Below are 70,630 nucleotides of genomic sequence, written 5' to 3'. Positions count from 1 at the left end.
AGCCGGGGCGGCACAAAGAAGAGAAAACCTGAGCAGGAGCCGAAACGGAGCAGCTTCATCACCCTTTCTTCTACTCACCATAACCTCCGCAGCTCGTCCTCACAGCCAGCCCGTGTCTCCCCGGGTAAATATCCTCACTTCGGCCTTAAATCTCTCCTGTGTCCGCCTCTCTTTCTCTCACTCTCTCCACCCGGAATGCTGCCTGCAGGACAAGAATGGGATCGTCGTGCGCAGGCGCAGTAGATGCAGGGATGATGTTGGCACTTGGAAGTCTGTCGCATGGCAATGCTGAAAAAAACAAAAATCCCCGACGGTGTGCAACACATAACACAACCTCTGGCGACATCTGGTGGACACACGGTGGCTTCACAAACGCGCATGTGTGTTTGTTTCTTTATTTGCGTAGATTTTCATACTTCAGGATTTTATGTTTGTTTAATTCCTTTAACTCCAATTTCCACTCAAACAAAACTTTTGGTTCTGTAAGAATTGTCTCCTGTAAGAGTAATAAAAACATCTCTTTACCTCTGCAGCAATTATCATGATTAATAATATTATTCAGTTCTCTAAAATATACAAATCTTCAATGAAAAGAAAATATCTACATGTTGATTCTCTTAAACTTGACTTTTAGATTTCTCAGGGTTGTGGGAGGGTTGGAGCCTATCCCAGGTAACATAGGGCGAGAGGTGGGGTACACCCTGGACAGGTCACCAGTCTGTCACAGAGATAGCACATAGAGACAGTCACTTTTAATAATTTCTATTATCAATCTCAAATGCTTTGTGATATTATTAATAATTAGACGTATGGAAGTGGACAGTGACGATGGGATCACTGTTGACAAGTTGCTTCTGCTGGGAAGCCATGTCTGTTGCCACTGCAATAGAGGGTGGGTAAATAAAGCTAAGAAATTGTTGATAAGACATTGGAAACTGCTTGTACAGCATTCAGAGACTTGTGAAACCACGTTTTAAGGTGTGAGTGTCTAATAGTAGTCTTGGTAAACTTGTAGTACTCCCAGTTAAAACTTCCCATAGGAGCAGTGACAGTGGGCGCTGCTGCTGTGAGAGGGAAAAGGGGAGCAGCCTCCACTGAGGATGGCCTAAAGTTAAACTGAGGGTTGCAGAACATCATCCTCTGAACTGTTATTTTTACTAAAAACGAATTTCCCTGACACTCCTACGCCAGGGCTGCAGATTGTCACCTCGAGTGGTACATTAAATGTTTTGGGAAAATTTCCTTGTTTGCTGGGATACAACCTGGCACAATGATCTACTTTTGCCCATTTTGAGAAATGGTGTTTGTGATTGATTAGTTATGCCTGTAGAGGTCTTTAGGGGGAGCTCTTGCCACCATACTGAAGATGTTGAAAGGAAAGCTATCCCACCATTTTCTCTCATTTATCCTCTTTTCAGGTATGAAGAGAGAATTTGTACAGCTGTACTATGAACTATTATGTGGGGAACTGTGTTGCTTGTATTTTCTAAACATGCTAACTGAAGTTTGGAAATCTTTTTAAGCTTTCTTTCAGTTTTCAGTGCTAACTGGTGCACCGTACAGTTAGCTAAGCTAAACACTGGCTTGGTGGCTGGCACAGAAATGCATGTCCCCAGAATATATACCACACATACGGGATATACTTTAATCATAGGAAACACATACAGTGTATGTGTGAGATTAACCTTTGCTATATTTCTGTGTCAAACTATCCACTGATATGCTTGTGTTTGTTTTATAACAAGGATTGGTATTAAAAAAGGGACAAATGACTGTAGATGTGTTTTATAAATGTTTATTTCCAGAACATTTGAGGTTCATAATCTATGTTTATGTTTTTTGATTTGTTTGTTTAATTTGTTGTCAAGTGTCTTTCAGCAAATCAAAGTTCACAGTGATGGATGTTGGACTGATACGAAGCAGATGCTCACAGTTGGTTTCAAAGGTTTCAGTCGTCAGTTTAAAGGTAAGCTAATGTATTCGATATTACTGTTATTCTGTATTTCTTTACTGGTGTCATGCAGGCTGGGGGTTGGAAAGCGGCCCCAATAGCCCTCGTAACATCTTCTTAGCTAAATGTAGCTAGAGCACAGTTCTCAGCCTGTCCAGAAAGACAACTGTAATTCACAGTACACATAATTTTTTGACTAAATGTTGAATGAGTCATTTCCCACCTGGCAATCCCACTTTAACACTGTCTGGAACTTCTTCTGAGTTTTAAAACAAACTTTCTGGAAAGCACTTTCCTGATTTTACTAGAAATATAATTTCCTTTTAACTGTCTTTCAATAGACTAAAAGAATAAATAATAAGACTAAAGTATAAAAAAAGATTGTTGGCACACAGGAGGACTCTATGAAACCCACACTAGCACCAACCAACCAACTCTGAACACCTTTCACTACCAAATGAAGTACAAAACAAGTAAGTCAAGAAAAATAAATTACAAAGAGTATTAACATTTAAAAATTGCCACAGTGGTTTGCCCTGTGATTGCCCTTCTTTTTCTCTACTTACTGCTGAAGAGACAGCCAGGAGGAGATTATAATGATGCAAAGGTAGGGTGAAACATGCAAAAGAATTAAACTAGTAAGTTTGAATTATGGATAGTAGAAGTGTCTCCATGGCACGAAGTATTTTCAGCATGAGGTAAAATCACTCCTCTGGAGTAGTCCATTACCAAAACCAGACCCTGGTACCAACAGCAGAACATGGATGGGTGGATCAGTCTATGTCAGGTGGCTGAAACAGACAGATTAATGTAGCTGTAAGTCTTGTATGAAAATTGGAAAAGAAATAAAGAACAGTAGTTGTTTCCTTTAGGCTGTTACATATGCAAAGATGTGGGAATGTCCTTCATCTATGTTTCTGTATCGAAAATGCTGTAAATAGCCTAAAACATCACCTGTTTAACATGATAGATCCTAAAGAGAAAAAACCTTTGCTGTGAATCACAGCCAGTGTAGAGCTGTTAGAAGAAACACAGCAGCAGATATCAGACATTCAGGGGAGCTCGTCACTCCAGCACCTGCAGACAGAGACACACCAACATGTAAGCTATTCTGCACTGCTGTAAAAATTAGGAACACTTTGAAAACACACATTCTTTACTGATGTGACTGGGTACCTACAGAGGGCTGAATTTAAGAACACCACAAAAACCAGCGTGAAAACAAAATTATACGACAGACTTGATTGGGGTGACTGTAGCTCAGGCGGTAGAGCAGATCGGAAGGTTGGTGGTTCGATTCCTGGCTAGTCTGCATGCCAAATATTGGGCAAGATACTAACCCCAAATTGCTCTCCGATGCATCCATTGGAATATGAATGTTAGGAAGAAAGCACTTAAAAAGTGTGCATGGGTGAATGCACAAGTTGTATAAAGCGCTTTGAGTGCTCAGAAGAGTAGAAAAGTGCTATATTTACATTTTCCTTAAATTTAATTACAGCAACTCAAAATGGCAATTAGTAGCTTGTGTGGGCGTGGCCAACGTGCTTGCTTGACAACATCAGGGCATGCTCATAACTGGATGATGGTTTACTGTATATCCTGGGGGATTGCTTCCCAGATTTGGACCAGGGTATCACTGAGCTCCTGGTCAGTCTGAGGGGCAACCTGGCAGCGTTGAATGGACAAAAAAAAAGTTCAAATATTTTTCTATTGGTTTTAAGTCACGTGAGAGTGGGAGCCTAATATAAGATAAAACCTTGCAATTTCAACAGCACATCTCAGTCTTTCTACATGATAAATGTGTAAATTACAGAGAAAATTCTGGTAGTTCACCTCCTATACTTTCCTGTATTTATAAAACATGGAATTTTTATTAACTTAACTGAAATTTCTACAGAAGACAATGAAAAACAGGAACCTTTCTGTCATATAACTACTTGTTAAGTACTTGAATGGCTGTGAGGGGGTCTTTATCTGCAGGGAAAACTGTAAAACCTATAAAACTACAGTTAAATTTTTTTCCCTTCCTTCACATTTTCCAAAGCCATTCTGCAGGACAGTTTTGGAACCTTTGCCAGGCCAATTCATGCCTGGGGACTAGATCTTTTGACACCTGTGCCTTAGACTTATTCTTATCGCTGCACATACCTCTATACTGGTTTTAAAATGTTCGTGACCTGAGTCAGAACAGAAATAGCCACATCAGCTTTAAAAGCCTCTTTTTCCAGGAATAAACTACAGGAGGTAAAACTGTCACATGAGAGTTTAAGTCAGTATTACAGGACTGAGTAAATGAGTCTCAGTCGGTGGGACTGCTCGTAAATTGAAGATGAAATCTGTCTCAAACTGAATGTGACTTTCTGCTTCAAGCTCTGAGCTGTGGGGAGGGCGTTTGACACGTAATTTGACATTTCCTCTGCACGAGAACAGATCATTGTTGTTCTACTTCAGTCTGAGACCGGAGATGAAGTGAACAGATACAAAAAGAATACAAAATAAATATGACAAAAAGCAACACTGATAATGCAAAACTGCAGAAAATGGTTGATATCCTGAATTTGTGAGTGAATATTGGAGGACCCTTTTGTGGTTTCCAAATTTTAATAATTTAATAATTCCAACTTGTTAAAAATGCGCTTTAGATGCTTTGATTTGCGCTAGTAATTTTTCTGGACTGATTCATACCAGCGTTGTTTTGATTATGAGTTATAATTTTGGGCAAACAGCAACTACAAATGCATTTATTTTATCATGATAAGTATTCTTGCCATGACAGCTACATAGTAGAGCTCAGAAACTTTAAAGGTTACTCAGTGTTTTGAGGTCCTACTGTTTCACATCCTGATGACAGAGATGTTGAAATAACTGCTGTTTTTGTTCTTATTTGTGGCTAACAGCTTTCTGCATATGAGCTCACCATGTCTAGTTTGCAAAAACAAAAGTGGTGATTATGAAACCGCTCAGCTTCATAACAGCTGCAAACTCCCTCCTCTCTTAATAGTTTGTTTGTAATTTGTTTTCAGCACCAAATAGATTAAAATGGGCGTTACACAGGGTGTAACATCAAGGGGACAGGTTTTCTGTGTCTGTGAAGGGGGACACATTTATACGTTTGGGATGCAAAAAATATAGCCTTTTGAATTAAAATTATTCTTTTTGATACACCTCAAATACTTTTAAATGAACAGTCATTGTCATGCAAGTTGAAAGATGGCCAAGCTTTAACACTGGAAGAGAATAATGAGCTACAATAAGTGGACTCATAGTTCTGGCTTCAAAGCACCTCCGCTACTTCCACTGGAAGAAAAGTGTTTTGACATTGATGTGATAATTATTCATTCTTTCATTCATCAAATTCTTTTGCATTTAATTATTAAACAGAAAAAGTGATCAGAGTTGGAAAATACAAAATATCTGACCGCTAAAAAAATTGATATATGGTTTTTACTGTCCATTTTATTAAATTCTATAAAATAAAAACCACTACCACAAATATTATGTTGTGCAACCTCGAGTGACTGTACTGGCATGTAGATTACATGTGAAATTAGTGAGATCCCCTCTATCTCCAGTTTAACTTTTCTCAGTCCACTGGATGGCGCCAAACATACCTTTGCTGAAAGTGTCGGTGGCCCTCTTTGTCGTGTTCAAAGTCGGGTTGTGGATGAGACAGCTCACGGCCTCGTGAGGACCTGCAGGGATTAGTAGAGTGCTGCGGGAGCTGTAAAGGCGGTCGTGATAATTCTGCATCGTTGTAGTTTGGATGTTCCTCGACTCTACTGATTGATGAGAGCTGGTATAGAGGAGGACCCATTGTATCTCAGGGGCAGGAAATCCTCCTTGGGTAGTGCACACTGCAGTCATTGTTTTCATATTAACATCTAGCCTGGGATTCTGATAAGGAACTGAGGAGAGAAGGGGACAGAAGACCATTTCCATCTTTCTAAAATTTTTTGAATAAAGAAAGTGAATATTACTCTAACAGGAGTAGCGATTCTTCATGCCAGATTCTTCAGAATGACATAACCTCATCAGTCCTTCGACTGGATGAGGTGAATATGTATAATTCCTGAATAGCTTGTGCACTTCAAGCACATCTTGACTGTTTGATTTAAAACCCACTGTGGTTGTGCACAGAGCAAAAATACACAAACTGTGTCTTTGTCCAAAATGATTTGAACCTAGCTGTCACTTGATTACCGATAAATAATCATTACAATCACTAAATGCAAATATTAGCATTGTCACTGTTGGCAGTGCCTGAAAGGAGGAAACTACACATTCTACATTAACCACAATAGCATAAAATCAATGTCATCTCCACTGACTGTAGGTGCTTATTTATATGACAATATAACTTCTCTTTCTTATTTTTGTGAAAAAGACTGAAAACCTTTCTTACCACCGATCTGTAAAGTTACTTGGCAGATCTGTGTGTGTTCCAGGTGGTATTTCTTCATCACGCTGCCGTCCAAGACTGCCGCAAAAGCCCAGAAAGTCCTTTCGTTATCTTCAAGAGTCAGGTTTTTGATTATGATGCTGATATTTCCTCTAATTATGTCCTGAGGGAAGGCTGTGACTCTGTGTTTATAGTAGTCATTTACATGCTCAGCCATCTTTCTTCCTTCATTATAGGAATACAACACAAAATCCCTGTTATCTTGCCAATAAAAACGAACATTACTCCAGTCCGTGATATTTTTATTTTGTATACTACATTCGAGGACTGCTGAGTCGGTGATAGTGGTGTTAACATACACCAGTGTTGCATTACCCACTGAAACTGGAAAAAATAAAATAAAATAGACAACTGTTAATGATTGCTACTTCCTCAAATCCTGTGACAGTCTAATACCAAGTACTCTTATCTTTAAAATGAATTTCTTCTCAGATAAGCCAAACGGTACAGTTCCATCATGTACACAAACACGCACACAGCTTTGAATGAAAATGGTCTTATAAAAAGGTGATAGCTTACCGATCGTGAGACTGAAAAAAAGTACAAATAGGATCAACATTTTTGTGAGCCTTTTGTCAAAGAGCAGCGAGTAAAACACGTGTTAGTGAGCACGGACACTAAAAATGAGGTCATGTGCAATGGAGACTAACAAGATGCCATCTTTTGACTCGACAGTCTTCATCGGGCCTTTCCCCCCAGAATGACTAGTAATAAAGTCTTCATAATACCGAAGTAAAGCTCGGCTGCGGAGAGCAGCTAATATCTGCATTATCAGTGCCCTGTGACTACATAAAGCCTACGTGCTTTGGTTGCCATTGAAGAGGAAGTGAGAGTTGGGTAACGTGTCAGAGTATTAAAGCAGAATATTAAACCAAGTGTACTCTAAGGAGACTCAATAATCTGAGCCTTTCCGACATCGAGAGCTAGAAAATAAAACAGAAGAGTGAGCTGATATTCTCTGTTCAGCTCTGCACGACAAGCTTCCACTCTCTGTCAGACAAAGACGTTCAGATGACTTCCTTAATATTGAGAACCACCTGCCATTAGATGCAGATATGAAATCAGTTTAATATGATAGAAAAGGAAGAACATGACTCACGTGTGTTTACAGATCCAACCATGATACCTGACAGTTTTTCCATTGCCCGCCTAACATAGAAACAGTGTGTGTGAAAACCAACAGGGGCCGAAAGGTAAGATTCTCAAATGGATATCTCATGGTTAGACAAAATAGAAAAACTGTTGCATCAAAAAAAATCACACAACTTCCTGTTGCTCTATTTGCTCTTTTTTTCTTCATTGATTTTGAAGTTGTTTTGTCTCTCTTACGTTTAGCTCCTTTGATCTTCACTTTGATCATTTTTTGCCTTCTTCTCAGTCTGTTCGCTTGCTCTGTGTTCAGTAATCTTCTTGTTGATCTGATACAGGCAGTTTAATTTACACTGCTTTCTGTGGTAGTATCTTTGGTTTCCATTGTTTTTGTATCTTCAATCACCGTACACACACTGCCCACTTTATTAGGTACACCTTGCTAGGTCCGGTGTGAACCTCATTTTTCATTAAGAATTTAATTCTTCATTAAACAAAATACTGGAAATATTCGTCAAAGATTTCAGTTCATATGATATTATACATGATAGCATCACACAATTGCACCAAATGTGTGCACTGCATCCATGATGTGAATCTTTTGTTCGTTAACTCGCGGTGTTATCTTGTTTGGGGCAGCCATGGAAAGGGATGGACATGATCAGCAACAATACTCAGGGTAGGCGGAGTGTTTAAAGCTCATTTGGTGCTAATGGGCTGAAGGTGTGCCAAGAAAATATTCCCCACCCCATTACTAGTCCACCACTAGCAGGAACCGCTGATAAAGGCAGAATGGGTCTGCGTTTTTATGTTGTCTACATCAAAGTCTGACTTGACCATCTGAATGTTGCAGCACAAATTGAAACTCATCAGACCAGATATTGTTTTTCCAGTCATCTGTTGTTTAGTTTTACTGAACCTGTGTGAACTGTACTCTCAGTTTCCCGTTCTTAGCTGACAGGAGTGTCACCTGGCTTTATCGCCTGCTGCTGTATCCCATCAGCATCAAGATTCTGCATTTGCATTTGGACATACTCTTCTGCATTCCCTTGGTTGTAATCGTGGTTGGTCATTTGAGTTACTGTTGCCACTCATTGAATATTTGCTCTCTTACAACCCAAGAGATGTTTGTGTTGGAAAATGATAGTAGATTGTCAGTTTCTGCCTGGCAACAACCATGACATGTTCATAAAATTAACATAAATCACCTTTTCTCCCCATTCTAATGCTCAGTTTGAACATCAGCAGGTTGTTTTGATCATGTCTATATGACGAAATGGATTTAGCTGCTGGCACTTGATTGGCTTACAACCACGCGTCAGTGTCAGCTTCACGGGATGTTTTTGGTTTGTTGTTTGTGTTTCAGTCAGATATGAACATCTTCATCCTGCACCATCATCATAACTAATCATGATAAAAATCAAAGTGAAATAGTATACTACTGTTATGGAAACTACTAATATTAATATATAGTATGTTATATAATACTATTTTAGGTCATATTAGGGCCTTGGAAGCACATCATTGGCAGGTTAGCAACCTTTATATTTTACCCACAATGCACTTGTACTTCAGTTGTCTTTGTTTTGCAGCCAGAAACCATGGCAGCAAAGCAAAGAAAGTCAGCAGTGTTGCTTTATGATGATGCCAAAATGTAAACTTTATTTCTCAAGCCTGTATTACAAGAACGAATCACCGTCAGCACATATATTCTCCTTTTTGCAACTGTCTGCTGGCTGCAGTTGTTAGTTACCAGAAATATTGGTGAAGCACAGTAGGTTTTTGTGGTCCATGGATCCTTTTTTGTTTTTGTTTTCTGCCACAGATGTATTCTTGCTGACCTTCTGTCTGGGACATAAAGCAGACTCAGTTTGTTGAAGTGAAAGCAGTTCAATTTTTTCCTCTTTGTTTCCTCAGGCATAGTCATCAAAAAGGAAAACTTTGTAACTGATTATAAAATGGCAATGATATCTCAGAAGTAATTAAGAACCAGTCAGACAGCTTGATTTAAGTAGTTTTCTAATAATGTAAGCAGAATGCAGCTAATTTCAGAATTTACTAAACAGCTGTTTTTGTCCTGCTAAGGCTTTACACACCAGAAGCGTTTCATAAAAACGTCACGTAATTCCGAATTTTACGGATCCAAACATGCTGTGTAGCCTAAATACACACTGAATGTGTTTGCAGAAAATTCATCCTCAAATAATACACTATGAAAAAAAGGAGTTGACATCAAGCAATGATGAGCTAGTCCTGATTTTAGTAAACCAAAAAAGGAACAAACAGAAATTCTTTGTTCCTCTCATTCTCAAGAGAAAGGAGCAGCATGCAGAACTTCATGTTGGGATCCAGGAGCTGAAGCTTTATTGCGATTGCTTTTGCGCATATTTCTGGATGTCAGTGGGGCCAGTTGAACTCTTGTTAGCAGAGAAATGAGACCATACTTGAGGAGGCAGAGAAATAATTTCAAGAGCCGATTGTGACACAACAACAATCAAATGTAACACCATGTTCAACACTTTGACTGTGTCACCACCAGACAATGATGTGATTGGTTAGATGTGTTTGCATGCAACCGAAACACTGGAAAAATTTAGCTTAACTTCAAAAAATTAACGTTGCAAATTCCTCCTACGTAATTTCGTGTTGGGTTGCATCAAGAATAGGTGAGTCATAAAATATTTTTAGTGGACGATATATTTGCACAGATTTTATGTTTCTTGTGTGTAGAGGCTTTTACTCAGAAAAACCACCAAACTCTTTTTAAACAGTAAAAAAAATAAAATAAATTGGGGAACTGATTAAAGTTTTGATTGCTGTCCCCCTGATGTGACCCACTGGTTATGTTTTACTTTGAATTGAAGAAGTATTACACAGTTTAGAGAACAGAAACACAAACAATGTCACAACACAACAGTCTATCCAAATGCAGAGCAGTGGGTCTGTTAAATGAAGCATTCTTGTAAAGCTTTTTGTTTTTAATCATTTATGAGCTTCCTTTTCAATTCATGAATGAGCATATAGAGCCACAGCTCCACCTTAGATAGACTGGGTGCTAGGCTAGGTTTTTGTACTTTTCCAGCCCTGGACTACATGATATCTGCCACTGCAAGCTACAGTAAGTAGGTCCTGATTTGTTTGCTATTGAGGGACCAAGTTGCACCACATAGTGGTGCATAATGTGAGCCAAATTGGTCCTGGGTATCCTTTAAAAATATTTTTATTGCATTTATGTTGGTCATTTGAACCACATAGTTTCATTTTTTTTCTCCATAAGAAGTGAGCTTGAGTCTCTTCCTAAAACCTTAATTTTTTCTATCTATAAACCATATATAAAAAATATATAATATTCATCTAATTGGGATACTTTTATTCTTTATACTGTGTTAATCATAAGAGCATTTATTTATTTATTTTTTAATTCAGGTATTTATTGTCTGCTTTTCAGGCTACTGTCAGTGAAACAAAAAAGTCAAAATAAGACATGAGCCCAGAATTGAAGCATGTTTTGATTTATCTGCTTTAATATTTTATTTTGAGTGACCTGTGGAGCAGTATGGAGAAAATCATCTACATTATTAACACATACAGGTATCATTTACAGTATCCTTCAGTCATAACGAGAATGAGAGCCAAAAAATAAAATTAATTAATAAGTAATTAATTAATAAAAGAAAATGTTTTTCTGTTTTTTAACGTTTTTTTCCCTTATGTAGTTGAAACTACATTTGCACATGCTCAAACGCTTCCTTCCTGTTTCGTCATTCTGTACATATCATCCTGCTGCTGACAAAAGGACGTTCCTTTTACTATAAATGGAAATGAGTTGTTTCTCCACGTTGTTTGGTATGTCTGAAAATTTGTTATATGCCTTCAAGACACTGCAAAAATGTATGTGAAGCAAAGTGTGCGTATATGTACTTCTTTTAGCATGGTGACCTTTGTGCTTATGAAATCTGCTCTTTCTATTAATCCAGTTTATAATATCATTATTTACTAATCTCATCAGCTGTCTTGTTAGTTGTTACATTCAGCGATAAAAATGTTGCGTGAGACGTGAAAGTAGTTCGAGTGTCGTGGGAGAACTCTTTTTGTCTGATGACCACGTAAGCCAACAAAATAGTGGCTGTCATTTGTCAGCCTAAAAGTTGAAGTGTTGCCTTGGAAGTGAGATCCTGAACCTAAAGGTTGCTCTATGCATCTAACTGTGTGTGCATGTGGAGGGTTAAAAAAACAAAAGGTGACGTGGCCTAGCAGTTAGCTCCATTGTGTGAAGTCTAAGGTATTGTGCAGTTTAGCTCACTGGAGCTGTTTTCCTACTGAGGAAAAGAATAATCTGGTTGAATTAAAGCTTAAAATAAACTGGCTGAAGGGCAGAGCAGGGGAGCTGGAAAACTGCACAGTTGGCAGCTGCGTAGGGTGAGGCTCGGCTGCTCAACCACATCGTGCTCAAACCGTTCATAGAGTGGGTCTACAAGTAGGCCCACTCCGCTACCAGCTGGTTAACCAGCCTGTGATTGCAAAAGCTTCTTTGTGCCTATTACCATTAATGTAGGTCCCATTTAAAGTCTTTGGTGTTGACCTCATCAGGCCATTTTACCAGAGTCCTCACAAAGATATCGCTTTGTATTAGTTCTGGTGGATCACGTAATCTGATATCCCAAAGCAGTGAGGCTGCGCACCGTTTCTGCAAAGAGTGTTGCACAAGCACTGTTTCAGGTCATCTCCCATTCTTCATCCTGAAAGATATACTGACTGACCAGGGTACATGGTTCATGTCTTGCACACTAAAGGAGCTGTATGAATTATTGGGCATTAAATCTGTTTGGACCAGTGTCTACCACCCTCAGACTGACGGGTGGTAGACACTGAACAAGACTTAAAAGCCCATGATTCATAAGTTCATTCACGAGGATAAATGCAGTTGGGATCGCCACAAAGTGCTTGTATTATTCCTTTCTTTTAGCTCAAAGTTACTTGCCAATTGGTAAGGTCTCGTTGTGGTCACGTGGTGGCGTTGACTATAACATCATACTGTCAGACAGGGGAGGAGCCACACAAATATATCACCTCAAACTCTTAAAAGCATGAAGAGAGGCTGAAACCGCTTCTCTGGTGAGCCTGGTGACGGTGAGAGATGAGTTGGGGCTGGCGGTGCATAATTCCACGATTCCTGCCTCCCGCCATTGTGGCAACCATCTCACACAGCCCCAGAGAGCAGAGTAGCAGAGTAGCGGTGTTTTGCAGATTTGTTCTCCACCCTGCTCAGCTATACTAGTCTCATGACCAAATAATGACTCCGATATCTGCGAGTCTAATGATAGTCTTATGAGCACTATTTTGATACACACCCTATTGGTTACTTGAGCATAAGTGGCAAATTGTTCAGAGGGAATTGGCTGAAATGCTAAAAATGGGAGTAAAGCAACGTGGTGTAGCCCCATAGTTCTTTTTGTGAAGAAAGATGGCTCTATATAGTTTTGTGTTGACTACCCTAAGGTGAATCAAGTTTCACAGTTTGACACTTATTCCATGCCCTGGGTCAACAAGCTCCCTGACCAGTTAGGCACTGCTCACTTTTTCTTGATGTTGGATTTGACCAAGGGCTACTGGCAGATTACCTTGCCCTGCCTGAGTCCAAGAAAAAAACGGCTTCGTGCAGGCTCTCCGTGGGGAACCCTTGCTCTACACGCCGAACTTATCTCCTATTTTGAACTCTTTACACAGGCTCCTGATGTATTTTAAGACTAATTTTAAAATACTTGTACTTACATACCGAGCAGTAAACGGAGCAGCTCCAGTCCACCAGTCCCATTTGGACGTAACTTTTATTGCATTATAACTTGCATTTTTTTTCCATTTTACCAGCTGATTAGTTAGGCTTAAACAAGTCTTCAGGTTATGACGTCTGAATTGAGTGAATCTAAATGGACTTCTTTTAGTCTCAATTTACTGTATAAAGTACAATAAAGTACTACGTTCCACAGGTCAGAAAGTATTTTACGAGATTCAGAGCTCTACTGTCTGGAATGTTGATTTTTTTTTTTTAGCTGGATGTTTCTCTGTTTCCCTGCAGGTCTGCTGTTCTGGTTCTTGGTGCCAGTTTCATCAGAAACAAATGGAACCAGAGGGGCACCGCTGGTCCTTCAGTGCCATCACAACCTCAGCGAAAAGTTCATTCCTGAGCAAACCTCCATATACTGGCAAAGTAATTCCAGCGTTCTTCATGTTTTTTCAAAAGGACAAGAGGAATTTCAACACCAAAGTGAGTCATTTAAAAACAGGACTGCAATTTTCCGCGATCAACTGGCCTCTGGCAACTTCTCCCTTGTCATCAATCCGCTGATGCTGAAAGACGATCAGCTCAGCATCGAAGTTGCTTACATACCAGAAAGCAGGACGCTCTGCCAAACCACTGTTCATGTAGCAGGTATAGTTCACCTTAATTAACATGGATGCAAATATCAGTATTTGTTAAATATGTGAAATGCAAACTGTATGTCCAATGGGATTGAAAAGATGAAACCCTTCAGGCAGTGTTCAGGCACATATCTTAAGAATAATAAAACAGGTGGCTCGTGATGATCATTTCGAGTGCTGCATGTATTTATTCACTGAGTTGAGTGATGATTGAGGGATAAAACTAGTGACTAGTTTATGTTTTTGTTAATTTGTACAATAATGATCTCTGATTTCTTAAAATTTGTATGAAAATTCTAACATTTATACATGTGAAAAATCTCTGACTCATTTCCAGCTCGTTTTGAGATGCCAAATATCGTGGTCAACACCATAGATATGATGGCTATGTGTGCAACAAAGGGGGGCTTTCCTGAACCAGAGCTATCATGGATCTCCGTGGACCACGAGGGACATGAACGTACACTTGAACCACCTGATGTCCAGACCCTTGAGATCTACAAGGAAGATGACGGCACCTACAGAGTTACCAGTACTGCCAACATCAGAGGATCACAGAAAGTTACATGCAGCGTTTACAACCCGACTTCAAAGGAGACATTGAGTGTAATTAAAGACGTAATTACAGGTACTCCAAGGATCATTTTTGCTTTTCAGCCTGAAGTTGACTTTTCAAATAAATTCAGAATCCATATCCATAGGTTTGAAATAGATATGTAAACCACTGTGTTTATTAATCAACCAACAATGACAAAAACATAGAATAACTTGAGGTTCAACTCCTGAGGCAGAACTCTAAGTCTTAAGTCACAGTTCATCTTAAACACAGACAAAATTTTTTTTATATATATATATATGTAATTTTGCTGTAAATTTAAAAACGCACTGTGAAATTTGAAACTGCCGGAATTACATACATCTCATCCCAGAATAACATCAATTGTAGGTCTGTTTCCCTGTAATTTCATGTCATCGAGCCAAAAGCCTTGACAAGCCTAGAAAATAACCTAATTCTCCATTGCAGACTTAGTAGTAGCAAATCTTTTATAGATACAATTTGAGTGAATGAATTCATAATTATATTAACACTAATCTCTTCAAACCAGAGAAGTTCTTAAAGTAACTTTTTGAAAAAAGTGTGGCCCCCAACAATCCTGATTTGAATTACAGTAGCTTACAACGTTACCATTTTCATGCAAGAGAATTCAAGATGCACATCAATTCCCATCAGTTCGTGGAAGCTTTCTGTGTTTCATTCATACAGATTCCCATGAGCAGTTAACCTAAAGTTCAGTTTACAGTGCTGTTTAGATTTAGATGATTTTTGCACTAAGGATTAATTTTGTGTTGAAGTTGTAGGTAAAGTAACACAACTGACTGTTGTAACTGTGTCTTGTTCCTGATTTACAGATGAAGGCTGGAGTCTGCCTTTGGGAGCTGTTCTTGGAGTACCGGTAATACTTGCAGTAATACTCGGAGCAGGAGCCACCATTGGCTGCCGAAAAAGGAAAAGTCTGTAAACTTTTGAATTTTGCTCCTTTTCCTTTGTAATTATTAATTATGTAATTAAATGTTTAAAAATTGGTTACATCAAATACTGTGCGGAGGATCAGTAACAGCAGTACTGAGTAAAATGTATGACTATATACATCATTAGAAAATGACAAAGTGACTCTGACCCCTTAGCAAACTCTGGTTGCTGGGTAAAAATGTGTTATTACTTGATTGGCTGGTGAGTGGTTGCTTGCATTTGCTATGAAAAAGAGAGTGCTACACCATAAGGTTGCTGCACTTGCCTGTAGTTTGCAAGAAAGACGTCCACTTATCTGCAAATACTACCCAAATACTCTTCGAGTTTTAATGAAAGTGTGTAAAGTTTGACACAAACTGGAAACTGACAGTTTCCATTTAAAGTAAAAAAAAAAACACATTTGCAATGCTTGCAGACAAGTTGGTGTTTTTCATGCAATCACAAGGATTTTTTTTGTGTGGCACCGTATATTTCTTTGCAACCGATTTGACACTAGTGACTGGCAGCAACAACTGGACAACTGAGTACATACTTATTTTGCTTTTTTCTTCCTTTAATTTGCAACCTCTTTGAGAGAATGCACCAGGTTTAAACCGCTGTGGAAAATTAGTATCAATCTCTTAATTTTAGCTCACCTTCTGAAGCACTTACCAATGAAAGCTACAACACAAAGTTTGTGAGAGAGAAACATTTCAGGGTGTAAAATAACCTCAAACTATAACTTCATGAAGACCACTTTTCCTCCATTGGAACTCAGAACACGAAATTAAGCACAGGCACAGATGTCTCTGCTCTGTGTCAACCCTTTACGCTGTTGAGATCCATTGGAAAAAGATCCACACATATGCCGTACACAGCTGCTCTGTTGAAAGTTAATACATGAATCATTTTTCTTGCAGGGAGAGACTGTTCAGGACAAAGCCTACAACAACTGAGCGCCAATGAACCTGCACCATTGGAAGACAGCACTCCTGATCCTGCAGCTGTTGTAGTTGATGATGTAGCTAAATAAAGGGAAAACACTAAATAGAAGACATAGCAGGAACTCATGTTTCTGAAATAAAGACCTCATCTATGGAGGACCACAGAGCCACACACACCGAAAAATAGTGTTTTTATTTTAAATTCAATTATTAAATAATAAATAACTTTATTAACGTTTGAATAAGTAAAATAATAAATAAATGAATCTGTAAATGAATTTACAAATGCATAACTTATTGTACAATTCATTATTAAAGCAAAAAAAGTCCTTACTTGATGCACGTGGCTCTTGTGGTGCTCCATATGTTAGCATGTTACCTTCAACAGGTGGTTATAGGCTGAGTCTACAAGCGCACACTCGGAGGATCAACTCTACATTTCACTGCAGGGCCCCTTCATTTTTCACAATCGGTGTTGGGCAGAATGTAAATACATAGGCTGAAATCTAAATTTTACATTTGATGTTTACATCTAAATTATTTAGCTGTAACAAAACAGGAATAAAATGTAGGACACGGAAACTAAAGTTCAAAATTTGAAGAAATAGATCACACGCAGTTTACTGATGGATCGAGATATTAGTTACCCAGATAGCATCAGACCCCAAGGTGGATCTGCCCTGAATACAGTGTATTAAATAAAAACTTTTTGTAGCAGTTTATGAACATTACGTTGTTTTAATGAGTATTTAGTAAAATTTAAATGTCTCAATTAAATGTTACAAACCTTTTTTCTTTAAAGATAAGATAAGATAACCTTTATTAGTCCCACACGTGGGAAATTTGAGGGTTTTGTTATTTCTACCGTTAGTGGATACATATCCTTAGATTTGCTTTAATGTCTCCCAGTTTAATCATTTCTAATATGAGCCAATCCCACTTTTACTCACAGATGATGGATCTCTTACAGCCACAACAGAGACGTTTCAGAGCAATTTCACGTATAACTCAAAGAATGCAGGGCAGCTTTCCAAGTCTTTAAAGAATGTAAAGCTTTATCAGTAAAGGCAAATGTCTTGTTTTTTATAGATTTTAAATATTTCAGTATAGTTTTGGGAGGATGTACACAGATGATGATTCAAAATATTGTGACGTTATAAACCGATCTGGGTAGGATGAGCTGGAAAATTAGGAGAGGAAATAAAATATTCAGTTAGTTGAACTGGTTGAAATTCAGTTTCTACTGTTAGAGTATTTCCTGCAAGAAACGTAATAACAAGCGATCAAAGCTGTCATCATGATATCAAGGGCCAGATTAGGCCGAGATGTCAGTGTTACGATGCATTTGCAAAATTGCACCCATGCAAGTGGAAAATTATTTTGTTGATCTATTAACGGTGCACTGATTTCCATGCAAAGATGCAGTCAGTACATCTTAATGATTACCTGACTTGAGTGGATTAGCGGCTCAGAAATAAGCACACAGTGAGAGACTGTGAGGGAGCGAGTGACAGCTCTGCAACATCACAGATCACTTTTGCGCGGTTTCTTTTTTTCGCAGATTGGTTGTATGCAAGTCTCTTTCAAAGAGGCTGCTATTAGTGGGACTCAGAAAGATCAAGTGCATTAGATTGACAGTCTTACCCCATATACGCAACATTCACCAGAGAGCAGGTGAAGGAGAGAGATGGCATCAAAGTTAAAGAGAGGCGGAAATCACACCTCAAACGTGCACGGCCATGTGTGTGCGTGATGGATGCGCTAATTAAACACATAGCAATACACTTCTGGTTCTGTGCAAGCAGACTCCAATCCAGACACAGTTTATAGTAGAGCCTATGATACCTTTTGGTGGATCAGGTTGTCGGTCAACCCACTGAGACTGATTTGAGTATGTCAGCAACAATATGTCAGCAATCAGGCTTAATGTGCAGTGTAATCAGATTGCAATCAGAGTACCTGTAGCTGCTTTAAAAACATAGTTTAAAAATATATTTAGTTGAGTTTTAAAAGCTTAAAGTCATTTTAGTCTCATCTTCACTCATACTATATATTCACATTAAGAAACAGAAGCAGCATTAAGCCACAGCTGCACAAACCACCCAAAAGAAGAAAAAAACACAGCTTAATGTTAAATAAAAGAGATCAAACATCCAGCTATGAGTGAATAAACACTGATGAGGAGTCCGGTACCACCTGTAGCAAAGCCTCCACCACCATCAGCACAATCAGGTTTAGAGTACACTGCAGACGGGCCTTGATCGATACTGGGATGCTCAGTTTTGGTTTCATTATTCTAAAAATGCAACGCTTTGAATCTTTAGATATCATTAAATTCTGGTACCGGTGTGTGTTTTTCTGTAGTTTTGGGGCCTGATTCGATTATTTTAGCATTCTAGTGTTAAACGTTTTTGAATTTTTTCTGCAAGAGTTATTAATTGAGGCAAAAATGGGAGCAAAATCCACAAATTACTGCTTACAGGTGTGGTTAGTTCGGTCGTTGGTTTTCTAAACACAGATGCAGTCAATTCAATATGACATACTCAGTCTGCCAAAGGCAATGCAATTTCAAGCACGGTCAAAAAATAAGAGATGGTAATTTAAGATAATTTTCTAGCAGGACAGGTGCAGAATTGTAATTGTAAACAGAAAATGAAGTAAATTAATATGGAACGTGTACGTTAAATATAGGCCTACAGTGGCAGTCTAGCAGAGAATCATTATAATGGAGACAAACTTCAGTAACTGACAGAGTCCAATGTACGACTGTAAGAAGTAACAATTGGACATCATGTTTTGATGATGGGAAATGTGTGATTGAAAAAAAATGGGTTTGCTGATTTCGTGGGGGAATGTTTGGCGTGTGGTGGATCCGAAATTTGATTCCTTTCAGGGTTGTACATTTTTATTCCTTATATTTTTTGATTGACTTAATTGTTGTTTTGAATGTGTTGCTGTATGGAATATGCAGTAGGAATGAAAAGGGAGTGGTGAGAATTGTGCCTGGGTTGACTGTGTTTAGATCCATTGGTACTGTCTTTGGTTGGGACTACAGTACACAGGAATGTAGTCATTCATCTCCCCTCACTATTTCCCCTGTTTAAGGTAACTGCCATGCACAAAACTCTACAAACTTTTTTACTCCATCATCATTGTTCATTGTAAGGGAAGAGGTGAATGGTGGACTGTTTCAGCTGTGTAAGCTAGCTTTTAATACTGTCCCACCATGTTGAATGATGTTTTTTCTGCCACTGTCTGTATATTTAAGTTAACTACTGAAAGACATACAGAACTAAAGTATTATTTAATTACTGTGGAAAGGCAGTGTCAGCTAAAATATGTGAGTTAATTAGATGTATTTATCTTATGTCACAGTTCATGTTGTGCACTGCCTGAAGTCTTCTCATCAGCTAATGCAGAAAATAACAGTAACTTTGTTTGGAAACTGTGGTTCTGAGACAGAGTTTATCATTGCAGAGAGAATACGGGTTTGGTTGTGTCTATTGTAGCTGACACTCTATACAGAAGTCGAGAGCTGCATGTAAGTATCTTCATTCATCTCCAGTTTGAGGGCACAACATATGCACGTATGCGTTTTTGTGATCTATATCTCACACACTGTCAGAGCTGTGAACTCCATTACATGGACTGAGCAATTCTTGCAACTGAAGCCACGGTATGTTGAAGACATTTTGTTGATTCATTTTGAGTTTTGTTGATTTTTAGTAAATACTGACATTACTTTTTTGTGTTTTTTTGTTTCACAAAGTTTGCAATGTGTTAGTACATCTAGCCCATACTGTCACTTATTCTAGCTCTGATTTAAACCTCTCTCTGAGTAAGCAGAGGGCTGCAGTGCCTTGTGGTGACTATTGTTGTGATTTGGCAATGAATAAATAAATTGATATTGAAATCAGTGTTAATGACACATCGCTCTCTCTCTCTCCCTCAGCGACTGTAGTGCGTTTGTGCAGCTTCCTGTATGAACACTCATGATACAATTGCACAAACTTGCCTGGAAGTTCAGGTGTTTAGTGGTGGTTCTTGGAAAGGGCAAATTCTGCTTCTGTGTTTTTTTTTTTTCTTCTAAAAGCTGAGCAGGTAAATCACTTCAGCTTCAACCATCATCTGCACACACAGTGGGCACAGTGTCAGACACTCAGAAAAAAAACCCCTAAATATGTGACTTTAAATTTATATGCTGCCGTGCTTCCTGTGCATTTGAAGAAGCTAAGAGTGCAAACTAAACAAAATCAGTGACACACAAAGACAACTCACACACATTCATACAAGCACTTTATATGTAACATGCACACTCTGATGGACATACTGGAAGCTTTACATATCTCAGCTGGCTTGAGAACATACTGGTGTTCCCCAAGGAGAGGTGGAGGGAGAGGGAGGGCTGGGTGCCTCTGCTTAGACTCGTGCCTCCACCACCCAGATTGAGATAAATGACATTCCATGGATGGATTGATGCACAGCTTTTTTCCTGGTTGTCCAAACTAGGAGCCCCCTTCACAGTCTTTGGTTCACTGGTATGATTTAAAACAGACACTGACTTTGGTGACACCTCGTGGTAGACTAAAACATGTCATACAGCACATGTTCACAACATCCATTCTTTCACTTTCACATTCCACGTGAGATTGTTAAAAAAACACCCTTGGTTTATGCCTGGTTTGTGGCTGTGGCGGTATTTTGTTTTCCCAGAACTGCATGAACCCAAGGTACTTTGCTGCAGACACATCAAGTGCTGTAAAACATGGTGTGAAACAGACTAAAACTAGTCTTCGTAGAACAAATTTCTAATGTTTTAGGTATGCACATGTCTGTTCTGTAATAGGTAATAGAGAAATAATTATGTGACAAAGAGATCCAAGTCCAGTTAGTTTTGCTTAGTCTTTATTTTTGTCTTACCTTTGCTAAATAAAAATGATCTTTTAAACATGTAATACATGTAACAGAATCAAACAGAGGAACAGAATGTTTAAGGGCAACGTTTTAGAACTTCTGTGTTGAAGACTAGTTTCACAGAAGCAAAACTGTTCAGCTTCAAAGGTTTTCACTTTTATTGCGAAGCCACGAATGCAATGACTGTGAACTATGGTGTGATCAGACCCCAGCCTCATGCTCCATTGGCTTAAACATTAAGTAATGAAAGTAAATAAAAAGTTCCTAAAAGTTAGAAATCAAAATTGAAAAGGCAAATAAAGAAAAGTTCAGAAAATGAAAAGGTACAGTTTAAAGTTTATTACACAATATCTGCGTGTAATCAGGTGTGTTTATCCAAATGCTTAACATACACATTTCAACTTTTGAATTCCTTTTTAATACAAAGACCATTCAACCAAATTGTTTAATCAGTAAATGAAAAAAGCCCACTTCTCCACTCACTAGTGGCTCATGCAACATTCCTCTATTCTTTCATTTTTTCCTTGATCCAGGGAATGAAGAAATTAATTTTAGTGTAGACATGAGGATATTTTGGATTATTACAATCATCTGCCAAAGTAAAAGCTGTTAAACCTTGAGACATCTTGTTGCAAATAAGTGGTCCACCAGAATCGCCCTATAAAAAAAAAAGAGCAGAGAGACTTGATTAAGTCGTCTTTGAAAACATTGCATTTTTCTTGTTATGAATAAAAAACAAAAACTAGTTTTTCTGAATATTAAGGTTGCCTTTAACATTTGATTACCTGGCAAACTCCTCCATCCTTCTTGGTAAACTTGGTGCATATCATTTGATTAGAATTAAAATATGCTTGCCAAATACTTTTGCACTCATTGCTGAATTGCATCTTCTCTGTGGCTTCCTTTAGAACATTTGAGGTGGGCCTATTTTTTCCAGTCCGACCCCAGCCAGCCACATAACATTTAATATTGGCAGGTATTTTCCCATTCTTCTTAGGTAGTCCGGTGGTCTTCACATACTTATTCAGTGTGGCATTCTTTTCTAACTGTGAAAGACATCAACGTGTTATTGAAAGGGGAGTTTCTTCTATATATAAAGGTCAGCAATTAACACACACTCACACCTGCTACCTAGCACAAGTGTGAAATTGCATAACAAAGCTTTAACTGTGAATAGGTACACTGCACAAAAATGCTTTAAAATGAAATTTGATGGCCTATTAGCTTTACCTTAAGCAACATGATGTCATAATCGTATTTCCCGTTGAATTTTGGATGACGGTAGTACTTGGCCACTTTGATGCGTTGTTGACTTTTCTCTTTCTTGCTAATGTCATGTGCTCCAAGCACCACTGTGCAAGGACCGCTGTTGTCATATCTGAAAAAAGCTAACATTTTTATGTCCTGAAATCTCATACAGTTACACTGATTATACATAAAAATAAAGGTTTATAAAGTACAGCCATGAAACACTCATAACAGCAAATTTTCTTCAGCCAGGTTACAATATGCTTAAATACTGAACAGGTGACAAATTCAAGGAAAAACCTGAGTTCTTGACTGTTATGCTGTGGTGGATATTTGATCAGTGTAGTTTGCATCCATTTGTCTTACAAAGCTCACGACTCTACAAATTTGGGCTGAGAAATCATCTTTACAGTATTATGAAATAGTTAGACCGACATCTGTGTGTGTGTGGTTTTTATTTTCTGGGGTTAAAATGCCTGTGTCATAGGACACAATGTGTTGCTGAATAGATAGGTGAGTCTGAAAGTGATGTGCCGCTGGATCTTAGTGGAGACCTACAACATGTGTGTTAAACTGTGTTTATAACATAACTCAGTAGTGATATATTTTGAATAGATAAAATACCAATTTTTAGGACTTTTTTTCTTTAGTTCTTGATTTACAAAGAAACCCAAAACAAAAGAAATGCCCCTGCACTCACTTGCAGTGTGCTGCCGTTAGAACAAAGTCCTCCCGGATTAGTATCCCACCACATGAATGTTGGGCTTGATACTGGATTGATGCCATGTAAGGTCTGGAATGCGGTTTTGCCTCCCTGCCACCAACTATACCGCTCTCAGCAGCCCCTCACAAGAGAAAAGAAGGTAAAATCAATACACTGATTATATCAAAGTCATGCCCATTTCTTGTTTATGACCTTAAAAAGGAAAAGTGAGATGCTTTAATTATATCTCTTCCAAAAATCTTACCTGTGAGGGAGACTTGTAGAAAGATGAATATGATGCAGCAGATCATGATGGCACTGAAGCAAAAGCTGAAAAGTTTGGCTTTCAAAGCCCCCCTAACCCTTTTTGCTGTCTGCCTTCCAACTGCCACAACGGAAACGCTGTGGGCAGGTGTCAAAAACGTTGTTGCACGGGCAGGAGTTGCTATCACACCCTGCTCACTGCTTTACATGTGAAACACAACTGTGAAAAAACATATTAAAAAAAGATCGTCTGTAGCCATCTTCTCAAGCAAGATAGCATCAAACGTTGTTAAATTGTCAATGCTTTATTGTTTTTCTATACTGTATGTGTGTTTGCACCTTCATGTGGTTTTATGCAATTCAGATTAATTCAATTCAAAATCCTACGTTTTGTGGTTGTCCTCTCTAAAAATCACACACCTCTATGAGAGGATAATTCCAATTTTTGCTCTGATGAAAGTTCCTTTTTTTTCTGTCGATCACATTTATTTTAAAGGAAGATGGTGAAGGTTGGTGGTAAATCGTGAAATGGAAAGCGTGTATTATCGTCATAGTAACCACGGTGTGTACAAAGATATTCACACCTCTCACTATGAACCCTATACACACATTACTTCCTTTTTTCTTTCTTTCTTTTTCTTTTGTTTCATCACATGTGCACATACAGTGCACATGTTTTTTCTGAACTTATTATTTAATAATAACTTATTATTTAAAGCCCAGTTTGGTGGGTGTCTTTACAGCATTCTCTATAAGGACATGAACTTGTTGACTAAATGCTGTAAACGTAGTTGAACAGTACATTCATTGCCTTACACAACAAAAGGTTAGAAGTTTACGTTCTCATTTTGCCTTTGAATCTGTGCAGCTGAACAAATTTCGATGTTTGATTTACTCTCTATGTTCTCTCAGATGTGTTTAATCTCTCATCATAATTGAAGGTGTCACTGACAAATTTCACAGAAACATAAATTTAATAATCACAGCAGATGATCCCCTCTGGCAGCCCGTCCTCATTTCATTAACTCGTAAAAGCTTCAAAACACTCTTGCTCTAGTACAAAACACCTATGTTTTATTTTAAATACACGAGTTCAAAATGATCTAACAAAGCCAATAACTCACATTTAATTAGACATTATGCCAAATATTACTTGTTGTAACATCAGGGAATTAGTGGGAAATCTAGCACGGCTCGATCTACACTTGTTTTTTTTACTGCACATGCTGTAAAATACAGAAACTTTGTTTACACTTTCAAGCTGCTTCCTGAAGAACAGGATATAATACTACAGCGGTTAAGGGGTTTTACATGATCCCAATATATAGAAAGCAGTCAGATGGGCTAACCAACCTAGCAAAAGCCACATGATCGCAGCAAGCAGAGGCTACCACAGAGTGAAATGTGATTATAGTTGCTGTGTGATCACCACAATAACAAAGATGATAGGCAATGAAAACGCTGACACTGATAACATTTCATTCAAACTAATATTTGCAAAGAGTAAATTGGATAAACCGAAAACTAAGAGCACTACTTAAAACATTAGTTTTATTTTTTAAACTAAATAGCTGTATGTATAAATACAGATTTGTCTGTATGGGTAAAAAGCCATGCACCAGTTAGCCACAAAGGTTTTCCTGAAAAAAACAAACAAAACAGAAACAGAACTGTTTATCTTTTTAACAGCACATGGTCCTACAAGTGTAAATGTCACTGACTGTAGATCCAGGTTTGCTTTTTAACACACCTTCTGACTCATAATCAAAAGGGCGGAGTTAGAGTGAAACCAGTGGGCACTCTCACCTCATAGTTTAAGGATGAGGTAAGTGTTGATTTGTGAGCAACACTCACTTGTCTAAACAGTGTCTCAGTTTTCTTGAAAACTGAAACAGATCTGATCCTGAGTACAAAACATATCCACAGGAAACCTCTACAATACAGTACAGAGAACAGCAGAGTATTCAGCCAAGCACACAGTGTACTTGTCCACATTGGCCAGAAAAGAGGCCTAACCAACCAGCATAAGAGAGTGTGGTTGGACCATGCAGTGACTGAGAGACAGATGTTGCAGATTTAAAAATATGCTCTTTAACTAGTTTACTACTTTCATTAGACCACCACAAAGTGTAAGGTTTATGTTTCTATAAACTGGTTAATCCACAGTGTTTGGGAGCTCTTTAATCAAATTGATGCTTTCAATTCTAAAATATATTTACTGCAGTTTTTCATTAATTTCCTAATATAACTCAATGAATGTATTGGTAACGAACACCCCAGCAGTAGCTCTTTGCTCCACCAGAGGAGGCCACTCCACAGTTTGTGGCCCATTGGTATACGTTTAAAAATTGGTGACTTTGGCAACATCTAGTGGTAGTATAAACTAAAACATAGTAAAAAGCACACATTTGTTAGGATCCTTGTGTTGTTTTCACTTTCGCGTTCCATACATGAAACTGTCAGACCTGATTAAACACCTTTGATTTGTGCCTGAAGTGCTACTCTTTTTCCCAGAACTGCATAAACCCAAATACCCTGCCTGTTCAAATGAATGTGTATCTGCTAGTCTTCTTAGAACACATTTGTTTCGTTCTTGGTATGTACGCGTATCACAGTGTTATAATTATTTTGCTAAATGGAAGTATCTTTTAAATATATGAATTAAGTTGAGATTAAGTTGAGATTAAGGGGATCTTTTTCAGACGTTCTATGCAGATGACTGGTTTCACAGGGGAAAACTGACCTCAAATGTTTGCATATGATTGAGAAGCCATGAATGCAATGAACAAAGTCCTCTCGGATTAACATCCCACCACATGAATGGTGTTCTTGATACTGGAGTGATGCCATGTAAGGTCTGGAATGGGGCTTTGCTTCTCTGCCACCAATTATACTGCTCTCAGCAGCCCCTTACATAAGAAAAGAATGTAGAATCAATATACTGATTATATCAAAATCATGCCCATTTCTTGCTCATGACCTTATAATTATATAAAGTAAAGGAATATGCTTTATTCACTTGTCTTTCAAAAATGACCTTATCTTACCTGTGAGGGAGACTTGTAGAAAGATGCATGTGATGCAGTAGATCATGATGGCACTGAAGCAAAAGCTGAAAAGTTTGGCTTGCAAAGCCCCTTAACTGTTTTTGCCGTCAGGCTTCCAAGTGCCACAACGGAAACTTTGGTGTCAGGGTGTTAAAAACTTTGTTGCACATGCAGGACCTGATACAACAAAAAGTACAGCTTACTCAAAATGCAAGATGGGAAAATATAGTTTGTTTTTCTTCCAAATTAACATGAAATAATGCACTGCTTAAAATTACAGCATCATTTGATCATCTGTTTCCTTTCCTGTAAAATACCTGAATTTATGCAATACTTAAAATTAGTCCTTAGGTTATGTAAAAGAAAACCTTATGCTGTGTTTAAAATTAGTTACACACCAGTTGAATTTTGAATATTCTTTTAAAACATTTTTTAAATTTCTAGTATAGTTTCTTTGTTTCCTGTCAAAAAAACTGACTTGTTACAACCTTTATTCTAGTCTACCCACCTTTAAATACATGTAGGTAAATATAATCACATTGAAATTCCAGTTAATCACAGGGGAATTACTAAAATACTAGTTTCACTTACTAAACTACATCGCTCTGTGTTCATTCAGATTTGTCTGTACAAGTAAAGAAATTAAGTCATACACCAATTATACAGGTGGTAAAGCCATACATTTTTTCTCAGATAAACAGAAACTGAATAATTTGACTTGTCAAAAGCACATGTCCCAACAAGCCTGAATGTCCTCATTATTATTGATATTTGTGTCATGATTAGTGAAGGAAACGGCTTCCAGGGCCTAATCCGTGGATCGGCTTCCTCCGAGGCGTGGGCGTCTATCAGCAGAGATTGTACCTTCACCTATCAGCAGAGATTGTCCCTTAATCTGTAACACAGTCAAATATATTCTCAAGTAACATTCAAGCATGCCATTCAGCGTGTTAGTACGAGCTCGGGAGCAGCTTGGGAGAACAAGAAAACAGAGACTGCTTCAGGTTGTCTTCCCAAATCGACTCAACTTTATTCTCAAGTACAACAGTTTATATAGAGGGAAAAATTCATGAGTCAGCAGATTCTCAGTTTAAACCAGTACAGACCAAGATCACCTTGGGTGAAGAAGCACCCTTTGTATAGTTTATCAGTTCAGCTACAATTATGATTATCTCAGCGACATATTTTCAAGGCATGAAATAAAGAGTTCTTTCATTAGTGAAATCTGAAACAAACCATTTGGCGTTCAACAGGCGTCTCCTAAGAGATTTAGAAACTAATGTAGCTGAGGGAGTGATCTCTGTGGTATTTCAACCTTGTACCAGCCTGTGATTCTCACACATCAATTCTTGGGTCAAAGAGAAAAATAACTAAAACAAAGGGGCCTTATTGAATGACAGAGTTTTCCTGTATAATGTCACTATAAAACAATATCCAGTAAATGCTCCCATGGTACTAAAATACCTAACAATTAGTTTCTAAGGTTTTACATTCTCTTCCTCGTTCACACACCTGAAAACTTCTTGGCAGGACTGCGCTGTAGAGCCAGTGTTGCATTCTTAACACATCTTTTGGCTCCTGAGTTATAATCAAAGAGATGGAGTCAGAGTGAAAACAGCGGGCACTCTCATTATCGTGGTTTAAAGATGAGGTTACTGTCACACTGTTTTGCACCTAACAGTGAGCAACACTCAGCGACCACTTGTGGCCACAGCCTCTTTGGTACATTCTTGAAAACTAAAGTATATGTTTGCCTTTCAAAGGTAAAAACTCCAGGTTTTATGGTTTATTTTTGAAATAATCTTACAAGATGTTGATATGGAGAGTAAAAAAGGCTCTTTCAGTCAGCTGTTCTGTTAAACAAGTGGATAAGTTCAGTCTTTATATGAGTTATTTCTCTGGGAGAGATGCCAGTTAACAAATACATAGTGTAAATAACACTAGAAATGTTGTCTTGTTAGTTGTTGGGATTCTGCTTACTAACAAGGAACAGAATTTCAGCCATTTAGTGCACTAGTAATCCAATCACTCAACAATCCCGATGAATGACTGATGACTGATGAAGGGTCCCTCAGTCTTCAAAGTATTGTTCCATGTACAACATTCTCAAATTTTCAGAAATATTACAATTAAATCCACACATAAGTTGTTTAAAAGCATCATTTATTTGCCTGGAATTATGTCATTCATCATTATATTTCACTTCTTAAAGTCAGTAATAACCAGTGTTGGGACTAACGCGTTATTAAGTAATGCGTTACAGTAACTACGTTATTATTGTGGTAACGAGCACGGTAACTAGTTATTATGCCAAAATCAGGAACACGTTACTGGGATTTAGATAGGCTCGTTATTTGTTACTTCGTGTGGAGGCTATCGCGGAGCTTCCACAGATTCAGTAATATTAGCAAGTGGTGGAGGCCAGCAGGTGGATGAGGGAAAGGGGAGGCAGGAGGAGGAGAGACCCGAAGCGGCCGCCTGTCCGAGTGTCAGGTGAACTGAACTTCAGGTAAGAAGTTGTGACCTGCAGTCTATCTGGGTCAGATATAAACCAAGTTTAGGTGGAGTTTATTTTCGTTGTGCTGACTTTTTACAGTCAGTTACATTAAGCTGCGTACTAGCTAGCATGCTGGGTGGGTGCTATGATGTTACTGATGTTAAACTTTATTTTGTTCATAAGGTTAGTTATTAGAGTTGCCAACCATCCCGAATTGTTCCATATTCAGAGAGCGTTTCGTAATATTTTCGTTTGGTATTGAGGTGAAAAGGAACACAGTTTACCCCGTACTTCAGCTAGCATGAAAAACACACAAAGCTGGAGTTATTCTGTGTCTTTACGCTGCACAGCTGCCTCTTCTTCTCTCATTCTCTCCCCCTCCCTCTCCCGTTTCTACTTCAATCATGAAACTGATCAATGATCAGCTGATCGGCTTTTCTCTCTTGTCTGTTTATCGCCCACTTCGTGCCAGAAAGAAGAAACCAGTGGATGTCGCGCTAAACAACAGCAGCACGTTTAAGCTTGATCAGCTGTTGTTAGAATTTATTTAATATTAATTTCTAGTATCAGCTGATGTTTGCAGGAGCCACAGCTGTAAAAGCTGCTGGTCATGATATCGGTTTTGGATATGTGGTGAGAGGGAAACATGAAGATGAAACCAGGAGATGTCCTTACTGAATCATCAGAGCTGAACAGGTGATGGAGAAACAGGTTTACCTTTTAGGTGACATGAATGAGTTGAAGGGAAGTTATGAACTGTTTCTGAGAGACAAATAACACCAGGATTCTTTTTTAGGTAGCTGACAGCTGGTAACTGTGCAGGTGTGGATCTAGCAAAGTGTTGCCAGGGGTCCAGGTAGGGCATTAACAGGGAAAGGGGGGCACAAAGAAATACTTTTCTTTCTTATTCTCATTTAAAATGTCTAGCTTTTAAAAAATAATTATCTGAATCTTACAACAAACGATTGATAGATCAAAACAGTGTACATCAATGTCACAACAGCGTTTGTTTTCATTCAAAGGCTTTATGATTTTTCCAATAATGGCGGGCCGGTCAGTCAAAACGCCCGGGCCGATTTTTTGTCCCAGTCCAGCCATGTATGCAGCTCATCTGCAGTCTGGTGTTACCTACATCTTCCTATTCAGAAGGCAGAATTTCCGAGTTCATAGTACAATCGAAAGCACCACGACTGCAGTTTTCGTGTTGGATGTAAAAAGCGCACATGACGCTGTGACGTAGGCTAGAATCATGGCGGCGGTCAACGACGGTCCAGGCGTGGGATTTCTCTCGTGGAAATATACACATTATTTTTTTCCTTTCTATTGGTAGGTGGCACAGTGCACTTGTGGCAAGTAAGCAAGGTAGAAGACTGGCACTCTTGCTGGGTATCCAGTTACGGAAGCAACACATTAACAAGAGAATTCTGAGTAAAAGCAAAGTTACTTTCCCTAGTAACTAGTTACTTTGAAAGTAACAAGTAACTTGAAATAACTGAGTTACTTTTGATAGCAGTAACTAGTAATGTAACTAAGTTACTATTTTAAAGTAACTTACCCAACACTGGTAATAGCACTTTGGCTGAGATTTCACACATAAAACACTCGTACAGTACATCCAGCTGAAAGTTCAGTGCAGTGTTTCAACCATTAGCTTTGTCACTGAATATGTAAAAATTAAAGAATGCAAATGAATATAAACGCTATTCACATTTTCTTTTTGCAGTTCCTTTCCTGCAACACTTGCGGATACAAAATCGGCAGCATTTCACTGTCATCCACACAACTGTTATGAGAATGACGGCGAAAAACGACAGCACATCCAAGCTGTGGTACTGGAACCAGTTCAAATCATGAGCGCCCACTCTGAGATGCGAAGCTCCTTTGTGTCTCATGACAAACTCGGTCCAAAACGCAGCTAGGTCCACAGGCTCAGTGGGACGGTCTAGGTGTATCGCTGAAAGCTCCATCATCTTTGCTTTGTACCTGAGGACAGGTAATATTTTGTTAAAGGTTTAATGTTTTCCAGTTACTGATTCACCAAGCACGTCCACGTAGGTTTAAAGTTATTAACTTGCGTTCCTTAACAGGAAAAGTAGTTTTAGTGGTCGAAGGTTATGCTTGATTAATTTCCAGTGTGCCAACTCGATAAAAAATAAAAATTTAGTCATTTTAGTCTTGTTTTTATGATGTGGGTCCAATAAATATGTTAATCACAGTATTTCAACACCATTTTTTTTTTGCATTCTTCAGTGCATTTCAATTCAATAACCAGTTTCCTCACCTTTTGTCATAGATAAGTTTCTTTAGCGCACCCAGTAGCTGTTCAGTTGTCACGTCGTATATACTGAGTTTCAAAGCAGCGCCACGGCCCAACAAGCGATTCACGTTGTCTCCCTGGTCTCCAAAAAGTGGAAACATCAACATGGGCACACCATTACAGATACCTTCATAGATACCATGGGAGCCTCCATGAGTGATGAAGACTTTAGCCTTGGCATGGGCTAGGGAGCACAGACACAAACTCGGTTACAGGTCAAATCAACCATGAATCACATGTAGATAATTTCATCTCAGTGTCATATGTTTTTAGCTTGTAAGGTGTGATATTACAGCAGCACACCATAATTTTCTCACTTAACTATGCATACCTAGGAGATCATTTTGAGGTAACCACTTCATAACTCTGACATTCTTGGGTATATCATCAGGTAGTGCACCAGTGTATCTCCACACAACCTGAAACACAAATAAAACCATCTCTGTTCATTGTGCAGAGTACACAAGTAATAAATGGAGGGTTTTGTATGTTTAGAGCAAGGCAAGGCAGAGGACAAAGTCCTGCACTTTAATCCGATTAGACATTTGGCCTCATTGCACAGTGTGAAAATCTCTGGGTATTGTGTAAATGTTTGTGTGGCTCGTGTGGCTGAATCTTGTGTATTAACCAGCTTTATCCTAAACAGAAGTATAAAAAAGTGAATCGATTCCATTGATGTACAGTGAGCTACTCAGGTTATCATTACCCTTTGAGGTATTTTTCGAAAAGCGTCTAAGAAGTGCTTTGCTTTCTCTTCAGGCATGGTGGACACCACTGAACCCATGCTAAACACAATGAAGCCGTCATCTCCTGAACCATTCACAAAGTCTTCCAAGTCCTGCAGAGAGGGGAGGAAAAAAACAGACAAAAAATCTAAAACAAAGACATTTTTCCAACAGCTTTTATGCATTATTTTAAAATATCTATTTCTGAAACTAACAGATCTCTTGTAGTCCCAGAACCCTTTAGCAAGCATTAATGTGAATGATCACTTCACTAAGCAGTTCATGTTAGTTGTTGTTAGAAAAGTTTCTGACCTCCTCTTCCATATAAAACTAATGACTGCTGATTCTCTGCTTTTCAGTAAGCTCTGAGCATATGTGATTTGGCTTGATTACATCCAGACGTGACATGTGCTTGTTTACACTTGCGTTCATATATTCACATACTCACCGCTGGCAGGGGAGCCCTCTTTGCACAGTTGATCCCTCCAATTAACACCATGTTTGGCATGAGAGGTCTGGGCCATTCAAAGGTAAAGTCATATCTGAGAAGCCAGATAGCCCCGTGGCTGACAAGTTCTTGATAAGTTGAAATCTCTCCTATATACCTGCTGACTAGATCATCAAAGTGAGGATAGAGTATTGTGCAAATGTAGGACTGCACACCATACATTACAAAGTTTTTTACTCTCTCTGGGAAAGTCATCGAGTTTCTATTTCCAGAGAAAAACACTGGAACATAGGAAGGAGGAGAAGGACACTTGTTAGCCTTCATATCCAGCTCACATGGAAGCCCACGAAGGAAATAAACAGCTGGAATGGAAAACATATGAGCCAGGACAGACCCGCAAGGAAGGAAGGGGTCTGTAAGCACAAGATCAAAACCCTGCTCCCTCAGTCGATTCATCAAAGGCTTATTGTCCAGCAAACTCTCACAACCTTTCACCTGGAGTGAAGTAAAGTTGACCAGTCCCCTCAAATTCACTATCAAATCTTCAAATTCTGCGGGTTTGAGGAAGACTTCATTCTGGAAGATGTTGAAAGATCCATCCAGTTCAGCTTTGGTGTAAGGCACTTTGTAAATCTCTGTCCTGAAGCTCTCTGAGCCTTGGATCAACAGGCTGCTTTCTGGCACCAGCACTACGACTTCATGGCCCCTGCGGATGAGTTCCTTCACCAATATCTTCATGCTGAGCCAGTGGCTTCCATCCACAGGCACAACCAGCACCTTCCCCCCTTGAACCGGCCCCATGCTGAAGCAGCATAGCATGGCCAGCAGCCCCAGAGTAGGAAACCACACCCCGTTGCTCATTGCCTCCTCTCTGTACTGCAAGCTGGTTTGGTGTGAGACGTAGTGGAGGCTTTATGTATTTGGGCAAGTGGAGGGGGTGTGTGTGTGCTTAAATTCTGCAGGAAGTTCAGGCTGCATTTGGGCTTGGCCTATTACACAACAGGAAGACAGGCAGAGAAGGGATTCCTATGGGAGGGAAGTGGGGGAAGTCTAGCATGCACAGTTCCATCTCCTGTTAATCATTCTTTTGTGTCCTGTGAAGTCCGCTTACACTCAACACATTTATCATGCTAACCTGTATGGCAGGTGATTTAACAGCAATTATAATCGTATCCACCGCCAAACTCTAGTAAGATCAGAAAGTCACACACTGCATGTAATGCCTGCCAGTTTGAGCGGAGTCATCTTTATTTACTTTGGATGTTCCTTCTCCCCTCCCCCTGAAAAAAAAAACCCCCGGCACATGTGGGCTAAAGGGAGTTCTTTTTTTCTCTCTCCTCCAGACACGCAAACCTTGAGCCATTGTAATGAGACTGATGGCGTGCGAAGCCAAGTGTAATAGGACACCAACACCCTTCTTCTTGGAGGGGTTTGATATTATCAAAGAAACAACATATGTAAGGAATTTTACCTTTGGTTACAACTTGCTTGAGGCTGATTTGAATAACCATAGTGCTAAATATTTGTTAGAGCGGTAAGATTTATAGAGAACAAGAGTACAATATCTGGAATAAAGTCACAGCAACAAATTCCCATGTCCTGGAATGTGCTGTGGCTCGCTGTGTCTGCAGTTTTCACAAGGAAATTATGAATCGATTCAGGGTTACACACATACTTTTATAACTTTCAGTGCAGTGATTTTGTTATTACATAAAAAAGAAGGGGTTAAAGGGAAAGGGAGGAGGTCTTAGTGGGTTGGAGGGGTTCCCTACTGGCCACATTGTTGACCATCTTTAAATAAATAATTTCTTCAGTAGAAACAAGTTCCAATCCAGAATGTAGGCACCCTGTTTGGAGAAGTCTTAAGTTGCAGTCATTTAGTCTGAAGGCTTTTTAAAAATGATTATTGTTTGTTCGATCCTAAATGACTGAAAACTGTTTCTGTGTGTTTTTGTTTTCTTGTTAGGGGTTTAAACACAAAATTTCCAGTGGGTACTGACACAACATGTGGCTGCACTATGTGACAAAATCATGTATTTGTGTTTGACTGATAAAAATACAAGACTATATGTGGTATTCATTTCATTGCACGCCTTAAATCCAAATCTGTTAAATCCAGTGAAATCCTTGCTCGTGATATAACTGCAGTTCGATTTGCAGCCTTTTTTGTATTGTATCTCATTTTAGTTGTTAGTTACAAGAGGTGCAGGCTCCCATGATTATCCAGCTATAATAAGACATCAAATAATTGTGGTTGTGTTCTTTGTGGTCCATAAAGCCTGGTTTACTTTATTCCTGAGTGAACAAGAAAAACTGAACAATACTTTGTTCCTGACTGTTTGCATGCATGCGTGTGTCTGTTTGCACCTGTGTTTGTTTGAATGATAAGTAACAAAAAGGATGTTGTAAAAAAAAAACTACTTCAGTCTAGCCTCTACGTATTTGTTCAGCCGAGCAAGCGTTTTAGTCACTTTAAATTAATCCATGAAATTTCACTGTTGAACACTAATGGGTTAAATGTCAAACTCTAGCAGTCAGTAGGAGTTGCAAGTCATGGTGGCAAAGCATATACTGATTATCAATAAGGGCAAAGGTCCTTATTTGCTTTGTGTGTGCTTTATGTTCTTTAAATAACAGAAAACTATCTATATAATGAGAGCCTGCCCTTTATTCCAGTTTACCTATAACCTACAAGTGAGAGTGGTGGCACGTAAACCCACACATACTAGAACAGTTATGTGGAATTTTACCTTTGTGTAAACATCGCTTTGTCTTAAAAAATAAATTTCTGTAAGTAACTAACTAATCAGGATTGTAGATTCAGCAAAAACAACAATGGCACCCTATCCATCCATCCATCCATCCATCCATCCATCCATCCATCCATCCATCCATCGACAGTCAAAACACTTTAGACATTTTCTCTGCACAACAGCCAACTTAACAGTGGGAATGTTTGACTTACACTATAGTGAACAAGCCTTATTGTCCTAAAGTCTGAATAATGATGTCATTGACCTTTCACATGAACTGCATTTCAACTCTTTTGCAATAGGACATGCTGAAACAATTACAAGTTAGCAGCCACTGAAGTGAAGTGTAAAATTACTGTGCAAGAAAAAAGCAACAAAAAACAAAAATCAACTCTCATCATTGGCAGACAAATCTTCAGTTTTTCATAAAATGACATTTTTGTGGCATTATCTGTTATCTCTACTGAAACTTAGACAGCAGGCTTTTCATTCCATAGTCCTCTGTGGCTCTAAAGAAAAAATATGTTTTAGCCTTCAGACATGGTTAGAAGACAAAATGCAGAAACCTGGCAGTTTCAAGATTACTGACACTTGAAGAGCAGATATTTATACTTGTAAAGGACTCTTGAGGTGTGACTACTCTCCTCACCTTCCTTGAACTTGAATGACTATTAATTACCAGCCCTATTGTAACTGGAACTAGAATATTTTTGTAAACTGTTGGGAAGTCTGCCACTGTGGTCTCACATATTTTCTCTTATCCAAAGACTTTTTGTTTTCTGAAAACAGGGTGAGGAATTGTCACCCTGATACAGAACACCGGCCCTTTGACACTGGGAATGGACTGACAGAGACATTTTCACAAAAGAACCAAAGTTGGAAAGATTCACTTTCTCACTAGTAGCAAAAAAAAAGGGGACATTGTCTGTGCCAGATGTATTTTCACTACTGGAAATACTTTTTATGTGAGTATAGAACCTGCATAGAGCATCCAGGATGCAAGACACATGACATCCATTTCCTTGCATGTGTGGATTTACTGAGCAGTAACCTGAGTACTTTTATATAATTGGAAATACAATGGCTATACTGAGGAGCCGGCAGAGTAAAGTCTGTTTAATGTGTGAAAGGGTTGTTGTTTTTGAAAATCTAAAAAGGCTAGATGCTATTGCGACAAGAAAGCCTCGGCACGCAACACACTCTCCGTGCTCACAGATAAACAATCATAAAACAATAAACAATTGTGACAGTGTAATAAAACATCATACAAACGGGACTATATTATAGTTCCTGACCTTGACCACATTATGCCATGTGGCATTTTAGCAGATAAGACACATGCATAACAATCAACAAACAAACAAACTGAAAAAACAAAAAGGCTGTGCTGATATCATGCTGACTGACAAAACTGTGAAGTTGATTCTGCTGTTCACCTAGATGGCATGGTGCCAAATCATTGAAACACCCTCCAAGTTGAAGTTTTCTGTTGGTTTGCTGCCTCTTTACCAAAGCACCATCCTCTGATTAGGACAAAGACACGTTGTGGAAGAGAGCCAGAGATTAATAATAACTAATGATTAAATGCAGAGTGGTGTACAAACACATAGTGAATGAAACAATGTGAGTGAAGAAGAAACACTCAGCCTAGACCCATTGCAGCATAACTAAGGGAGGATTTAGGGTCACCAGCCCTGACAATAAACTTAAAAAGGAGCGTTTAAGCCTGGTCTCAAACTTAGAGAGGGAGTCTGTCTCCTGAATCTAAACTGGGAGCAGGTTCCACAGAGGAGGAGCCTGGAAGCTGAAAGCTCTGGAAATGTTCATTTAACAGGTGAATGCTACTAATATAAACAGGTGTCTGTTCAAAATGATTCCCTTACTAACCTCAGAATTTAAAGTATAAGCTTGCCCTTTCGTGTGTTATCATTTTGTTGATAACTTTTTAACATTGACTCAAACATATTGACCTGCTTTACACCCTTGTTGATTAGACAGTGTGGTTGCAACATTGCCACTGAGTGAAAGACTTAATTAGTTACAAATTCTTATGAGGGAACTTTTAGAAGTTTTAGAGTCCCGATGGCTGAAATCCAGGTGTTATGAAAGGTAGCAGGAAAACTGATATGAGTTTAATGTTCAGGAGAGTGACATTTGATCCACCTCATGGCAGTTAAACCTGCACGTGCGCAGCCAGCACACCATTAAAAGTATTTGTGGTACATGTGAAGTAAAGATTGAGGGGGCACTGTTTACACTGTTTTCCTGAAAAAGAGAGGATTGCCTGTATTGAAACATTTCAAATCAAATGCTGGTGGCTCTAAAGTGCAAAGTTTGATATAGGAACAGTATTAAATCACTGTTCTTAATTGTTTTCCTTTGGTTTATCTCTTTCAGTTTCTCCCTTCAATGAGAGCCAGTAAAAGGATGTGTTGTCATATGAAGAGGTCACTTAACTCTATGATTTAATTATTTGTAATACACCTGACACCAGGTATTCAGTGTACAATTTAGAAGTACATGTTTCATTTTAATGTAAGAATTTTTCTTGACAAAAATCCAGCTCATTTGTATACGGCTAAATAAGATTTAGCCTATAGCACGACTAAAACATAGTGTGAGTGTGTATGCATGCATAAAGTCTGTTTGTGGGATAGAAAAGAAAGTAATATAAGGTGATACAATCACACTGATCTGATACTGCCTTGATGGCTTACTCAGCAACATATTGTGCTGATCTGCTCTTACTGGGTTTCATTCTTTCACCTTCATATTTGGACTTTAACTTCTCAAGCACAAACCTTCTCTTGCCAAAATAATTGTCACGCATTCATGTTTACATAGAAATTTTAATAAATTCAAATATTCGCTAGTTGAAATGAAAAGATACAAACTGATGCTTTTAGTACAAACTAATTTCACCTCTACTCTGCTGCTGCAGCCTTTTCTGTAAAGCGACATTTTTCGCTTTAACCACATGATGGCGCCAAATTCAAAAGAATCGCTAAACCAATACTAGTCACTGTAGAAAATCTGCTTGCACAGCCACGGGGCCCCAGCAGTGAGGAGGACACTCCGCAGCTCTATTTAACAGTTGAAGGATTTTGCTCTGCGGTCTGGTTCCATTTGTGCTTTTACAGAAAATCACTGTTAATCAATACAAAGTTATCATGAGCAATTACCTTTTTATTCTCTAATGAAAGATTTCTACTCAGGTGGGAGTGGTCTCTTCCAGATGAGGGTCAACAAGCGGTTAGATTGATATGAAAATGATCTGCAATGTGTAAGCTGTGGACTTTAAAATTGACCGATCGAAACACACCTAACGCTCCTTTCCACTCCACCGCCATCTTTAAAACATCTTTTAGAAAAAGGTTGTTTCATCCCTCCACTGGAGTTTTTGGAGATGTGCACATTCAGTGCCAAAGATGTTTTGGCATCATGTGATGGCTCAACGCCTAAGAAACTTTTTGTTGTGTGTTTTCATTTATCACCCCTCTGTACTTGCACAGCGGTTGACCTTTTGTTGCCTGCACTTTGTGGTCAGGATTGCAGCATCAGCTGAGTTTCCAGAAGAATAAGTGTCTCTGGTTGCTGCAAACAGGAATGTCCACACATCTTGCGTTTGCAAGATGGGTTTAATACATGCAACGATTTTAAAGGCTTTTCTATACATTCTGCTAAACACGGCTTGCATGCACTCTTATATAACTGGACATGTACGCATTCGAGTCATCACACAAAACTTCCAACGAAAATCACGGCATAACTGTTCTCTGCGATGAACCATCTAAACGTTAAGGGGTTAAACACGTGCGCGCTATGATGAACAAAACCGGACAACGGTGACATCAAGCTTTTACTTGTCTCTTAGATGGAGAGAGTAAGACTTCTAAGGTACATCTTTAGGTCTGAGTCTCTGAACGGATGCGCGCCGACCTTGGAGTCTCCAGACGCGCAGAAGAGGATTTTGCGCACTGAAATCAAGCAGAGCCTAAAAGCGAAGACAGCGAGCTGACTATTGTCTGTCTGACTGCAGTCCTGGCACTGGGATACGGGCACGCTTGGCTGTGTTTTACTGCGCATACTGACAACTTAAGACCAACATTGCTCCGGATTGAGTAAGGGAAAATATAGTCCACAGTTTATTTCGCTTTGCCTGGATTCTAAACTTAGAGGAGCGTTGTTACATCTGAACTGCTTAATGTAGGCGCTTCACTACTACAGACGAGCCAAAGAGTCCCAGCTGCTCGGGGGAAAGTACCTCGACATCCTGAGAGACGTTTTGAGAGGATTTTAGGTCTCTTTGCTGAACGTGGACTGAGAGAGGATGATCCCAGCCGCCTTACCGAAATAAGTGAGGTATTGCCTTTACGAAACGGTAAGGAAAAGTTTAGTATATTTCTTGAATAATTCACTGCCTCCATCTTTGATGTATTTCCAAATTAAAAAGAGACGTTTTAAATGATTTAACGACGTAAATATTTCCACTTTTCTCTCTCTCTCTCTCCCCCCCCCTCTCTCTTTCTTGCAGGTGATCATAGCGATGTTTCAGTGCCATGAGCGTCTTCACCTCTCCAAATCTTCCAGAGAGGATTTAATCCCCGCTCATCTTGAATAAGTCGACAAGTCGTTGAAGATGAGTCCTCTGCAAACATTCTTGTTGTTTTTCCTCCTGCACCAGGTGAGGAGTGAGATGAGTGAATGAAAAGAGGCTAATTATGCAGAAGCATGTCTCCGACTGCGAAAAAGTAGAGATGAAGCATTTTTATTATGCTGTAGGACTCTTACGAGATAATTATTTCTTCACTCTAGGTAATGGTTTAAACTTCTTTTGCTTATATTTGTTTTGTTGGCCTGTCTTTTATGTGGATCCTTATCACGCAGCTGTGCAAGACTTGTCTATCTCCACATTGTGCCAAACTGAATAATTTCCTGGCATGAAATTTTATTTGGCACAGTCATCAGGAGCAAATTCATTTGCCGAGCAGAACTCCTCATTCAGTCTTACAGGGATAAGCTTAATTGTTTTATGTTATCAGGGCTCGCACACTATTCAGTGAAATACTTTTCATGTGTTTTTTTTTAAATCCATAAAATAGTAAATAATTTAATACCCTTAGAAATGGCATCATTTCTTTCTTTTCTGTAGCCACTGAAAAATATGGTAAAAACAAACACAATGAATAACATAATGCAAACATAATGCATTTAGTAATCCTGGAAAGACTCCAGCTTTGCTTTAATGCGCATCATGTATTCTACAATATGCAGTTAATTACCATAAAAGCATCTGAGTTTATTATTTCTATTTGATATTGTGGCTTTTTGTAAGACCATCAGCTTTCTCAGCTATGGAAATTTTACATTACAAGCAGAGTGTTGCAAAAGGTAATAGGTTAGAATTAACAATTAGGTAATATTCTAAATAGAGACACAGAATTACCGAGGTAAAAAAAAAATCTACTGAAGATATTTTATAAAATATGCTATTAATTTTTGTGCTGGTTTGCAAAGTTTAAATATTCTTTTCTTTCAGTGTTTATATTCAGTATTATGTCCTTGGGTGTGTTGCTTCTCTCAATCACAGCTCATCTGAAAGTGCAACCTGCCTCTTCATCCCTTCAGGTGCACCTTTGGTGATCACTGGAATCATTAGACGTCTGTGTTGAACCCCTAACCTGTTTTAAGTGTCTTTGCTCTCAAATTGGGGCCAGAGTTCTTTTTTTATTATTACTTTTTCCCCTTTCAAGACAACTGAGAACAATAGATGGAAATTGAAAAACCCAGGGATTTTAAAAGCTTGATGATAACGGTGATGTCCCTGTTAATCCAAAGAAAATTATTTAGTATTTACCAGAGAATGATTGTGTTAAGCTTCTAGACGTAATCTTTCTGTAGTCTAGTTCAGGTTTTAATGCAGCAAGCACTCGGAAGAAAGTTCATGAGCTTTTGGGGAGTATAAAGGCCTTTCCTGCCCTTTCCCCACCCCCATCATATCGTGATGTTGTCCCCTATAGATAGTTGAATACAGCGAGGGTATTAGCGTTTTCATCCTTGCTTTATGGATTCTTGCCATGATCAAACTTGCACCGAAAATGCCATGGGATCGAAGAAGTTCTTCACATCTGTGCCATCCTCAAAGAGGACCTCTTTAAAGATAGCCTTCAACTGTGCAGCTGCAGCAGCAAAGTGCTGTCTGCTTTGGCTGCGGTTGTAATCAGCCCTGTGCCTTCTGGGAGCTGTGCCTCCAGAGAGAGACAGACTGCCTCCCTGGAGAGGCTCTCTTTGTATGCCTCAGTAGCTTCCCTCCCAACAGATTCACCAATGTCTGACTGGGGATGTAGTGGCCGTTATCAATATTACCCTACCTTCTTAGGTTCAAAAAAATCCCAAATATCTGACCCTCAGCAAAGGAATGGAATACGTGCTGCAATATATCATGATGTATGAATAAGATTTCTTTTTTGTTAGTGTATGAACCACTGAAAAGATGCACAAGGATAACGCCCATCAGCGCAAGGCCAGATTTTGAACCCGAGAAGCATTCTGTGATAGAGGATTGCACGCAGGACACTTAAACCCCTTGATATGAAATTTTTAAGCTTCTTGTTTTAAGTAAAAATCCAGAGTTTGAAAAAGTGGTCCAAATCCTCAAAGACCCCCAGATAAAATCACACTTTTTTTCCCATCGCTCGTCACATGCACATTCAATTAAAAAGCGCTTAGAACATGAATCAAACGGTGAAAATGTAACCCTGGACCCAGCATCTGTGCCATGCCCCAGGGACAAATAAGAGGGTCAAAGCCATCCTGGGAGAATCCATTCTTCCCCCTGACATCTGCTGCAGTTATCCTCTGTGCAATGACAGCAGAACAATGTAGATGAAGATGAAACATATTTGAGAGCCATGCTCTCTGCCATCTCAGCCCGTCCTGCCCTACGTCTATACCAGAGACTGCACGCAGGGAAAGTGGGGTTTTCAACTCTGCTTGGGATTAAGTGTTAGGAGACGTTGACAAAGTCTATTACGCCTTTATGTCTTTTTGCCAGGGTGAGAGCTCCTCTGGCAATATTATGTCACAACACAGCATCTATATGGCCCATGCCAAGAGGATCAGTCGCAGCGTTAGATGTATTGCTGCCTTTTCCGTTACCGAAAACACCACCCAGGGTTGAACTGAGCGCGGAAGACAAGAACGTCTTAAAAGATGGGTGTGACGCACTAGCGAGACGAAGCTTAGCTGGTTACTAGTAAGCTGAATGCGTCTTGTACTCCAGATCACGCCAGGCTTGGAGTTCATCCCTGCAACTTTGATGTGCAGTGATTTAAGGGATTACGAGTCATTTCCCAAAGGATTTAGCCTTAATTTTCTGCAGTTAATAATTTATTTAAAAACATGTGTTTACTTATTTGGTCAGGCGAATATTTAAAAAAGTCTTTGTTACAAACAATCAGATATTTTAGACACAGATATTGCTGTAAAATTCTGCCAGAGGATTTTCCCCCTAGTTGTGTCCCCCCCCCCCTCTCTGCAGTGGTAGAGTGAGACAGTGATGCTCTATTCAAAGGCAGAAAGGGTTCTGGCAAGGACAACAGTTTTATCCCTGTCTTCATAACAAAACACAAATTCTACATAAAATCCATCTCTAAGGGCTCTTTAACCCTTTTCCCCTTCCCCATGCTCAATTAGGTTTGGTTTTATTATTTATTTATTGTATATTTAAAGGCAACTAACACTGGGAAGTGTAATAAAATGTACAGTGGGGGGATTAGGAGCAGCTCTTTAATCTCACGCTTCTGATAATACTGCATGGGCTGATTGATTAGTTTTTCAGGAAGCTTATGTCAGAAAAACCTAATCCGTCTTTGGATTGTGCCAGCCTTGTAAGGTTTTCCGCGCTGCCACTTTATCATGGCGGCGAATTACAGAGCTGCTGGGCTGTGATAAGGTCCTCGTCTCTTTTACAGACCCCACCGCCCAACCCCCTGCACCTCCCTTTCCCTCTGGACAATAAAAAAAAAAAAATGTGTTTATATTCTTCACATCCCTGCTCTGCCTGGTCTTCACATCAACCTCTCCCAGGATTTGCCTTGTAAGAAAGGGAGAAAAAAAAGAGTGGAACTTAAGTCTTCAAAACCCCACCAGAGAAATTGGGTGGAGAGAGAAAAAAAAAAATGAGAGAACACGTCTGGCAGACCAGTAGAAATTTCTGTGGAAGTGATTAAACATTGGATTGACAGAGTGAAGGGGCCTTGTATGCATGCGCTGCCTTCCAGGAATCATTTTGGAGCTTACATGGAGCTGATCTGTATCTGTGCTCATATTGGGGTCACAATCTTTCTAGCCAGGAGGCCTGACTAGATAATCCCTCATAAACAATACTGTCCGTGGCATTTTCAGTCCTCAACTTGTATGTTGTCTCAGACCTCTGAAGAAAAGGTTGTCGCTTCTCCGAATGAAATCCCTCAAATGTAGCTCGCAGCCACTACAGGTTCTTCTGACTGTATTGAGCCCCGCAGCCTGCTCCTTTCCCAATCATCAGTCATAATTGTGTTTGTACCGGCAATAAATCCATGATAAAGGTCTTGAAATGAAGAGAAAGAAGCTCCAAATGATTGATAGCTATGACACAATTGCCCTTTGCTTTGACAATAAGCCTAATCACGCCACAGTATGGCCCATTAAAGACTTTAGTCAAACAATTATAAGCTGCACGGCTATTTTCCCGCTAGCTGCTCGTGGGATGTGAACTGTTTAGGATGAAGTGCAGAGCCTCTCTAGTGGTGCAGGAAACATTATGTTTAATATGATGTTGAGTTCCCTGATCTTGGTCCACAGCTATGAATTTTTATGGGCGATGTGCAGCCCGAGGCGGTGTTAGATCTAGAGGCTCTGCTACCTTATAGCATTGTCATTACCTCTCTGCAGTGTCAGAAGCATCCAGCACTCACTGATGCACAGCGCCAGTGTTTTGAAGACTGTTGTCTGTATTGCTCTTTACTGCCGTGCTGCAACAAAACTAAATGTCGCAATCAGTTTATGGAGAGAAGAAGAAATTTTGCCCGCATCCAGAGAGGGGATGGAGTATGATGCCACGGTGCCACTTTTTCTTTTAATTAGTCAAATATTTACATTAACACTACGTCTACCAGCTACCACACTGCAATCACACGAAATCGTGACTTAACAGGCGATGTTTCTTCTTTAAATATTTTCAAATTTCCTGAAAACTCTGACATAAGAAGTTGTTAATTACCGTCTGTGTGGTTCTTGGAGAAGGCAATCACATTTCATGTCAAAGCTCTGAGAAATGATTGACCTCTTTAATTAAAACTGTATTGCCTTTCTGTTAAAGGAAAAGTGTGACAGCTATAGAATAAGTACAATAAATCTCCCTTCTGATTATTCTCAGTTTTGCATTTCCTCCTCTGCCTCCAAGCTTTGAGCCCCCTTTTCTTTTTCAACATGTCATTTTCAGCCATAACAAAGCACTGTCAGCTCCCCTCTGTCTTTGTATATTTCTTGTGAAGTACCTGCCTTCACAGCTACTCAGAGGAAAAAGGAAGCAACGTCTTTCCAACTCTTGTTTCTTCTTCAAAGAGCCCTGTTTCTGTGAAATCAGCCACGGCGCAATCTGCTCGGAGAACAGAAACATTTTGCTCTGTCAAATTTAGCGGACGTGCTTTTGAGCAAATCAAGCAAAAACATTTTGGAATAAAACACTCCTATCATTCACGGCGCGGATTTGAAGAGGAGAAAATGTAAAACTGGGGTAGTCGCACGCTCACAGAAAAGGAGCTCAGAGAGAGAAACATTTAGATTACGTCTTCCTGAGATGAAAGCAGAAAAAAACCTAAAAGTAGAACTTTGAAGTATTAATTTAACAACAACACGCCATGCCTCCTTAAGCTGAGCAGTTTTACAAGCACAGCTACCATTGTCGTACGAAGTATAAGGTGTTAAAACCAGTCAAGAGAATGGTAATTACACTGAGTCCAATGTGCTTTGTGGTATTATCCTTCTCAATCCCTATCAGCTATCAGGCATACGGAGGTGCGTGGCAGGTGTCAGGAGCCAGCACAGAAGTTGGCGCTCTGACCATGTAAGGGGATTATGAAACTGATGATGCGTTGAAAGGTAACGTCTGCCTAAAAGTGAAGTGTTCAGGGCTTTGCAGCTGTCATATGTGGCAGGTGGCGAGATAACACTAGTATCCAGATTACCTGGAGGCTCTCTTCCCAGAGCCTCCCGTCACTCTCTCTCTCTTCTCTCTTGGTGGGATCTTTGTTAACACTTTGGAAACACCAGACATCATCGCTGGATTCAAAGTTTCCACACCGAGCCATGCTCACTAACATCCCATTTTCACCCCCGTGTCTCATGCAGTTAATTAACAAACTGTCAGAATGCATTTTAATTGATACTGAGTATTTTATAGCAAGATGATGATGATTTTCATTGTCTTTTGAACTACAGAGTCAAAGTTTATGTGTTATTATTCTGCTAAAGTCACTGCATGTAAACGTCTATTTCATCCTAAACTTATCATGTGGGTTTCCACATTTTTACAGCTGCAAACATCTGTAAAAGGTAATCAAATGTCATATTTTAAGTATTTTAAAGCATTTTTTGCTCAATCCAGTTTTAAGTTAATTTGAAGATTTGAAGGTTGTGATGCCCCCCCCCCCCCCCCCACACACACACACACACATGCACACACACACACAGGCTCCTCCCAAAAATGTAATTTTTTAAATAAAGAAGTCTTAAGAACAATTTTACCCAAAGAAAATAAATATATTGGATCTGGTAGGAAGTTAAATGAACTCTTACTGAAACTGACTTACACATGAAATACACTTCATAGCAAGATGACCTTTTCCCCCCCCACATGAATGACACGCCCTGCATTATACTGAACAGAAATTTTGTGATTTCTCTTGTCAAATGCATTGACAGATAACAGATAATTCATAGCCTTAAATACGGCTTTACAGTGGCTGCAAGCAAAAGGTCAGACAAGTGAGCAGACATAATGCGTCTCTTGGCATGGCAGGCTCTAACAGGACAGGCTCTGCCTCTCATCGCAATCAAAGTATAACAGGCCCGAGCTAACGGTGGTGTAATTTCCTGTAATTTGTTCAGTTTAACAGGAGTCGCTGAAGCATGTTTCCACAACGACACGGCAGGAGAAGCAATTGTGTATTATTTGGACTGCCTGGTACATTGTCTCCTGCAGGGCAATAGGTGGCAATAGTAAATGTCCAAAAGACTTGAGGCGAGGCGACGTTTCGGTCATTGTCATTTCAGATGCAGAGGAAAAAGAGGATTGTGTGATCGAGCCAGACAAGAACAACGCTGACACTATTAACATGACTAATGGCTCACATCGTATGATTTATGCTAGCCAAAGGAGGGTTATATTACGTGCTATAATTTATGCTAATCATAGGTTGCAAGCAGCCCCGAGTGACATCATGAGCTGTCAGATAATGTTTTGCCACAACGTGTGCATGCAAACAGGCACAAATAATAAATTTGGGTTCAATATGCTTTAGATGCTATAATAACTCAACAAGGCCAGATTTGTTGCACTGTATTTGTGTGAAAGCAAAATAGGACTTGACTGGAGACAAACTCTACTGCTTTAAATTCGGCATACTTGGAATTTTTTTTGAAGATGAATGTGGGCAGGTGTTGGAGTTGCTCTCTTTTGAGACATATTACCCTTTCTTTTTTTCATCAAAAGAGGTTTAGGGTCAAGGTCAGCTTTAGATCAACAGCATTGCAAGTAGTGGAAATAAGAGTGTCTCTCACTGAGATGAATGCTCGCTGATGTCGTCTCTAAGACATTAACTCTCATCCTCTGCTGTCTTCATAGATAATTTCTGAAAAATGGCTTCAAGTAGTTAATATTCAGTGATGTAACACACAACAGAAGGTCTAAGCAACAGCTGCAATTCTTCCTAACTTCCTAAAAAAGGTGGGCAGAGGGGCGAGCCTGAAAACTAAGTGTAATATTTTTAATAGATGAAAATATGCATCCAACTTTTGGGAAAAGCAATCAGATATATTATGTTTCTTTCTGCTGCTTTTTGCACACAAAGTTCTCAATTTGTAACAATTTTTCTCTTTTCACATGCCTCTCAAATTTTAGGCTTTAGTTACGCTCCATTAAATATTGCACGGCTAGAAAAGATCCAACCTAAAACTAACAAGGATTTCTATGTGGCTGGGTGCCTGCGTTTGCCTTTTCTCTTTGCTTCAAGCCAACATGGAGAAACGCACCATAACAATCTGCAAAGTCACACACATCGGATTTTTTTCTTGCAATTAAATCAACAAGGTTTCAATACATATTTTGTGCGAAGCAAGAAATCCAATATTCATACTTATTATTATCTCTGTGCTCAAGCACCAAAGTTGGATTTTATTTTACTCATAGATATGCCTCTTCGCCCATCCACCGAATATCCTGATAGCGCCAGCGGACTTGTTACATATTATGATAGCGATGCGATGATCCTCTATGTTTCGGGCAAATCTGTCAACAGTAAGAAGGAGAAGCGATGAGTGTGTAGATACAGAGCTAGCGATACAGCTGGGATTATAGAAATGAAAACATCAGCATCACGTCTTTTTGAGCTTGTCTTCCTGCCCTCTCCTCATCGTCAACACTTGTACAGAATGTGTAGACAGCCACAGACTGGCCTTCTGTAAATACACGGCAGTGGTTAAAGGAGTGTCTTTACAGTCAGTATGAAAATCATATACTACACAGAAATGTAACCACTAAAGAAATGCACTGAATTTCTACTCGGCACCAATTGTACCAATATATTTTCACCACAAATAATGTGAGCTGTGTACGCTGAAGATGAATTAAAATTGAGATCTATAACATCTTTTGCAGGAATGTCATGACACTAGAGGCTGTAGTCTGTCTCATTTTCACAGAGGTCAGGTGGTAATGGCCTAAAGGATTATACTGGGGGGTAGCAGATATGCTACATGCACACTCACTCACTAACTGTAGCCTCCTGTGATTGGTAAGCTGCCCCCGGTGTGTCGATTTGCTGTTACGATCCACCACAGTGCTGAAGCACCTGCCATGTGATTCCCCGGACGGCCTCTGATTAAAAGTGATGGGTTTGGAGCGTGAGGCTGTCCCAGCGATCTGAGCACCAATCTATTCTTCAGCAGAATGTAGACTCTCTCTGTGGGCTGCTTTAGCGCCTCCAGGGCCTCCTCTCATGGAACCGGCTCTGGGTGTAAATCATTACAAATGATATGCCCTGTAACATCAGGAGGAAGATGGCTAAGGAAGGACTTTGCGCAGACGATTGCAGGCTGAGAATAGTTTTAATCTGAAAGATGCTACTTGTCATGTTGAATGTTTGAAAGCAAGTGTGCAGTCCATCCAGCTCTGCTACATTTTTTTTTGGTCTAATGCTAGCAGCACTGGCTGAGCAGCTCCTAATATGACAGGTGTTTCGTCGCAATAGAGCTGGGTAAGTATTACGAAAGGCAGTGGCGAAGGCGGTGCAATTTTTGTGGGGTGTCCAGATTTTTACTATGTGGAAGCGCATCAAGTTAATGAAGCTTCAGACACAGAAAATTAGCAGAGAAATGAATTTCACCACCAAAGTGAGGTCAATTTGCACAGATAAATCCATGAAGAACAGTCGAGTGCATCATTGGAACTGCTCGGTTTGCACTGATGAGCAGGTTAATTGCCCATTTTGTTTATTGTGAGAAAGATGCCTGAAACCAATTTTCCCCAGACGCATATCTCAGCCTTATGCACTGGGAAAAAAAAAATCAGCTATGGAAAACCCAAAAACAGATTAGTTTAGCTTGCCTCTGTATCAACTTCATTTCCTGAGCAAAAATGTGATTTAAAAACCAAAACAGAAAAGCAGACTTCAGATCATGAGTTGGCCACATTGTCAGTTGTGAAAGGCTGTGAAAGATTTGGTCACCATCAAAGTACAAAAGCTGTAGACCTGCCCGTGGACCAGAACCCATCACAACCAAACACACTGCCACCAGCTTCTCTCTCCAAATGCATTTTAACGGCATCTCTTTAGATGATCCAGAAGCCAGATGTCACTGGTTTCTTAATAACTTTCTAGAGGCTAGTTCTGGTCACTATGGCAATTACCTTTATGTCAAGCCTCTAAAAGATATGTCTACCCACGGGACAAGCAGGCAGCCAGCTCCATAATGCTCGTTACAGATGAATGTCGAGGCTGATTCATCCTGACTCGCTGTGTGGTTCGCTGCTGCTCAAGCTACTGTCAGGATGTAAGTTTCATGAAAAGCTCTTGATTGTACTGATTGCCACAACATTAGATTGAATTGCCTATTTATGCATGGTTCTGTAAGAAAAGGCCCCCGAGGTGTAGAAATGACAGGTGAAAAATAAAAGCCACAGATGTTCATGTCTGTAATAATAACAATGCACTTTTACACACAGTAAAAACAGGTAGTCCTGCATGCAAAGCAGCGTAAAAGCTGGCGGTTCATAGACTATTCACCCAACTCTGACTTAGGCACAAATGTGTATTTTCCACTCTGTCTTCAACAGCTACACTAGGGTGTGTACTTTGAGGATGTGGTTGAAGATTAATTTTTGAAAACCTTTTTTCCGTTCATTTATGCAGGAAATTAATGCGCACATATGAAAAATGTGATCGCCACTTGTCAGCCAATATTAACAGTTTAATGTAAGCCTGTGACAAAAATACGAGTCCTTAAAAGTCGGTTACAAAAAAATGTTTAGTCAGGATGTGCAATGTTTTTCAGTTAAAAATGTATTTTTCTGTATTCTTTGGAGATATTTAAGCATTTTCAAAACAAAATAGAATAAAGTAGATAATACTGATAGATCTCTAAGTAGCTGATTCTTTTTTATGTATAAGAATGCATTACTTAAACAGTCTTTTACTGTTTAAATTTAATTGTGGGTTGTAAACTATATATGGCCCCATAATTTCCTAAAAAAAAGCTGTTTTGAATGCAAACATATACAAGCATAAACATTTTACTCCTGACATTATATATGTATATACATATACATTTTTTACCAGTCCAAATGTGTTTTATTTATTTGAATTTAGAATTCTAGTCACTATAACGTTAAAGATGGAGTGTCTATTAAAAAAGAAGGCTTAGCTCAGCTAATGAGAGTGATTAAGGTGCTCTTTCAGAGAGGAACCGTGTGTTTTATGCATGACATTTGATAGTGAACTGGAAATATCAGCTATTAGCACCTTGTGTGATACCTTACTGTTTTTGCTCATCTTGGTGGATGTACATTAAAATTACCAGGAAACTGTTTGGTGCATAGGCCTTTATCTTTACTGCTGTATCACTAAACATAGTCCTTTATAGGGCAGATAGAACACTGACTGCTGTGGTGTAAAAGCGCGATATCTGTGCCGGGGTGTCTGAAGTTCACGCATGTCTTTGTGTTTTAATGTAGGACATGCAGGAAAAGGAAGAAGCTAAACCACACTAGCAGATATCCGTAATGTTTGCCACGAGTCACTGCGCCTTGTGCTGTTGAAATGAGGTCTGGTGTTTTCAGCTCTATAAGTCTACAGTTATTATCATAATAATGTCTTGTTTCAAGTTGCCCTGAAACGCCTCTAGCACGGCAGCACCGATTAAGAAATCTTAATTAAGCTTTTGTAGATTCTCCTTCATCAGACCTTGCCTTTTTTTCCCCCTTTTTTTGTACAAAACCTCAGAATCCTTTAGTCGGTTTTAAGAGACATCGCTGCTGCCTAAATGAACAAGGTGTGCTCGAGTGTGTGTTGGTGCTGTGGTTGTGCAGGGAGGCAGCGAGAGAGAAAGAAACCAAAGCCTATGTGTCAGTGCCAGCTTTCAAGTTCCTAGTGCTTCATCTCTCTTGGGGCATTTAAGTATTAGATATCCCTCTGCTGATCCCCTTGTTGTCACAGCAATTTCCCCAGTTGCTCATCATACTTAAACTCCTCTCTCTTTTCCATTATAATCATCCTATACAAAGCACACCTGAGATTTACGCAGAAAGACAATTTGGTTTCACCTCTGAAGCCGCGCAGCATGACACCCAACGTGTTAAAGATATAACAGTTTGAGCTGGCGGGAAGACAAGTGCCGAATCTTCCTTGTTCACAGCAGAGGAAAAATGTTCCTATTGAGAGCCTGCAGATTTTATGCTTAGCATCATCTGCTGTTGTGATGTTATAAGAGTCAAATCAAATTAACAGCTGAGCTCACATAAGGTATTACTAAGTGGCTGTATCAGTGGGGAATAACGCCATTGGAATTGGTTGATTAAATGACTTTGGATGTGATGAACTACACATAGGGGCATTATTACAGTGTTGCCTCATTCATCCATGTTTACAGGGAGCAACTGTCTTAATTAAGCATTGTGAGAGGTGATAAATGGGCCGGGCTCACTGTCCGTGGGAGACCCATTGATTTCACATTACATATCCAGATAGGCGAGCCATTACCTTCCGCTTTAGGCATTAAAGTGTTACCGCAGTCTCGGACATAAGCAGCACAGTAAAGCAAAGCTGTAATTATAAGACACAGCAGCACAGCTTAAGGTGAATGTAGCCCTGTTACATTTCAGATGGAAAGGTTTGGGTATATGTGACAAAACAAATTGTGCTAGACAGACCTAGTTTGTTAGCTTTATACACATATGCCTCCGTTCAGCTTACAGCAAAAATATAATTAGTCTGGAAATAGTATGCAGCATCTCTGTGAGAATTCAAGCAGCCGCTGCTCTGTACTTTCAACATCTGCTTCTCTCAGTGATCCCTATAACTGGGCCCGGGGAAAACCCAGCACTACTAATTACTAATAAAACTAGCTAAGCTTATTGCTGTGAATTATTAAAGCTTTATCTGAAGTGGACCAGGAATCGTTCCTAAAGCTAAACGGCTTTGAGGTACAAGGAGGGATCACGGTTCATTGCTGCGTCTGGATTAGCACTTAGCACTATACTTTATATACGTATACACTTTATACGTACGTACTTCATGACACTACCGTGGAAGAGTGTTTATAGGTGGATGCGAGCTAAAGTTTAGATTCACCTTTCCCTGAAGTCCATGGGAATATCTGTGCACTCTAAATATCAGAATCTGCTTGAGTTCATCAGTGCATCATGTGTTCAGTTTAATACAAACTTCTTGTTTCCTCCCTTCTGTGGTGCCCCTGCTATCTAGCAGTAGTGTATTACATGCTATTTATTTGCATGTGCATGCACTTTTTAATGCTATATTTATATTAATGATTATTTTCTATTTATTTATTTATTTGGTTGTTGTTAAGTGATGTCCAGTGAATGCTATTTAGCTTCTTGCACAGACCTGTAATAATCTTCAGTATTCTATTACTGAGTTTACAATACTACGAGATGCTGCTGTTGAATTTTCTGTATTTAATCTTTATTTCATTTGTGAATATCTGTTTGTTTCCCTTTTCTTTATTAATGAACCCATAATGAATCATTTCATAAATATCTATAACAAAGGATTTTAGGATATGCTAGAAGATGAATGTGAAAATTGTCCATACTGCCCCTAGAGCAGTAGTTTTAGGTGGCAACCGATTCCAGGAAGAGCCCCAAACCTTTTGGAGGTGTAAAAATCTGCCAAATGAAACATGTGGAGCTACCTTCTGTGGTGACGCCTTGTGAATATTATTTATTTATATTTACTCTATGGGTAAATGTTTTTACCATATGCTTTATACCAATGGCAATTCTCAAAAACACAGAAACTTCATACATACCAAACCCAAGAACCTATTACTGTTAACTTGTGAGGTGGAAGTTGCTCTTCAGAACTGGCAATCGTGCGTACGGTTTATCTAACATTAACCATATTAGTTATTCATAGGCTCATGTTGTCTATATGCACGCTATCATTTTAGCTCTCTACAGCCGCAGCTTTGCTGCTTTTCTGTGCTTTTTTCATTATTTGTGTATGTACCTTTCTCTTTCTCTGCTCTGCTACATGTCAGTGAAACAGACAAATGCAAAGCAGAGTAGCAAAGTATAATGAATGTGAATTCATCTATGTAGAATTACCAAATAGAAAGTTTTTAAAGAACACCCATCAATCCATTTTCTTAAACCCTTAACCAACTAGGGTAGTAGAGGAAGCCTCTTAGCTGACAGTGAGTGACAGGTAGAACACCTTGGACAGGCTATCAGTCCATCACAGGGATAAGACCAAAAGACACACAACCATTCTCAGTCAAATTCCCACCTATGGGCAATTTAGAATCACAAATTAACCTAGCATGCATAAATTTTTTTGAGGAAACCAGAGCACACAGAAAAAACCTATGCAAGCACAAGGAGAACAGTCAAATTCCACAAAGAAAGTCCCTGAGCTGAACAGGAAGTTAAAACCCAGAACTTTCTGGCTTTGAGGCTGCCACTTTTAAATGAAAGTGTATAAAAACACTACTGCCATCTGAAAAAGAACATATCAGAAAAACTAAGTACACCCCATGATTCATGAGCATCTTTAGGGACAATAACTTGAAGTAATTGTTTTCTGTGTAACTTTATCAGTCTCTCCCAGCATTGTGGGTCCACTCTTATTTACAGTGTTGCTTCAGTTCATTGAGCTTTGTGAGCATTCATTTATGCAGTTCTCTTAAGAAGTGAACATAAACAGTTGCAGTTTGTAGATTTGTTGGCATGCTTGGGATCATTGCGCGACCTAGTTGGGCCAACCTTTAGCTGATGCTGTGGCTGTTTTGATGGCCTTGGGGTGAATTTGGCACTCCTGGGAAGATCGTGGCATTGTGTTATGATACACCTGAATGCTCCAGACCAACAAACTGCTAAAATGTATTTATAGAGGTGATCACACTTGCTAACGATCAGTTATTATTAGCAGCACTTGGCTGCTATCTACCCTTTTCACATGACTGCACAGAGTTTTGTCAAAACTTTCTTATACACGTCACGTTAACAAGCAATGAATTTGAATGAATGAAATTGCATTTCACAAAGGTTTTCACGTTGGTTAATTGTTTTTTCTATCTATCTCTGTTCTGTTTCCTATCAAGGTCTCGTGCAGGAAAGTGCATGGAGGAGTCACAGAACTCATCGAGTGGAGGGACAGCGATAATGAACAGAAGATATCTCCCACCGGGGCCAGTCCACGGATCCTCAACCCCCTGCGTTTGTTTGCCAGGGGCTCCCCCGAGTTCAAGAGTAACATAAGGGAAATGACATATTTACACAGCATGGAGGACTTTTGGGACTGGTTATCTAACCAGACAGATGTTCAGGGCGCACAGGCCAGAACTAAACGCAGACCCATCGTCAAGACTGGCAAATTCAAAAAGATGTTTGGTTGGGGAGACTTCCACTCCAATATCAAGACTGTCAAACTCAACTTGCTGATCACAGGAAAGATTGTGGACCATGGGAACGGCACCTTTAGCGTTTACTTCCGCCACAACTCCACAGGTCTGGGGAATGTGTCGGTGAGCCTGGTGCCACCTTCCAAGGTGGTGGAGTTTGAGATCGCCCAGCAGTCCACACTGGAGACCAAAGACACCAAATCTTTCAACTGTCGCATTGAATATGAGAAGACGGATCGCAACAAGAAGACTGCCTTGTGCAGCTTTGATCCATCCAAGGTGTGCTATCAGGAGCAGACGCAGAGCCATGTGTCATGGTTATGCTCAAAACCCTTCAAAGTCATATGCATCTATATAGCCTTTTACAGTGTAGACTATAAACTGGTCCAGAAGGTATGCCCTGACTACAACTACCACAGTGACACACCTTACTCCTCAACAGGGTGACCTAGTAGTTGTTAGTCTGCATCAGCCTTTTGTTTTATCTTCAAATAATGTAAATGTCAAGCTCTAAACTCCTTATCCCAAAATACCTAAATACCTGAGACATGTTGCAGGAAGTGCGACTTATGAAGGGACGCACACTGGAGGGATTTGGTGAAACTTTTGTATATACTACACAAATACACAAGTTTAACACTTCAGATAGTTAGGTGTACAGGGACTTGGCTTTAGGGGTTGGCTTGGGATTCAAAAGGTAGTTACCAACCCTGGAAGAATCCACCACATCACAACAGCACATGTTCTCTGTAAACCACGGGTATAATTAGTATGTTGTCCAGATGTTTCCTTCAAGGCTAGACTATAGGCATGGAGCCCTGCTGAGTTGGAAGCGTGTAGCTGGCTTCTGGAAGAGCTGCACTCCTGCCAACATTTTCAAACAATTTTCGAACCTTGTTTAAATAGTAATGTGACAAAATATGACAGGACTTTAAATAATGTTAACAATTACAATACCTAAACATTAATAAAGCTATTCAACAGGGCATAAAATGAAAAAAAGAAATCCCATTTGGAAGATCACTGCATTAAGAATGATTAGTCAAAATGATCATTGCCTTTGAAGTGGCGCTAACATCCATTTATACCTGTTAACAGAACACAGACAGGACAGTCTCTATTACTTCAAATTATTTTGATCAATGGAATTATTTCATTAAGGAATGAATAATTAATATGGTCTTAAAACTGATCTGTTATCGTTCTTTTGTGGGGACTAAAAGCAAGTGACTTGACTGATTCAAACCAATTCCTAAAGTGCTCATGACAAAATAAGTCCATCCAACTAATCTAATGCATAAGAAACTTTAGAGCATGATCATACATTACTAACAAACTGTATGTAGGCACATATCCTAGCTTAACATGGCTGCAGCCTTGTTTGCGCCTTAAAATGTGTTGGTTTTCTGCTACAATTATCATAAGGCATGTGTATGCTAAACTAGTCTGAGATCCAACATCTGTGTTTGCAGGATGCACTTTGAGGCATCAGCCTGCCTAGTGAGCCCCACAGTGGATTAATGTGTCAGGAGAGGTGGGGAGGGGGAAGCAATAATTGCAGGACAGGTGGATTTAGTGAGTCTGGCAGACAATTATCAGCACTTTGTCATGGTTCTGCCACCAGCCCTGACATTACCTGTCTTTAATAGGCTTTAATTAGCCTGGGAAATTTCATTTACCAAGAGTGGAGAAACAAAAAGGTGGGGGTAAAGGCAAAAGTACAAAATCCATCTGCAATTTTAATGAGAAGAGGGACTAAATTTGAAATATAAGACATTTCCCAATAGTACAGCAGGCTTAAGTTGGCTGACTTTGTGTAAAAGTGGATAACATTCAGTCTTGTAGTACATGGTGTAATGTGTTCGACTCAGAAATCACTCAAATTTTTTTTTAAAGCTTTTGTTAAAAACCATTCGGATTTTAAACGGCATGAGTTTTGTTATCTGGAGATACCCAGGGTTTTTAGGTTAGGGCATGTGCCACTAAAGACAAAGAATACATTTCTGTTAGCGTCATTTTATTGGATGTATCTCATGTCTTTCCACTTCAGCTGTAAATGATTCCATCACCTTATACATGAGGTGAGGTGTACGATAAGGAACTTAACTCGGAGTTGATCTATGTTGATGTTTTGGTTCTGCTCCTTTGTGCAAATGCTGTGTGTTAATGTGTAAAACTAAACGTGTTTATTGATTATGGTTTCAAAGTATATGATGTCAGATTATCCTAATTTTTCCAGAGAACTCTATCAAGTATACTGTACCTTATTTTTTGGTGTTTGTTAAGAAATATCATGTAGATAAATGTCATATTTCAGCTGATGGTTAGATTGCTTTGATTTCATTTTTTGTAACTGCAGATTGTACCCAGTTTGATTTCTGCTTGCTCAAAATTGTTTCAATAGTTTCCCTTGTAAAATAGGAGTAAAAGCTCTTCTGTGTATAGTGTAATTACACTTTTCATTTTGGAATATTTGATTTCAGATTTTGTTAAAATGTAACTGTAAAGATCAATTTAGGTTTTTATGGCATTAAACCTTATTTGAACTTGGCTCAAAGCATGCTGTCACACCGAGTCAGGTCTAGTCTGTTGGTGCTCGTAGTTGTCTCGTTTCATTCCTGAAAGGACTTCTCAACAGGATAAACACACAATTTTAAGAGGTACATTTCAGGGTAGCTTTTTAATGGGCAATAAATCTGTGTCCACAGGCGTGGATGATACCAGAGGTACACCTCAGGGAGCACATCCATTTTGCCGTGGCCATCAGGGACAGGGGTCTTTTCATTCGCTTCCATTACTCTTATCTGATCAGGGTGAGGCACCTACTCCTTATAGGCATCAAGTCACACTACGCTTTCCTGCTGCATGCACCCAAATCCCCTGGAAAACTACAAGGAATGTTAACATACGTTTCACTTCTCAGCATTCAACGCTTATTTCCGACAATCAATATAAGGGAAAAATTCAATTTTGACACTGCAGGCATCTCTCTCTTTCAAGCTTTAAAGTTAGTAGAGGAACGCGAAGGAGGAAGATAAAAGGTTGGAGAGGCGTCCTAAAGCAGAGATGGTATCAGGTCTTTTCCTGGGATCTGTGCTGAGAGGGGCGGATGAGGATCAGCGAGCTGCTGATGAAGACTTCTCTTCCAGCAGAAAAGAGCGGCCTCACATTCACTTTAATTAGGGCTTGTGCCAAGCATTCACACATAAAATAGGGGGGGGGGGGGGGGGGGGGGAAAGCATGTCTTTTATGTGCTGAACAAAGGTTCAACATTTAACATGGCACTATGCTAATGCAGTTAAAGCACATTTTCTTTTGATTATCACAGTGGTGTTGTTGTCTAATTATTATTTTTTTCCAAACGAGAACCCCTCAAAAAGAAAAAAAAAAAAAATCACCCCAGCCTGATACCTGCACCCATTAGTACAACCATTAAAAGAAACGGTGTGGATAATAACCATCCTTCCTTAGACTGAAATCTCTTCATGAGCTCAACATTCTCCAGTTAAAAACATATTAAAAAAAAAAAAACAAACAAACAAAAAAAAAACCCTAGGCCACTTCAGACTGCTGGAAAATGTTTTAATGGGTTAATGCAGGGATTCTTGCAGACAACAATTTCATCTTTTTGTTTTTTTCTTTTTTTTGCTTCCAACATTTCAACATCTCAACATGACGCTGAATGATGAGTAATATCATGTAAAAATGATGCTACTCGTAATTTACAAAATCCTCTGAAGTGTCTGTCACGCCACAACATACAAGACGGACCGAATAAAAAATGACAACCCCTCATTCAAACACAGAACAACATTGCCAGTAGAAGTGATGCTCAGCATCCTACAGATATCCAAGCATGTTAGAGGAAGATTTTGCACATACTCAATTAATTTTATTCTGCACAAATATGTCAGATAATTGCAGAAAAAAAATGGTTAAAACAAAATTGGTACTTGGACACTTTCTTTTGACAATAACATGACCATGCATTAGTCTCTCCACTTTTAGTTAACCACAATATATTGAGAATATATAATATTTGCATGTTGGCAATACTAAAGAAACAAATTCTCAAAATTGAATCTATAACAGTTCACAGACGTATGATCTGGAAAAAGTCATTCAAATGGGAGACTGAGTAAATATGTCCATATACTTCCAATGTTTTAATATATTAGGGCCAAAGTACAGACACTTTTGTCTTACATGTTTCACAAGGATCGACACTGTCTTCATAATGGCAGATCACTATTTCCCCCCACAAATACGCAATAGGACACACTTTCTTGTACATTGGTCTTTTGAAGATGGTTCAACTGTCATTTACATAGAAATGGTGCCATCAATATGGGGCATACACATCTTTTAAAAAGTGTAAAGAACTGACCTTGCACTGAAAGTGTTCATGCTTTTTAATGTCTAGTCACAAAACGGGCTAAACATTACAAATATATAATATTTCCCATTTAGTTAAACCTTTGTTACGTTCCTATAGAACTCCATATCAAAATGACTATTCATGGGAACTAGTGCAACCTGGAGGAGGCCTGGTCTTTGTGACAAGGCAGGCACAGAGTAAAATAGACAAAGTACTCCAGAGCAGCTCCAGAGCAATGGCAGATATATTAAGGCCATTTTGAAAATTACAGGAAAAATAAAACTGTAGCAGAGAGCTTGACTTGCTACCCAGTCTGAACAGAATTCAGTTCGGGCAGCAAAGCAAGCAAGCAACACCGAGTGAACCAATTTTTTTTTTCCTCCCCCCAGTCAATTGATGTCAGTCTTCCACGTGCCAGCCTCCCCCACATCCCTGGCCAGAAAGCCCCACTCTTCTTTATTCAAGTGTGTTCAGTTTTGGTGGAAATAAAGAGTGGTATCCTTGCTAGTCCTTCTTTTTTGTAAACCCATGCTTCACACCTCCAGTAAAGTCCTGGGACACAGTCGGGCAGTCAAGACTGTTTTAGGCGCTTCCTGGGAAGACCGAAGGGTGGGCACTGTGCTGAAGCCAGGGCACGAAAGGCTTCGGCTACCAAGTGAGGATGGGACTGGATCATTGACTTCCAGCCTGCAGTCTCCATTATATCTGTAGCATGACTGTAAGCACATGCAAAAATGAAGTCAGATACTCAGACATGATAATCTGCACATTAAAAACCAATAAACATAAATGAGATTGTAATGACAAAGCAAATAAGTGGGATTTGATTTGTGAGTTGTATGCTAAACTTGAAAAAGGGCCATTAGTGCTTTCCGCACACATGCATAAACTAAAATTAATAGAGCGGTGGAATGCGTCGCGCTGTGAATACAACAGAGAGAAATAAGCTTAATATTTCAAGGTGTCCTGTAACACTGCACTACATCATCTGGAAGAGAAGTAAGAAAAAAAAATCTTCCCACGGCAACCACCTGCATTCTTTTTAAAATTCTACAAATATTCCATTTCCAGGGTTTATCCAGGAATGAGTCTATTAATAACTTGGATACAAAGATATGGAGCTTCAAACTGAAAAGGCAAATAGCACTCTGTCTACCTGGGCTAAAACAATGAATTCTAATGCATCTGGTTGGGGAAAGAGATAAGAGTGTGGTATTAATCTTGTGTCACATATATCAGCTAATTACATACTTGCTATTCCAGTTCTTTCCATCTTTACAGCCCAGCTGTCTCAGGACACTGCACCTATGGCAAGGAGATAAAAAGGTAAGCATTCAGGGCTGGTAAACAGAAATGGCAGCAGGAATTTATCACTGGAGGTTTTTTTTTCTTTTTTGCGATACTTGCCTGTTGATAAAATCTATGGCTTGTGCTTTGAGCTGCTCGGCACTGTGCAAGTCAGCCAGGATGAGGGTGTCGGCCACATTCTCCACTGAAAGGCTGTTGCACAAGGCCTCTTCACACATAACCTTTAAACGCTCAAGAGCATACTGGGGTGGAGGTGATGGAACGAGGGGGGGGAACACAGAGAGCAGCGATTATAGTCTACACGTTAAATAAATGCCGGTGACTTACGGTTTTATCACAGTTAGTGCAAATGCACATTAAGGCTACGGATGCAATCATTTACTGGAATGGATGACTCAGCAATCCTAATAGAAATGGAGAAAAAATGACGAGGATCCAAAATGCTGAAGCAGAAGGCTCTCTAATAAGCATTTTAAAGAAAACTAAAAGCACTACCTTGCAGTTCTATGCCTCTGTCGACCAGTAGAGTTGCAGTTTACATCCAGTTTAAACTTATGAGTTATGTAAGGGAGAATGAAGAAATTTGTGTTGTGTTTACAGTACAAGTGTGCAAAAACTCTATGTCCTCATACTTGGAGATGCTTTACCATTAGAGGTGATTACAATAAAGGAACCATTAAACATGTTGAGAACGGATGTTTACGGGAATGACAGAAAGCTCACTCAGTACAGTTTTGATTCTTCTAACAGTTTATCCTTTTCCAGCTACACAATAACAGCCCTAGACGAAAATATTAGACAAATCAGTCTCAACACAGAAGAGAAACCACATCACCATATCAGCAACCTTAGTTAAATCAGCCCTTTAAAGTTTGAAAAGCTGCCTACAAGTATGTGTTTGGAAGCACACACTGTGGATGAGCACATCCCCCCCCATAAATACATAAAGGTAAAAAATACAGACTACGACGGCTAACAGCTACATAATTACAGAACTGACCGCATTAGCCCTTAAGCCTCATTGACTTACATATAGTGTTGCATATTCCATTCACTGAACAGCTGGAGGCTTCAAACGCTCACAAGGTACACTACTGTCCATGACAATACTGCATACAATTACCATTTCAGCTTTACAGTTTCACTCTTTAAGTTACTAGTGAGTTAGTAACTGAATACAATACAAAGCAAGACCATAAGACTATAAGGTTAATTTTCTACTTTTACAAGAGAAACTGGGAGTAGATGTCTGGTCAAATAAAAGCATAATCTCACTGGGCACTTACTTTATCTGCAGCTGCCAGCAAATTGTCTGCCATTTTCTCCAAATTTGGCGCTTTGCCTGTATAGATGAAGCCCATCATTTCCTTAAAGACATCAGGATCCACATCACTGATGTCAACACGGTTCTGCAAATTTAGACGGCTTTCTTTAGTGCACAGAACCTAGTATGTATATATACACAAAAGCAATAACAGTACTGAAAGGATTTGCTGAGGATGTGACAATTAAAGTTTTACTCCTACCTTTTTACTCTCCTCCATTTCATGTTCAAACATAGCATTAAAAACTGGTGACCTCGCTGCAAAAAAAAAAAAAAAAAAAAAAAAAAAAAAATGCATAAAAATATATATTAAAAAATATACACTTTTGACATTTACCAATGACTCGTCAACAATATTGAGCACATTAGCAAAGCAAATAAAAATGTCTTAATTCATCCAGGCATATAAGCATCAATGTCACATAAGGAAACAGCACATAAATTACTAAGATCTTAGAAGACAGATGTAAAAAGTCCACAAATATCTATACTATTAAAATAAAATGCTGCAAAATTTATATTGCTGCCACTTTGTTAGCACTTCCTCTTTGAGCACTGAGGCTTCCACCATGTCTAATGAAGATGAACTAGGGAGCAGAGCCAGCCTCTCAATCTCCTGAATCTTACAGTCATCTGGGTCAAGCAGGGCCAAGCAGGGGTAGTGGTGTGGATTAGCACCCACTGCAGAAGTAGGCCGCTACAAATCAAGCCATGAACACAGACTGCTCGTAGTCTTTCGAGGTACTTATAGCTCTCCACAGAAGCTGTTCAGAGGCGGCACAGATGTGTCTTTCTTGGCCCATTTTGAGGGCTTTTCTCTGAGTTGTTACAAACTTAAGTTGTGGAGGCCAGGGAGGTCTTACCTGCAAGGATGGATTTGTGGGCTTTGAACTCCTGCCCTCCCACATAGAGGCTGCAGTCTGTGAAGCGTGAACACTCCCACAGGTTCCCGAGGTCATCAGACAGCTGACACTCTGGTACCTTCAGCATGTTCATGTTAGACTGGCCTGAAATGTTAACAGAATCCTGGACAACACTAACCTGTATAGCAGAGAGAAAAAAAAACAAAAAACAAACAAACTAAAGCTGTTGTATCAAGTCAAAACATGCTAACAAATCCAGCAGCAAATATGTAGCAAACATTTAGCAGCCAATATGTGTTTGATTTCTTTCTTTTTAGTGTGTATTATCCAGACTAGGGAACCTACAATTAGGATGGCAAAATGCTTGAAAACATACAACCACTTAAATCCAAAATTAATTAACTTTGCTGACATCCCTAATTGATGGGAAGAGACAGTTTGTCTTTAATTTGAATGCAATTTATTTATCAAAGTGGCAATTTCTCTGAAACTGTTTAATCCTTCTGGAAACGCCGGCTGGCAAATTGTAATCCTAGCAATACTAACTCAATTGCACGTACATGAAAATTCACTGCCACCTCACTTAACTTGTCCCTTGAAAGAAGATTTCAGTAGATGTTCATTCTTCTTGACACACCAAATTCAATTATTTCAGAAAACAAGATCCAACACAAATGATGTGTGATGGGGGAAGCATTTCTTTTGCCAACAGTTCAATGTCATTTGAAGCAAATCCTAACAATAAGTTGCACCACAGCATGCACTCAGGTGTAATGTGGTCATGTCAAGAGCTCTAATCCATTAAAAGGTCGCAACATGGGTGTAATTAAGTTCATATAAGAGTGGTCTAATGTTGAAGACTTCATTTAAAATTTAACATAACAAATGAATACTTTATAAAGCCATATATAACACAACAACTGGTACAAAAAAAAAAAAGAAAAAAAAAAAAAAGAGAAGACAACCAGGTTCTTTCCACTAGCCAAATGTTAGTGGAAAGAACCCAATATGAATTTAATCGCTTACAATTTTTACAATCGATAGAACTTTTGACTGCAATCGAGTAGAGAAATTGTGGTTCATGTCATTTGTAATGTTGCTAAATATAATGACCAAAAAAGACAAAATGGTAGCACTTTAATTTGAAGAATAAAAGGAAAGATTACCTCACAGAACAGGGTGAGCTTGTCATCTGGTAAAAGTCCATTGGCTTCATCAAGGAGGAAATCTCTCCGTATAAATTTTTTGAAGCCCCAGTCTTTGCCTTGGACAAATCTATATGCTCTTTGGCTTTCTGCAACCAAGAGGAAAAAAAAACAAAATTGCAGTCTTGTTATAGCTTTTACAAGCAGGGAATGAAAAGGAACCCAAAAAACACTCAAAATCCTGCACTCACCCATTGCTTTTGTCTCCTCTCGTTTAGCATTCAACAAAGAAAATTTGAACTTTGCTCTGACTTCACTTTTTGGACAGCTAACAAGAAGTAAATACAATGACAAATAATCTTTGCTTTCATCATCAAGTCCCTTTGGATTGACTCGCAGACACCTGCCAAGCGAACAGATAACACTGCACGTCAGTTATCATACAAACTTAAAACAGTACTGCGACGCGCCCTTGGGCGCAATTTTCATGTTTCTGAGCAGCTGTGTGTAATTATCACCTATGTGCAGAGTTCACATACTGAAAACAAATATACTTTTTATTGACATGCTGGTTTGTTCTAGAAAATTCTAGGAACTCAATCAGGCAAAAAATTTGATATAAATAGTAAAAAGCTAAACCATGTTTACATTTCCAAAACTCTAAAAGCTATTCAACACATCAGTGATTTTCATGGCCACAGAAACTAAAGGGAAGAAGAAAAAACAACAAACATCTAGCAGCAGTAAAAGGTTTATCTTGAGTACTAACCATTTCATTTTGTCATTAGGGCCAGAAGAGAAAGTTGAGCTCTTCAACACTTCTCCCATTTCCTCTCTGCAAAAGCTAAAGTTGTTTATGGTCCACATGTAGGAAAACTTCACAACTTTGACCTTGAACAAGAATAAGACACATACAGACCCATCAGACCCCTAATGTGAAACTTAACATACTCCCACAGTAAATTCTGATCACTTGGAAAGTGTCACTATGGGGAGAGAGAGAAAAAAAATCCCAAAAGATGTAAAATTGTAACATTAATGAAGACCAAATTAAATTTAGCTGCTGTTGTATGGTGTAATCTTTTGTATGCTGGATTACTGTTGATATTTAACAGCTGTGCCACCCCCGACCTCAGTAATAATATTCTTAGGAGAATAAAATACAGGAAAATATGATTTTAAAACTAACATTAAAAAAAAATCTGCATTTAAAGTGGCAACCAAGAAGCTTTCATTTTTCTAATGCCTGTAGGGTCACTGCCTATTTATAATGAGATAACCTGATAATGATTTACTCTGCAATTTGCTTATTAAAGTACCAAAATATTTATATGCATGTTTATAATATTAGAAATACTGTGTCTCTGACAACATACTTGGGAGTAAAACGCTGTATTAAGTTACCCCAAATGTAAAATAAGCCGTTCTTACTGCTACAGCTTCACACTGTGTGCAAGAGATGAATTGACTTTTATTATCAAATGCAAAAAGTGGGTGTAGCCAGTTAAATGAGGAGCTGCAGGTGTCAGGCTACAGCCCTGCTATTCAGACTCAATATATGTCAATATTTTTCTTTATTGCCCCCAGAATTTGGTGACCTGTAGTATTATATTTACCTTTATTTTTCATTACTACCAGTAATTACATGTGTATGAGATTGCCACTTTAAATACAATTATATAAAAAATAAAAATAGTTCTATCATTAATAGGTGCAGAAAAGAACAAAAAGAGTACTGTTGTGACCATACCTGTGTGTAACACCAGCTCTCTGCCACAGGTCCACTTGACATCTCCCCAGGAGGAGGAGGAGTGGGAACCCGTGACATCGCTGGCTCTGTGGTACCACTCACTTGCGTCCTTAAAGCACTAACATTACAAGAAAACAATAAACAACGAGTATTTCTCGAGAATTAAACAGCATAAAGTTTAGCTTTCATGAATCAGCCTGGAAACACATTTGAAACATGAGTAAACAAAATGAAAATGAAACCATCCTCATGTACAGTTAACTGTATTCTCTGTACTTTTCCTTTATGTAAAAAGTACCATAACTTGACAGCCAGTCGCCAGTCACCCTAAAAGCACATCTCCAAAGTTTGAGTAAAGCTATAGTCAGCGTGATTTATTACAAATATGATTACAGCAAGAAAAAAAAAGAAAAGCTTCAATGAAAACAGCCAATATTACATAACTAAATAAATCAAAAGGTTATCTTTCAGCAGTTGTGGCTGGCAAAAAAAGGGTCAAAACAATGTTGGCTGTTCAGAACAGGAATTGAAGCAGGATTTATAGTTCGTCCGAACTGTATGTCTAATGTTTGGACACCTACAAGACATGCCTCTCCACAAATTTCTGAAAAAAATAAAATAAAATTTAAAAAAAAAATCAAGTGCTCCATACTATTTTTATAACAATGGCAAGATACAAATGCCATTTTTATTTCACTTATTCAGTGCATGTTTATGACAGCAATATACCAAAACCTACATATAACTGCTCATATTTATCAGAGCTGGATCACACAGTTTTATTTTTATTTTTCTCCTAACGTAAGATCATTTAAGTTCATATTTTCTTGCAGTAAGTTCAAAAGTCTCTAAAGCCCTGTGATCCTTATCACACTTTCTTGGAGTAAATTTCTATTAAAAATGATGAAACTGGTCATGTTTTTAGACAATTGGCAAACATCCCTAGCATTAATCATCTTTTGTACCTCCCTCCTACCATGTGCTACATAAAAAAATTAAGTAAAATTTCTTTAATTTCCAATATTTAATTTGAGCCCAAAAGTGTTCCAATTCTGAGACAATATCCAGTGTCAAAGGGCAAGCTGATGTCGCCATTTCCATGTTTTATAATACATTATACTAATAATGTAAACTTAATCTTAAATGCATAAATGTTTTACCTAAAAATGTTCTTGTACTCCTCTGTGTGTGATATGACTTTGCTTAACCATAGCACACGATCATACATTATGTAGTTTTATCACCTAAAGAAAACATTTCGTTAAATAAAAACCAGCGGTCAGTGAATTTGCTGTAGACACAGTATGACTGAAACTGTTTTGGATTATTGTAGACTCCGATGAGACTTCTTTCTATGTCTCTATAAAAATATATCGTGATATGATTGCTATATCAATGCTATACATTTACACTCCCTACTCTGTTACTTTGGTACCTAAAAAATGGAGCTACTTCCACAATTTCCAAATAAGAACAGAACTTTTAAAAATTTCCAAGAAAACTGTTCCTGCTACAGGTGGAAATAGCAAACATATTTTACCTTCTGAGATTAAAAAAAAAAAAAAAAAAAAAAAAAAAACACTGCAAGTACAACCAGGCTAAGAAGGACGAGACAGCAGGCGCTGACGATTTCCGACTCAAAAGAAAACAAATGACTCCACCAAGCATCACAGGAAGACTTTCTGCGTGCGCTCCATATGACAGCAAGGGCAAACGGTGGATGGAAATCACTGACGCGCTTACATGGTGGAACCATGTAATAAAGAAATAAATAAAAGCTGGACCCAAGATGCAACATCCTAGGTGGAAGATTTTCTCCTTTATTCTGTACAGTATTGTACAGCTATGAGTTTATGTCACTGTAGTTATTGTTAAAATTTTCAGGAAAAACACTACCGAGCAACTTGTTTGCTTACAGCTAAATCATACTGTCACTACTATTGCACTATAAACGCTGCATTGTTTTAAATTAGGAAGTATGTCATCAGTGACAGTAGCTCACTGGAAAAGCAGAATGGAAAATGCTCATCATTTACTTGCACTTATAAATGCTGCTGCCTGCAAGCATCATTTAAACATCTTTCAGTATTTTTTTACCTTCTCTGTAATGTCAGAATTATCGCTATGGCAAATTTCCTAGAAATATTGTGATATAATTTGCAAGCTATAGCGCTCACTCATGCTAATGTGTATGTGCGGTTTCCAGTATAAAGCCTTGTATCAGTGCTTTGAGTAGTCAAACTGAATCTACACAATCAAGTCTGCACACATCTGAGCCTAGTGCCCTAAAGAGCAAGAACCAACTCCTTATAATCACCTCTTGAATGGTTGAAATGTACACAGATGGATGTTTTTAGGTTATCACTGGATCCTTCATGACCTTATCCTGATGTTACATACTAGAAAAAAAAAGGAAACAAATATTAGGCCTTGAATATAGAGCTGTTCAACCTATCTAGTAGTAACTGCAGAGCCCCCATGCTACAGAAGCATCTAGAAATGAAGAAAATGCTCATAACAAACCCGTCACATTTATCCCCCCCAAAAAGTCAAATTGAACCACAGGAAAGTGATTGCTTAAATAAATAAATAAAAATCAGTCGTGAATGCCACGTTATTAAAAACTGAGTGCAGCACTCACGACAACATAGTGGTTATCCGGATGAGTAATTTAGGTTTGTAGTATTTTGCTAAACGTTAACGATAATTTAGGACAATTTATCGCTCGCCACATCCTTTAGGTGGCTGCTCGGCTGATAGGTCTGTGTGTTAAACTTAAGATTCACCTGCAACTTTCTTTGGCCAACACATTAGCTGGAGTTGTGCTACCTCGCCTGTAACACAACACAGATGATGCTATGCGGACTAACATTCAACTAGCTGGATTGCATTAGCTAAAAGTTACACCGCAGGAGTTGTATTGAGCCTCACAACTTACATTACCCAATACGGTTTTCCAGATGTAAACAAGTGTGACTAACAGTAAGTTAGTATGAAAAACATTAAAAAAATAAATAGCAAATAAAGCAACAGCTCAATGTTAGCTAAAGTATCAATACAAATTTCCAGACCATCATTTACGCCGCTTCACCATATGTCGTCATTTAACAACAAACTTGCTCAAATAAGAACAGTAATAAAAGGGGAAGCATCATATTTTAGATATTTATCGATTTTATGTTCAATATGTATGTAGCTAACCTTTTCATTAGCAAGCTTAACTTCACTTTAGCAGACCGCAAATACGGCGAATAGTCATCAGCTAGCACACAACATGTTAGCAATAAATCTGTTCGCATGTTTCCCAGCACACTTAGATCAGTTGTATTACTTCTCATCTGCGACACAAAATAACTAAAGATACCTCAAGTTGATTCCGTGCCGTGTTGTTTAGACCCCGCATTAGCCGGCGTGAAACAAAAGGGCCTTCGCTGAGACAGGATGCTACCTAACGAAGCGCTTTGGTTCAGCCTGCTGGTGGGAAAACAACATCGGCTAACTAGCGGCTAGCTAGCTAATCTCTACACTGGCTGCTGGCAAAAAAGTTTAAAAAGACGTGGTGACTGCGTACCTCTCAATTTCATACTCTCACATATATCGAATAACGCATAAAGCTTTGTATTACACCTGCTCCTTTCACGGTCCGTCACTTTGAACTCTTTTTCATTCAGTCTCTTTACAAGGTTTCTTTGTCTAATTTATATCTCTGCTAGCTTACATTTGTCTAGCTGGCTGGGGTAGCTTGAATGGCTAGAAAATATAGCTACTGCGCAGGCGCGAAATTTGGATAATGTCCACAAACTGATCATGTCTTCCTCCATCTCAACTATAATAATACTAATAATAATACTACTACTACTGCTAATAATAATAATAATAATAATAATAATAATAATGTTCCCCTTTCAGCTAAACTTTGATCTTAAAAACTGAAAATAGCAGTGGTTACTCTGGAGACTAGATAGACCTATTGATTAGGCTATTCAGGCAATAGGATTACAAACATACACAAATACACACACACATAAGTGTGAATCTTTGCCATTTTGAGACACTGGATAGTATAGTACCTCATCAGCATCCACGTGGACTTATAATACTTATTTTAGATCAAGTAACTTGTAAGTTCCATGTTTGTAATTGGGTTCTTGAGACCTGGATTACAAGTGTGTGTGCCTGTAAAACCCTATTAGCCAGCAAGTGTTGTTTAAATTTTTTTTTACATATGAATCAATTGACTTGACTTGGTAACTTTGGGAAAGGATTGTGCACTCATATATTTATACATTTACCTACAGGTTCTCACATCTTTTTAGGGTTATTTCATTTTTGCTGGTGAGAATATACACATTGCCTTACAACAAAATTAAGTACATTGCAGTACAAATAAATGAGTAGTTTAAACTTAAACACCCCCCCCCCCCCCCCCCCCCCTCTCTCTCTCTCTTTTCCCCTTTAAAAGCACCTCTGTGACTCTGTGTTGGAAAGTTTCTTCTTAGCTTTAGATCTCATGAGATCCAGTCTGAAGAAGCTAAGAAGAAACTTAGCTGATATTTTAACTTGCATTGATAACACCAGCTCTTAATGAGATTGCTATCACTATTCAATCAGCACTGTAGTGGTCCTTCCCAGGTGGTAATGGTCCTGACCAAGAGCAATACAAGAAGTATGGCCCTGCAAGTAATATGGTTTCTCTTATACCCCCAAGCTACTATTCTAATGATGTGTCAGCTAAAGTTCAGCAGCATAATGCTCAGCCAGCAGTGTTGGGAAGGTTACTTTTAAAATGTATTCCACTACAGATTACATGCGCCAAAATGTATTGTTTTGTAACGTATTCCGTTACGTTACTCAATGAAAGTAATGTATTCTGAATACTTTGGATTACTTAATATATTATCATGCTTTTTACAACTACATAAATGTACTATTGCTGTGTGATTACTGTTACTGAAGGTCTGCTGCTCCGAACCGTAGTAAAGGGACCTCTGGCTAATATGTCCGGTTTGTAGCTGAAAACTAGCTTTACTTTGTTGTCTGGGTCAACTTTGCTAGCAGTTGAAAGACTGCTCCAACGGAGCTTATTGTTTTAGAGGAAAACACGAACACAGTGTACAGTCGAGTATTAATAGCTTACTTACAACTGGGCTTGTCAGGCACTCTTTTTGGCTG

General features: G+C 39.0%; 6 protein-coding genes and 1 non-coding gene across 17 annotated transcripts in view; 2 read left to right on the top strand and 5 right to left on the bottom strand.

Moving 5' to 3' along the window:
- Window positions 1–241, bottom strand: part of clasp1a (cytoplasmic linker associated protein 1a) — a 97,740-nt gene extending 97,499 nt beyond the window's left edge. The window contains exon 1 of the mRNA XM_076875200.1: window positions 79–241. The gene's annotated coding sequence lies outside the window, so the exon portion shown is untranslated. The remainder of the gene's footprint in view (window positions 1–78) is intronic.
- Window positions 1–20,290, top strand: part of LOC101472484 (CD276 antigen homolog) — a 20,572-nt gene extending 282 nt beyond the window's left edge. Inside the window, exons 1-8 of one of the 8 annotated variants that reach the window (XM_076875198.1) lie at window positions 1–124; window positions 209–380; window positions 1,869–1,966; window positions 2,347–2,424; window positions 13,576–13,929; window positions 14,257–14,547; window positions 15,330–15,373; window positions 16,350–20,290. The exon at window positions 1–124 is cut by the window's left edge and continues 282 nt beyond it. In XM_076875198.1, coding sequence (XP_076731313.1) covers window positions 280–380; window positions 1,869–1,966; window positions 2,347–2,424; window positions 13,576–13,929; window positions 14,257–14,547; window positions 15,330–15,373; window positions 16,350–16,385 — 1,002 coding nt within the window. In that variant the 5' untranslated portion in view covers window positions 1–124; window positions 209–279 and the 3' untranslated portion in view covers window positions 16,386–20,290. The other 7 variants (XM_076875195.1, XM_012922404.3, XM_076875197.1 and 4 more) reach the window with 7 other exon arrangements.
- On the bottom strand, window positions 1,780–7,253 carry LOC101472967 (uncharacterized). Its single transcript, XR_013093607.1, has 5 exons — window positions 6,930–7,253; window positions 6,354–6,734; window positions 5,563–5,856; window positions 2,906–3,028; window positions 1,780–2,742 (listed from the first exon to the last, which is right to left on the bottom strand). It is a non-coding gene; the product is annotated as an uncharacterized LOC101472967 (transcript).
- Window positions 20,291–21,611: 1,321 nt separating the features above from the next.
- Window positions 21,612–24,611, bottom strand: LOC101473742 (granzyme B). Of its 2 annotated transcripts, none has more exons than XM_004563109.6 (5): window positions 23,504–24,611; window positions 23,236–23,380; window positions 22,518–22,665; window positions 22,073–22,333; window positions 21,612–21,945 (listed from the first exon to the last, which is right to left on the bottom strand). In XM_004563109.6, the coding sequence occupies exons 1-5, from the start codon at window positions 23,547–23,549 to the stop codon at window positions 21,793–21,795; spliced, it is 753 nt and encodes a 250-aa protein (XP_004563166.1). In that variant the 5' UTR covers window positions 23,550–24,611; the 3' UTR covers window positions 21,612–21,792. The 2 variants fall into 2 exon arrangements, with proteins under 2 accessions (XP_004563166.1, XP_076731309.1); XM_076875194.1 differs by having other exon boundaries at window positions 23,236–23,385; window positions 23,505–23,544.
- A 4,084-nt stretch (window positions 24,612–28,695) lies between these two features.
- On the bottom strand, window positions 28,696–33,447 carry LOC101474244 (UDP-glucuronosyltransferase). The gene is made up of 5 exons (XM_004563111.5): window positions 32,537–33,447; window positions 32,070–32,201; window positions 31,695–31,782; window positions 31,328–31,547; window positions 28,696–31,029 (listed from the first exon to the last, which is right to left on the bottom strand). Exons 1-5 carry the CDS (start codon window positions 33,395–33,397, stop codon window positions 30,747–30,749), a joined length of 1,584 nt encoding a protein of 527 aa, XP_004563168.1. The 5' UTR covers window positions 33,398–33,447; the 3' UTR covers window positions 28,696–30,746.
- A 5,507-nt stretch (window positions 33,448–38,954) lies between these two features.
- Window positions 38,955–57,253, top strand: nxph2a (neurexophilin 2a). Of its 2 annotated transcripts, XM_076875193.1 has the most exons (4): window positions 38,955–39,410; window positions 39,500–39,670; window positions 39,824–39,973; window positions 54,391–57,253. In XM_076875193.1, the coding sequence occupies exons 3-4, from the start codon at window positions 39,929–39,931 to the stop codon at window positions 55,135–55,137; spliced, it is 792 nt and encodes a 263-aa protein (XP_076731308.1). In that variant the 5' UTR covers window positions 38,955–39,410; window positions 39,500–39,670; window positions 39,824–39,928; the 3' UTR covers window positions 55,138–57,253. The 2 variants fall into 2 exon arrangements, with proteins under 2 accessions (XP_076731308.1, XP_004563169.1); XM_004563112.4 differs by having other exon boundaries at window positions 38,955–39,670.
- A 1,002-nt stretch (window positions 57,254–58,255) lies between these two features.
- Window positions 58,256–69,219, bottom strand: spopla (speckle type BTB/POZ protein like a). Of its 2 annotated transcripts, none has more exons than XM_004563115.4 (12): window positions 68,823–69,219; window positions 67,776–67,857; window positions 65,459–65,576; window positions 64,478–64,599; window positions 63,960–64,111; window positions 63,730–63,857; window positions 62,564–62,741; window positions 61,903–61,958; window positions 61,663–61,785; window positions 60,476–60,618; window positions 60,320–60,373; window positions 58,256–59,784 (listed from the first exon to the last, which is right to left on the bottom strand). In XM_004563115.4, exons 3-12 carry the CDS (start codon window positions 65,534–65,536, stop codon window positions 59,640–59,642), a joined length of 1,179 nt encoding a protein of 392 aa, XP_004563172.1. In that variant the 5' UTR covers window positions 65,537–65,576; window positions 67,776–67,857; window positions 68,823–69,219; the 3' UTR covers window positions 58,256–59,639. The 2 variants fall into 2 exon arrangements, with proteins under 2 accessions (XP_004563172.1, XP_012777864.1); XM_012922410.3 differs by having other exon boundaries at window positions 69,030–69,219.
- Window positions 69,220–70,630: the final 1,411 nt, after the last annotated feature.

This window comes from Maylandia zebra, linkage group LG16, assembly GCF_041146795.1.
Source record: "Maylandia zebra isolate NMK-2024a linkage group LG16, Mzebra_GT3a, whole genome shotgun sequence".
Lineage (NCBI taxonomy): Eukaryota > Metazoa > Chordata > Actinopteri > Cichliformes > Cichlidae > Maylandia > Maylandia zebra.
Note: the sequence above shows the minus strand (reverse complement) of the source record. Positions and strands in the feature narration are given on the sequence as shown.

Excerpts from the sequence above, each read along its gene's own strand:
- LOC101473742 (XM_004563109.6), bottom strand. The coding sequence starts at position 23,549 with ATGATCTGCTGCATCATATTCATCTTTCTACAAGTCTCCCTCACAG. Across the intron at positions 22,666-23,235 it reads CTAACGGCAGCACACTGCAA|ATATGACAACAGCGGTCCTT; the intron begins GTGAGTGCAGGG and ends AGCTTTTTTCAG. Across the intron at positions 22,334-22,517 it reads ATGACATCATGTTGCTTAAG|TTAGAAAAGAATGCCACACT; the intron begins GTAAAGCTAATA and ends TGTCTTTCACAG.
- nxph2a (XM_076875193.1), top strand. The coding sequence starts at position 39,929 with ATGAGTCCTCTGCAAACATTCTTGTTGTTTTTCCTCCTGCACCAG. Across the intron at positions 39,974-54,390 it reads TGTTTTTCCTCCTGCACCAG|GTCTCGTGCAGGAAAGTGCA; the intron begins GTGAGGAGTGAG and ends TTTCCTATCAAG.
- spopla (XM_004563115.4), bottom strand. The coding sequence starts at position 65,536 with ATGTCACGGGTTCCCACTCCTCCTCCTCCTGGGGAGATGTCAAGTGGA. Across the intron at positions 64,112-64,477 it reads CCTAATGACAAAATGAAATG|GTGTCTGCGAGTCAATCCAA; the intron begins GTTAGTACTCAA and ends TTCGCTTGGCAG. Across the intron at positions 60,374-60,475 it reads GCCATAGATTTTATCAACAG|GTGCAGTGTCCTGAGACAGC; the intron begins GCAAGTATCGCA and ends TCCTTGCCATAG.
- LOC101474244 (XM_004563111.5), bottom strand. The coding sequence starts at position 33,397 with ATGAGCAACGGGGTGTGGTTTCCTACTCTGGGGCTGCTGGCCATGCTA. Across the intron at positions 31,548-31,694 it reads ACCTCAAAATGATCTCCTAG|CCCATGCCAAGGCTAAAGTC; the intron begins GTATGCATAGTT and ends TGTGCTCCCTAG. Across the intron at positions 31,030-31,327 it reads AAACTTATCTATGACAAAAG|GTACAAAGCAAAGATGATGG; the intron begins GTGAGGAAACTG and ends ACCTGTCCTCAG.